Source organism: Podarcis cretensis (assembly GCF_951804945.1).
Source record: "Podarcis cretensis genome assembly, chromosome: 10".
NCBI classification, from domain to species: Eukaryota; Metazoa; Chordata; class Lepidosauria; order Squamata; family Lacertidae; genus Podarcis; species Podarcis cretensis.
The window spans coordinates 58,942,422-59,014,219 of NC_137179.1; the positions used below are offsets into that span (position 1 = coordinate 58,942,422).

Sequence of the window (71,798 nt, forward strand, 5' to 3'; positions counted from 1 at the left end):
CACAGAGAGCAGATGCATATTCTTTTCTGTCTGGCGTAGTTAGAAATAAAGTAGCAATGTAGCACATATTTCTGGCTCCTGCTGCTGCTGTCTGAGTACTCTGCGCAATGGAGAGCGTGCCTGAAGTCTCATTCAAAGGCTTAGGTTGTTAATCATCATCGGAGGAGAGCTTGGATGGGGTTTCGAAGATACGGCCGGAGGAGTAGCCATTACAGCTCGGTCGTACGGAGGCGCCAACATTTTGGTTATGGGCGCCAGACCATGCAGCTTATCTTCTCTGCGTGTCAAGAAGGAGGCAAAGCAGTAGGAGGGAAAGAGGGAGGATTTGGGGGTGAAGAATGAGCAGGTGAAGAAACGGTTAAGCACCACTGCTCTGCTCCAAAATCTGCCTTCTCAAAACTTTTTTTTTGAAGAAGAAGAAGAAGAAGAAGAAGAGAATAGAATGGGACTCTGTGGTGGATGTTTGTGTGCAACATGCAGTTAGTCTTTGAAGCTGTAGTTCTATGTTCACTTTTGAGAACATCTAGCAGGTTTCACCCCTGATTAGACGGGATTGCATCACAAGCATTCTCCGGAAAGCAGCCATAAATTGGAGCATCGACTCATTTTCTACAAGTTTATAATGGCAAATGTGCCTTAACTTTTAACAACCACTTTGCGAGTATATTAATGGAAGGACAGGAGGACCATAAAACGCTTTGAAACTGCTGGCGCTGTGATATCAGTTTACTACCTACATAGGCACAGTTTTTCATAAGCCCATTTCCTCTGTGCTGCATTGTGGACTTCTTGTTGCAGGAAGGAGGTTATGTCCCTCCTTCAGGGCTAGAGCCAGGTTTGAAAATTCGCAAGCATTTTTAGCACAAATTTCTTCTAATACACATAGTTTTGTGTGCAATTCTGCCTAACGCCTTCATTTTTGCAAAGCAATTTCCCCTCATATAATGCATTTTTTGTATGTTATTTTCACTAGCATATCAGTTTTCACACACACCACCCAGTTTATGCATTTTTGTGCACGTTAGTTGGCTGGAAAAGTGCATTGCAAAATTCAGAGAAGTGCAAATTTTTGAAAAATGGCTGTGCTTCAGTTCACATATAGTTTCAGAAAGAGCAACATAGGTAAATTTGCCTTTAAATGCAAATTGAATTGAATTTCATGCCTAGTGATACAATGAATTTTGTGCTGCTACACATCAGAGCCTAAGATAAAACTTCAATTGTTTTTTTTAGGCTGAAGTTTGAATGGTTCTCATTTCTTTGAACTCTCAACCGCCTTGAAGTCGAGAAATGGGTGAAGAAAAGTACAATGACTGGCTTTTTCCAAAAAGAGGAACAAAGCTTTCATTATCATCCAGCAGATGGTGCCACTTCCTCGATTTAAAATGCAGGCATAGTCTGAAAAAAACAAGCAAAATGGCATCTTAATGAATCCAGCCTCTCTGGAAAGGTCTATTTTGAGAGCTATAAACTATTTTAAGCCTGTTTAAAACGTCAAAAGACAATAACAAGATTTAAGTGATGTCATCTGCACCCAATTAAAACACAACATGTACAATGATTGCCAACAAATTTCAGGTACCGTATTGGCCCGAATATAAGCTGCACCCGAATATAAGCCACACCTTTAAAATTGGGGGGGGGGGGAGAGAAAAAAAGAAAAAATACCCAAATATAAGCTACTCCATTCCTCGCTGCTCCTGGCTGCATACTGGGCGGGGGGTGGGGAGCCACGCTGCCTTGGTAGTGGCTTTCCCCCTTCCTCACTCTCTCCCTTCCCGGCTTTGGGGGAAAGAATGGGGGACTACGCATGGGGCGGGTGCCTCTTTGCTGCACTCCTGGCACTGTTTGCCCCGCACTCCTGGCTGCCTACCACATTAAAAACTTCCCTAAACAGGGCCGCTTCACTTTCTTCAAGACTGATGTTTATCATATTTTGCAACCAGGTTCGTATTATTTGGAATCCTCCCTGTGGTTGACTTGGCACTGCAGATTGTTAGAGCAAAAGGACACTCCTTGGTATTTAGGGAAGTGAATAATTTTGTTCTTATCAGCAATCGGATATCAGTATGAGGGTGGATAGGCATGATAATTCTGTCATCTGAATATAATGTTTATGAATAATGTGTATGATACATCATTCATAAATAAGGATGGAGAAGATTTTCTCTCTTTTTTGCATTTAAATGAGAAACTACCTGATGTATACTTCTTGAATGAATATGAGAATTGAAATTCGCACTTCTCTGAATTTTGTAACGCAGTTTTACAAAAATGTGTACAAAAATGCACAGTGAAAAATAACATACCGAAATGCATTATATTCAGGGAAATTGCTTGGTATACTAGTCAAAACTGCAAACAAAATATGTTTGTTAGGAGAAATTCACTCCAAAATGCTCATTTTCAGAGGGATTTTTATTTATTTATTGCACATAGTGGAGATCTGAATTTAAGACTGGAGGAATATGAGAAACTTAGAGGACTAAAATGGACAGATTTTTCCATTCTGATAATGTTATCTGTTTACCTCACACTGAATAAAGAAGGGCATAGGGAGGTACCACTGAAATTTGAAACCACTGATACTATTGCATAATGTATGGGTCATGACCATAGACTGATAGGTATGAAACTGTTTCATCCCTGAGACGATCCCTTTTATTAATCCACCTGAGCTTTTCTGTTGCAAGGAACATTGCCTATATAGAGTGCTGTGTGTACTTTAATCTGGCCGCGCTGTCAAAACAGTCAACCCAGTCTTAACAGGAATCTCACCAATCAACATTCCTTTCCTATGTGGAAAAGACAGGATTCCTATCTGTTGTGGAAAATATAATTGCATATTCTATGATTGTTTAAATGACTCAGTGCACTTCATTTAGCTTAGCTACAATTAAAATTTAAACTACGACGACTGCCTCGTTGTGTTCCTGAAAAAAACAAACACATGCTACGCATCTAAATGTGGGGCCAAACACTGGAATTGACTGTACTCTTTCAAATGTTTTTGCAAACTGAAAATTGCTCTCCGAAGCAGGAGTGGAGAACCCCCTTTTCAGCCTGAGGGCCACATTCCCCCATGGGAAATCTTACGAGGGCCGCATTTCAATGATGAGCATAAGGTAAGGTAAAGGGACCCCTGACCATTAGGTCCAGTCGTGGCCCACTCTGGAGTTGTGGCGCTCATCTCACATTATTGGCCGAGGGAGCCAGCGTACAGCTTCCGGGTCATGTGGCCAGCATGACTAAGCTGTTTCTGGTGAACCAGAGCAGCGCACAGAAACGCCGTTTACCTTCCCGCCAGAGCGGTACCTATTTATCTACTTGCACTTTGACGTACTTTCGATCTCTAGGTTGGCAGGAGCAGGGACAGAGCAATGGGAGCTCACCCCGTCACGGGGATTCAAACCGCGACCTTCTGATCGGCAAGTCCTAGGCTCTGTGGTTTAACCCACAGCGCCACCCGGGTGGAGCCTGAGGTAAAGGTGAGCAGGGCAATGAATGTAATCTGCACCTTCGTATTGTGGGTTGCATCCTGGCCCTGCAAAGCCAGATGTTTCTACATGCAGGCATATCTCTCCATCCCTTATCCAAAGAAGATGAATGATCACATACAGACAAAAGCACTTGAGGGCTCACAGCTGAGTCAGCAAGGGTGTGACCTAGGGAGAGTCGGGAGGGCTGGACAGAGAGGACTGGAGTGCCAAATTTGGACCCTGGGTCTGAATGATGATGATGATGATGTAGTATATGCCACCCATCTGACTGCAATGCCACAGTTACTGGTTCTAATGGTTTAACTCCATAGCAAAACATGTTTGTGTATTTAGGTGTTTTTGTCAATTTAGAATCTATTTAAGCTACTTTAGTAGTCACAAGCCTTTTTTAATAATATGGAGCATGGCAGCTGTAAAATAGTTTTGACTTAGGTGTCCTAAATTTCTAGGGGAACTTTCCACTTCCTTTTTTTAAAAATCATTTTTATTGATTTTCCAATAAAAAACATCCAATTAATATATCCAATCAAAATACTCCAGTTAAAATAAAAAAGACCAAATTATAGTCCAAATTATAATTATTAATTTTTCGGAGCTCCCCACGGTCTGGATCTCTGAAGCATATCGCCACATCTCAGTCCTGCCTCTTCTTCTTGTTTCCACATTTTCCACATCTCATTTTTGATGCTTTTTTGATGTCCCTGAATCCACAATTCTCAATCATGTCAAACACCATATACTTTCATCCATTGAATACAGCTTTATTAGTACCTCTGGTTATGTACTTAATTCGTTCCGGAGGTCCGTTCTTAACCTGAAACTGTTCTTAACCTGAAGCACCAGCTAATGGGGCCTCCCGCTGCCGCCGCACCGCCGGAGCACGATTTTTGTTCTCATCCTGAACCAAAGTTCTTAACCCGAGGTACTATTTCTGGGTTAGTGGAGTCTGTAACCTGAAGCATATGTAACCTGAAGCGTCTGTAACCCGAGGTACCACTGTATATATTTTTTCAACTGTGGGAACTTTCCACTTCCAATTTGGGTTGAGTGCCGGCATTCAAAGGTGCCCTCAGACCATCTCTTAACATCTCATGGCCCACATTTACACAGACACAGACACACACACCCCATGAGAATGATGCTATGTGCTCATGGAATGCCATTCCCAAGTGACTTCTGGGGAAAAAATGGCAGCTGCAGGTGGAGTCCCAGAGGAGCATTCTTAAGGCACCCTTGAATCATTATTTCAGCTTTTACCCCAAGTTTGTGCCCTGAAAAATGTCAAAGCCACTCCCATTTCATGGTTTGTGAATGAAGTATTAAAATGGTGGTGACATATTTATTCATTTTTAAAATAATTGTTTCTATGTCATTTTTTTTTCAGGTAAGAAAGAACATTTCAAGTGTAACAAGAACAACAATGTATAAAGGACAAAACAGGCATTTGACCCTGACAACCGTTCTACCCTTTCTTCCTCATCCTGACATAATATTTTTGAACGTTACAGTATTTTGAAACAGCAACTTGGCTAATTCATTTATCTAAAAATATATTAAAATATATTAAAAATATATTAAAATATATTAAAAATATATTAAAATATATTAAAAATATATTAAAATATATTAAAAATCCAGAACTTAACCTGAGATGCAGTTAGGCAAGAGAGTTCTTTACACATTCTAGTTTTATGTGTACATTTGTTTGTTTTGGTTTTTGTGCAGCTGGAATATCATTCAGGTGTATTTTTAAAAGGGTGGAATGATTCTTGGTACAAAGTTTTACTCACTGAAATTAATGAAAACACTACTAAGTTAGGTCCATTAATTCCGTACACTTTCCTTGAATGGAGACCTCCAGTTCCTCTCTGCTCAATCCCACGATCTTTCTGGGTTTCAAAAACTTATGAAAAATGCTTCTTTCTTTGGACCAGGCATTTCCCAACTGTTAATTGTTGCCTCGTGTTGCTCAGGATTTACAGTGTTTTTAAAGTTCTTTAGTTTGGATATTCGTTATTTGTAGGTCTGTGTTGTGCTTTAATGTATACTTTAGAGTTTTGGCCCTCTTAATTACAACCCATTTTGAAATAAAGCAGGTGGTCTATGGCCTCAGCTACATGAGCCCCCAAACAGCATTTTAAAGGTGTTATAAACATGCAACACCGGAGGGCGCTGTAGAGCACAAAACTTTTCTATGCGATTTTACATAGCGTTTTTTTCTTTTGTTATAACAATTTAATTTATGGCTTATTTATAGCGCCCCGCCGTGTGTAGATCCACCCTATCCATTGAATACATAAAATAAAAGTGTCATGTATGATAAATAAAACTTTCAAAACAAGCTAAAAATGGAAAGGAAATGTAATAACGTGCTAGAGTTCTAAACTGGATATTATTTTTTTAAAATGGGGGTCATCTGCAGGCTCATTTCCCATAATGTCACTTAGGCATTGATGTGCTCGGACAATGCCACATGGGAACTGTAGTTCCTAGATAAAGTAATGGAGAATAAGACTACAGTTGTATCTTGAATCATGAATGCCTTGTGAGGCGCCAACGTTTTGGCTCCCGAACGCCGCAAACCCAGAAGTGAGTGTTCCGGTTTGCGAACTTTCTTTGGAACCCGAACGTCTGACACGGCTTCTGCGGCTTCTGATTGGCTGCAGGAGCTTCCTGCAGCCAATCGGAAGCTGTGCCTTGGTTTCCAAATGTTTTGTAATTTGAACGGACTTCCGGAACAGATTCCATTCGACTTCCGAGGTATGACTGTATTGGTGTCTACTAGCCTTGTTTTCCCTCCACAGTTGGAGACAGTGTGCCTCTGAATACCACTTGATCACTGGGAGTCCCAAGTGAGGAGAATGCTGTTGCACTCAGGTCCTTCTCATGAGATCCCCATAGACATCTGGTTGGCCACCATGAGAAGAGAAAGCTGGACTAGATGGGTGCAGAACAGCAAGGATGGTAAGTCCTCTCTCCTCGTCTCCCAGCCCCTGTGTCTGCCAGTGCTGGCCTTGGCATACTGTGAAGGCCAGTTTGCTTTCGTGGCGACGGCTGTCGATAGCAGCTGTTACGCTAGTGGACAAAATTGTGGAAACCTTTTGGAAAAACTGTATTTCTGAGGTCTGATGGCTCATAACACCACTTTTTGGGGGAGTAATACCATCAAATTACATATCAATGGAAAGATGATTTATAGTGGTGCCTCGCAAGATGAAAAGAATCCGTTCCGCGATTCTCTTCGTCTAGCGGTTTTTTCGTCTTGCGAAGCAACCCTATTAGCGGCTTAGCGGATTAGCGCTATTAGCGGCTTAGCGGCTAAGCGGCTTAGAAAACGGGAGAAAAAAGCGAAAAAAATCGCAAGACTCGCAAGACGTTTTCGTCTTGCGAAGCAAGCCCATAGGGAAATTCGTCTTGTGAAGCGCCTCGAAAAACGGAAAACCCTTTCGTCTAGCGGGTTTTTCGTCTTGCGAGGCATTCGTCTTGCAGGGCACCACTGTAATGAAGAATGTAATGCAATAATTTTGATGAAGGATTATTTATTACAACAATGGTCCTAAAGAAGAAACGTGAAACACATAGAAAAAATGACATATAGTGGTACCTCAGGTTAAGTACTTAATTTGTTCTGGAGGTCCGTTCTTAACCTGAAACTGTTCATATTAGCTTTAGCTAATGGGGCCTCCTGCTGCCAGAGCACGATTTCTGTTCTCATCCTGAAGCAAAGTTCTTAACCCGAGGTAATATTTCTGGGTTAGCAGAGTCTGTAAACTGAAGCGTATGTAACCTGAAGTGTATGTAACCCGAGGTACCACTGTATATAAAAATTCTCACCATGTCTGTTAATACTTAGTTGGGTAACCTGTAGCTTTAATGATGGCCTTACGACACCTTCCCAAGGAGTGAACCAAGTTTTTTAGTTCTGCAGCTGTATAAATGTGAAACCAAGATTGAATTATTGCCTCTGTTAATTGGGTTTTGTTGCTGGGTTGCTTCTGACTAACAAGTTTCTTTAGTCTGCTGTCGTAATAAATAATCCTTCATAAAGGTTATTGCATTACATTCTTCATTAAATTTTCTTTCCATTGATATATAATTTTATGGTTAAAGCTAAAGGTAAAGGGACCCCTGACCATTAGGTCCAGTCGCAGATGAATCTGGGGTTGCGGCGCTCATCTCGCTTTATTGGCCAAGGGAGCCAGCGTACAGCTTGCGGGTCATGTGGCCAGCATGACTAAGCTGCTTCTGGCGAACCAGAGCAGTGCACGGAAACGCCGTTTACCTTCCCGCCAGAGTGGTACCTATTTATCTACTTGCACTTTGTGTTATTACTCCCCCAAAAAGTGGTGTTATGAGCCATCAAACCTCATAAATACTTTTTCCAAAAGGTTTCCACAATTTTGGCCACTAGTGTAGGTGGGAGGGAAGAAGGAAACAAGACCCCCTCTGGTGTCTGTTGATGCTGAACTTACCTATGAAAGTGGGAAACACGTTACTTTGATTTCCATTCTTTAGCCAATCTGCTGTGTTCCAGCGCTCTCTTCTTCATTATACGGTTCAGGATTTGAAAACAACAACAACAAGGACCGTGCTAATTGGAACGGAACAATCTTGCATTTTGTGCAATTATTCAAGGCCTAGTAGATGAAATTGCCCCATCCTCTCCAGATCGTGTTAGTATCTCATTAGTTAACAGCATGCCCAATAGGAGGACGACGAGGCTTTAATATAAAATGCAGCAGCTAGTGTATGTCGTTCTGCCAAGTTTTCTTCTCCTGATTGGCTCTCTAGACGTAAGTACCACTGTCTTCGTCAATAAATATGTATAAACAGCACAGGGTTTTTGGGTGTGCTTAGAGGCTAATGGCTTTAAACTCCTGAAAACTCCTATTTATTAATAGAATTTCACCCCCAGCCTTACAATTTGACTGCAAGCCCAGCTTTGCTAATATATGATTCTACTGATTTGTCTAATACCTTATCTCATAATATGGATTTTTTTTAAAAAAGTGTGTGCCATGAAATGTTTTTTTTTATATTGGTAGCATAGAAATGTTTGCAAATAAATTAAAAAATGTGGATTATAAAAATTGAAGGAAACCTCACTGGACATAAACTTCAATGCTAAATAATGCCAGTTGTTTCTAATTTAAATTTCAAGATATAAGTATACCCCACAGTGCTCTGAATTAGAGGCATAGGGTTAGGTTTATCTAATTTGATAATGTTCAAAGATTTTGAATTTTAGATATATGTTTCTAGGATTTTTAATATTACGGTTGAAGCATTAATAATTGGGCCCGGGTTTAAAAATGAGACAGCATGCACTGATTTCAAAAAGCCGTCGAAACTTCCTACTTATCAGATATTCAGGGAAAGATCAGAATTTGCTGTAAATCTAGATTCAAATGGGGGTAGGGTAGGGAAGTCATTCATTAAACAACAAAGCAAAATGACTAGTTGGTTGGATCCTGAATACTTACAATATGAAGGAAAGGATCATTTAAATGAGCAGGCAAGATGCGCTGTGAACATCTCAGGTACAAACCTCACTGAAATGAATGGGGAATTGTGTTCTTCAGTAATCCCAAGTATTGGCGCCTTGGCAAATATATATTCTTCGTAGATGGTGCTTCATGTCTTCAACCATAAATATATGCTCTTTGTCCCACTAACTAATGCGAGTTGAACCTACAAAATTTAGTGGGGCTTACTTTTGACGAAGCATCTGTAAGATAGGGTGATTTTCTTGAAACCCAGGCTAAATGGTTGTAGATTCTTGTAGAAGCAGGTTGTAAAAACTTGAATGGTTCAAATGATATTTGCTTTTTAGTGAGATGAAGTGCACCTCTCCTGATTTTATTTTCAGGGGGATAAAGGTCTCTTCTCTTCAGGTTATACCACCAAGGACTAAGGATATCAGGAGTGACCATATTCTGTTCCTTTATTGTGCCTCCATTTTGCCCAAGGAACCCCAAGTTTGATTCCATTCCATTATACCCAGTGTTCTGTTCCTCCTGGGCACCAGTTTACCTCAGAAAACTTCCACAATTAATTTCATAATTGAAAATGCAGCCATTTAAGGTAGCTCTCAGTTTCTTCAGTTTGTTGTATCTTTTTCAGCTCTGCGTTACTGATGTGCTCTTATGTACTTACGAAACAATACAAAATGCATTTATGTCATGGATGGAGAACCTGTAGTCATCTAGATTTTGCTGGACTACAACTCCCATCATGCTTGATTATTGGCCATGCTGACTGGGGTTGGTGGAAGTTGGAGGAACAATATGTGGCAAGTCATAGCTTCCCAATGCCTTATTTATATGATTTTATGCACTTTCTTTTTATACAGTATTTTGCAGATGTGCACATTAATCCATGCACATTATTGAAATGCCACAGAGAAGAATCTTGATACTACTGTGGACACATTCACATTAAAATTTACATTTTTTCTAGCGTTTTATCAGTGCACAGAAGTGGACAGCCACATTGTTAAAACACCAACTCAATGAATTTTGATGTAGTAGCGCATGTATTTTTTTGGGTATCATTCATTTTGCGGTTTCCCCCCCTAATGCATACATACAAATTGGATGAAGACACGAAGGAAGGAACTGAAAGCTATGGCAAGCTCCTTAGGTACAAAGCTCTGTACAGTGGTTCCTTGGCTCTCAAACGTAATCCATTCTGGAAGTCCGTTCCAAAACAAAAGCGTTCTAAAACCAAGGCATGCTTTCCCACAGAAAGTAATGCAAAACGGATTAATCCGTTCCAGACTTTTAAAAACAACCCCTAAAACAGTAATTTAACATGAAATTTACTATCTAATGAAACCATTGATCCATAAAATGAAAGCAATAATCAATGTAAAAGGTAAAGGTAAAGGGACCCCTGACCATAGGTCCAGTCATGGCCAACTCTGGGGTTGCGGTGCTCATCTCGCTTTATTGGCCAAGAGAGCCGGCATACAGCTTCTGGGTCATGTGGCCAGCATGACTAAGCCGCTTCTGGCGAACCAGAGCAGCGCACGGAAACGCCGTTTACCTTCCCGCCGGAGCGGTACCTATTTATCTACTTGCACTTTGACGTGCTTTCGAACTGCTAGGTTGGCAGGAGCAGGGACCGAGCAACGGGAGCTCACCCCGTCACGGGGATTCGAACCGTGACCTTCTGATCGGCAAGCCCTAGGCTCTGTGGTTTAACCCACAGCCCCACCCATGTCCCTCTGTACTATATAATAAGACAGATAATTTTTTAAAAAAGATGATAAAAATTTTATTTTATTTTTCTTACTTGCACTGATGATAGTCATTGTTTAGATGGGGGACTTTTATCCATTTCTGTAGTCACACAATCAATCAATCAGTAGCTGAACTGGGTTCCACACCATCACAAAAACAAATTAACCAAAAAAGCCTCAAAAAAAAAAACGCAAAATAAATAGCAAAAACAAAAGTGCCAAGCTTAATCCGTTCCGGAAGTCTGTTTGACTTCCAAAATGTTCAAAAACCAAGGCGCAGCTTCTGATTGGTGCAGGCGTACTGGAAACAATAGCCGACAGCCGCATCGGATGTTCGGCTCCTGAAAACCGTTCGAAAACTGGAACACTTCCGGGTTTTCGGTGTTTGGGAACCAAGGCGTTTGAGAACCAAGGTACCACTGTACACAATTTAGGAATAAAGAACAAAACAATAGATAATCCCTGATGCAGTTGTTCGGCTGCAGAAGATGGGCAAACCTGGGTAATTTGGACCTCTAAAATCTGGGTGAAAAATTGGTTGAGGAACATTTTGGAAGTATCACTAAAAGGGCAGGGTCTTTTGTGCCCAAGCAGTAGCAGCCAGTGTGATGGGGCAGAATTTACCTGGACAGGGTTGAGGTGGGACAGGGTGGCAGTGAGATTGTACCTGTGCGGATGCATTGAGAGAGGCAATATGGTAATCTTACTGGCGCACTCATGCAGCCCTGCCCTCACCACTGTCCTTGCCTTTCCCTGCTCTGTCCAGGTAAGCTGTCACAACATCTGCATTGGGAGGGGACTTCCTTCAACTCTAATCCACCACACCAACCGCTAATGCCTCAAGCATTGGTAGTAAAGTCCAATTTCCCTTTGCTAGCCCCATTGCTACGATTAAGGACATGTATGTAAGGCCAGGGGCACCTATTGGCTAGTGTCAGTAACATCACGTGAGGTGTGATACATCATTTCTCTCATCTGTGGCCATGCAAAGGTTGCTGTTGTTTTAAAACTTCCACTTTCTGTATTTTTTTTAAAAAAACATTGCTTTTATTTAAAAATATGTTGGCATCAGAATATTGATGTGGCATTGTGTTATAATGCCTTAAATGCGCATAAACTATACTGCTTTATACTGAGTTTGAATGACCCAGATTTCCCTTCCCACAATGTTTTTCTAAAGGATAAATTAATTTTGATGTGATTTAAAACAACAACATCTTTCTAGTTCCCTATACAGTGGTACCTTGGGTTACAGATGCTTCAGGTTACATACGCTTCAGGTTACATACGTTTCAGGTTAAAGACTCCACTAACCCAGAAATATTACCTTGGGTTAAGAACTTTGCTTCAGGATGAGAACAGAAATTGTGCAGTGGTAGCGCAGCGGCAGCAGGAGGCCCCATTAGCTAAAGTAATGCTTCAGGTTAAGAACAGTTTCAGGTTAAGAACAGACCTCCAGAACGAATTAAATTCTTAACCCGAGGTACCACTGTATTCTTGGGCGAGATACATCCCTCACTTTTCTCTACTGCTGGACAGAATAGGTATCCATCAATGTGTGCTAAATAAAATCTCATTTTGGAGATGCTTTATTCCAGGCTGAGTTGTTTCTTTGTTTCTCTACATGAGTGCTGATAAAACCCTTTCAAAAAGCGGCATTTGTGAACATGTTCCCCCTGCAATTTCCAGCTCCAGGACTTTGAGGACACTCGAGTGTAGTGTCCGTAACTGACCTCTGAGACCTGGAAGAGGAGGGGAATGGAAACTGAAAAATTTCTCGTGTTGCCTTTGACCATCGTGGATGTGGTGCTTCTGACTGCCTTAGATATCCTCCACAAAGTGAGAATACCAGCTGTGTCCGTAAAAACAAATCAAAATTTGCAGCATAAAACACCAAATATAGCAGTAGGCTAATAATACCGGTGATATTGTCTGGGCAACTCATAGAATGAATTAACTGTTAATTGGAATGTGTATAAGCTATAAATTCATATCCACGTTACTTATACACGTAATTATGTGCTGTATTTGAAAAAAATATTTCCATGTTTCCAGAAGGAAGGAAACATTTCAAATAACGCAGCCAAGTGTCACGTGGGACCTTAAAGACATTTATTATGGCATAAGCATTCACGGACAGGAAACGATTCTTTAATACATTTAAACCATTCCCTTTGCGAGAGTAAAACCGAGTAAATCTTTCTCATCATTTGCTGAGGAATTGACAGGGGAAGATAAAGCAAGTTGATGTATTGTTTGGCAGACCACATCAATTTGCTGACTATAGTTAATTTTGTGAATCAAGGATCCCTTTGAAATGCTCCCATTGGTTTCGGGAAGCTTGGACACAAACCTTTAACTCGTTCATTTTCAGGGGACCTTTTTGTGTTTAAAATATGGAGCAGAAAAAATTCTGCATGCTTTTCTTTTTGGGACTCTCCTATGACTAGGAGAGAGATGTGCATCCTTTGGATGTTTAACTAAGCATGACAATGTGGTATTGACTGAGAAATGTCGGAGAATCTGTACCAAGCTGATAATGAGGTAGCAAACTGAATCATTAGCGCCTATGCTCATTACAGAGTTTGGGATTAAAACTATGCAAGATAGCCGTAGAAGAAAAAGAAGCGGCAAAAGTAACGAAAGACACCAGTGCCCCTTTTTTGAGCAGTACACAATAATAAGCAATTTATTTATCATGGGATTTGGATACCACAGATTATTAATTTCCCTAAAATTCAGCTTCGCATGGTTCAAAATCTGCTTTTTACATATCACAACTGTAGGAAAAATCTCAGCGATACGATTTCTCATTATTGCGTGGACTGGCAGAGTCCCTCAAACCCTGCCCCCCCCCCATGTGGAATAACAACTCAAGACAACGTGCTATGGGATTCAATTGGCCACAACTTTATTATATTTCAGATGTGGGTAGACCTTGGCTCAGGCATTGGGCGTTCTCCCTCCCCAGTCCCCAGCCGGGGACCTAGGGAGCATCAGGGTTATCCAGTGTGTGTGTGGGGGGGATGGGCCGGCTCCGGAGAACATATGTTCAAGCAGAGATAGCCACCCCCATTACGCCGCCATTGCAGGGGAGAGCAATGACGACCTCTCGGCGTACGGTCAAAGCCTCCCCTGAGAAACCCCTTTAACGGGGAACCCTGGTATTGCCACTGCAAAGAGGAAGGGGGCGTGGGTCATCACTGCACTATTGTGTGGGCAGGTAATCCCTCCCCTACCTGGCCTGGTCTCCTTGGCAACGCTTCCTCCAGACGGGATTGGACAACTGATTGAGGTAGGCAGAGACCTCCAGGTATCCCACCTGGGGGAAGGCGAAGCCAAGCCTGTGCTGATGGAGCCGCACCAGCTCCAGGGGCTGCGTGCGTCCACGCAAAGGACGCTCCCCATTTAACGCGGGAGCGGTCATTATTGAAACAGAATATGGAATATTTTATGGCATCTTCCAAAGACTTACTGTGCCCTCCAGTGAAGATTTGAGTCGGCGTAATGATGTCAATTTCCGTGGGAAATCCTGATCGATTAAAAGCAATAGAAAGGTTGCCTACTCATAGCCTAATCTCATGAAGCTTCATTAACAGACAGTTTCATTGGCACACCCAGGTGGCTTCACAACTTTGGAGATGGTAGAGACCATGGTTTTCCCAAGGGAAGGTCTCAAGGCTAGCTTGGGGAACATTGCCGTTGTGGGGGAAGAGAGCTTAAAAACAAAGAAAGAAAGTGGTGATGGAGGAAGAATCTTGGATAGCTAACAATAGCAGCTGCAACAGCCTGTTCACAATCCCCTCTAACAGGTCCCACACCACGCCTACCAGGCGATTCACATAAAACCATTCTAAAATGACAGATTTAAGGACTTTCAGCATTTCTAGGGTCCTCCAGATGTGGAGAAACTGCTTTGGGCTGTTGGGGAGAACCTGATATGGCCACCTGAATATTCAGCACCATAAGGCAGTCTACCAGGGTGCGAATGGAGCCCATGGACAGGTGCGACATGAGAACTAGGGCATGTGGGAAGACCATGCTGAAGTTCAAGGAACCAGCCTTTCAACCTGCCTCACTGGAGCAAGCATATGAACATGGTCACCCCTCCCAACACTAATATCCAATGGAGGGGATCGTGTAGATGTGGGAGGGTGGTAGAAAAGGGGAGCACACTGTGTGTGGAATGGTCATATGTTCAGCTTTCCATGTGGCATACTGTTCATAAAACTGACCTCATGCTCCATCTCTTTTACCCCAGCTGCTTTGGTAATAATAATAATATTAATAATAATAATAATAATAATAATAATAATAATAATTTATTTATTATTAATTAATTATTAATAATTCCCCAGCCACGCTGAGTGGATTTCAACAAAATATTAAAATACAGTAATGCATCAAACGTTAAAAGCTTCCCTAAAGAGGACTGCCTTCAGATGTCTTCTAAAAGTCTGGTAGTTATTTTTCTCTTTGACATCTGGTGGGAGGGCGTTCCACTGGGTGGGTGCCACTACCGAGAAGGCCCTCTGCCTGGTTCCCTGTAACTTGGCTTCTCACAGTGAGGGAACCGCTAGAAGGCCCTCGGTGCTGGACCTCAATGTCTGGGTAAAACGGTGGGGGTGGTTGTTGCCACCTTCACTGCTATCACTGTTGCCACACAATCCAGTGCTGTGCCATCACTGTAGAGTAATTTGGCAGCTACTTGGCCCGAGATGCAGAGGCCTGGTAGCTTAAAACAGTGTATTGTGGGAGCTGACGGATGTGCATGATAGGAATGTGGAATCTAAGAGGTACCTAGTGAAATTCCTAACTATAGGAATTATCCCCTGCCAGGTTCCTTCTTGCGTTTGAGGGTTCGGAAAAATACGTTACCAACACCCTTAAATTCTCGTTTCTTGGAAGATGTCAACAGGCATGGAAACCAAGGAGAAATAGAATGGTGAGATTATAATGGAACAGAACTTCAGTACACAGAAGGATCTGATGAGGAATGAAGGACCAGGGATGGTTACCACCAAACCTGTTGGGAGCATCAGAGGAAGTGATGAGCAAATAATCTATCTCCTTGGCAGTCCCTGCTCTGCCTACATACAGGGTTAGTGTTCGGGCCATGAAAAATATAACAGAGTCAGAAGCAATAGTGTAGTGTAAATGGCTTGGCTCTTCAGTGGGGCTGGGGGAAGATGATGGGGGAAGTCATTTCCCAGTAAGGGGCCTCCAAGGAGTCTGCCTGCCTCCTCCCTCTCAGCCGCCCTACAGCTGAGGGGGAGGTGGCGGGCAGAACATTTGGCGCAACGTGGAGCCTGTGAGCGTCCAAGCCACCGCATCACTCCCAGGAGAGATGCGTGGCTCGGTGAGTGCCACCCTGCATTTTGTCACCCCCCTCCTCAGTGGTGACACCCGGGGCGGCCCGGCCCTACCACACACCCCTTCCTCCACTCCTGGCTAGGTTACTGTACAAAATTTCCATTCATTGATGGACCCACTTTGAATGAAGGGATTTGAACTATTCTACCCACATAACACAGCACGACAAATATAGGCATTATGGTGGCATGACAGTAACATCAAAAAAAGTTGCAAAATGATGAGCTAAAGGAAATGTTTAGCATTGAGATATTGCTGCTGTATGATAAATTTCATCTTGTAAAACACTTGCTGGAACAATTTCTACGTTGTCAATATGTTGTGCATTACATACATTCAACAGCTAGTAATAATAATAATAAACTAATAAGAACCAGTAGGAGGGGGAAATGTATATTTTATTTAATGTTTTTATAGTAATCAAACCAACATAGGAGGGATTTGCTGATTAGTGACGGTTATTTTATCCATTTATGATGTGCTTTTAGGATGTTATTCAAGATTGGTTTGGAAACCTTGCAGGGAACTCTATTGCAATTCTGTTTTTGGAATTGAACTTTCATCAAATGACTGATTAAATTAATGCGAAAATACTGGTTCGCACAAACAAAGGCACACATTTACCTCAGAGTAAGGGAATATAGGGCTGGATTCAACTAAGTAGGGGCACTATTGAGAACTACCACAAGTCCTACTTGTGAAACAGGGCTTTCTCTCCCGCCAACATATGCCCTGTGCACAAGAGGAGAAGAGAGGAGAGACATTAGGCAAGTAGAATGGTAGTGTTGATAGAATTGTTTGTGTTAGCGCACAACTTGCATAACATCTGAGTAGGCAAGAACATTACAGTGCAATCCTATGCATGTCTTCTAAGACTTAGTTCCATCAAGTTCAATGGGGCTTACTCCGAGGAAAGTGGATATGGGATTGCAGCCTTTATCCCAGAGAAACCAATGGAACACTTTAGTAATGACTAACCCAAGCTCCATTGATTTAAATGGGATCAAATCATGACTGACACTACAATCCTATGCATGCCTACTCAAATGTATGCACCACTTAGTTAATTTCACTAACTTCAAGTTTATATAGGAATGACAATTGGATCAATCTGCACATATTTTTCCAGGTCTACAACTTTTAATTCAGGCATGGTGAACCTTTGGCCCTGCAGATGTTGCTGAACTACAACTCCCCTCAGCCTCATCGAGCATGGGCAATGGCCAGAGGTGATGGGAGTTGTAGTTTAGCAACATCTGCAGGGCCAGAGGTTCCCCACACCTATTGATCAATTCATGTCAGCGTCTGGGCAGAGGAGGAATGGTGGAGACTGCCTCCCCAGCCTGACCCTTAAAGAGGAGACAGTTCAGAATTACAACACGGGTTTGAGGGAAGTCACAGCTCAGAGGCAGATGAGGGGGGAAGCTGGGAAATAATGGGAGAGGAGGAGGAAGAAGCACTAGTGGAGTGACAGCTGACAGACTCAGTGTCTTTAGAAAGCATTCCAGACCCGCCCCCTTCTCTCAAAACATTGCGGGCCTTGAAAGTAGTAGAGCAAAGAGCTCAAAGGCCGAAGTTGCTTTCCAGCACCCATAGCAATGACTCATGAGGAAGTGGGAGAGATGGATGGGGTGGGGTTTCACTCAGAGCAACGCCATTATTCTGAGGGGCCACGTTCCCAAGCCTCTCTCTGTGAATATTGAATAAAAGCAGATGGCAAGGCGTTGGCTCCTCTCCCACCTGATAATTATAATATAATATAATATAATATAATATAATATAATATAATTTATTATTTATACCTCACCCATCTGGCTGAGTTTCCCCAGCCACTCTGGGTGGCTTCCAATCAAGTGTTAAAAACAATACAGCATTAAATATTAAAAACTTCCCTTAACAGGGCTGCCTTCAGATGTCTTTTAAAAAGAAGATAGCTGCTTATTTCCTTCACATCTGAAGGAAGGGCGTTCCACAGGGCGGGCACCACTACCGAGAAGGCCCTCTGTCTGGTTCCCTGTAACCTCACTTCTCGCAATGAGGGAACCGCCAGAAGGCCCTCGGAGCTGGACCTCAGTGTCCTGGCTGAACGATGGGGGTGGAGACGCTCCTTCAGGTATACAGGACCGAGGCCGTTTAGGGCTTTAAAGGCCAGCACCAACACTTAGAGGGGCAAAGTTCTTCCTGACTCTTGGTTGACACTGTTCATTACCGTTTCTTTCTTATCTCTTTCAGTTTTTCCTTTGATGAAGTTACCTCATACTATGAGCCACCTGTGGATTGAATATCTAGCACTGTGGGTGTTGCTGATGGTCGACAACGGAAGTGAAATCATGCAGGCGAGAGCGCCACTGTTCCCTAACAAACCATTTCTAGTAGTTTGGAATGCACCTACTGAGCAGTGTCGGCGGCGCTACAAGGTCGATTTGGACCTCAACGTTTTCGACATCCTGACAAACCCAAACGAGACCTTGAGCGGCTCCAGTGTGACAATATTCTATCACACTCATCTCGGGTACTATCCCCATGTAGAAGACAATGGCGAATCCATCAATGGTGGGGTGCCGCAAAACGAGAGCCTCATCAAACATCTCATCAAAGCCAAGGCTGACATTGAGCATTCCATCGCCATGAAGAAATTCCAGGGACTCGGGGTCATCGACTGGGAAAACTGGAGACCCCAGTGGGATAGAAACTGGGGCCATAAAGCCATTTACAGAAATAAGTCTCTTGAACTTGTCAGAAAGCAGCATCCTCAGTGGCCTGAGAACAAGATCAAGAAAATTGCGAAGGAAGATTTTGAAAATGCAGGGAGGGGTTTTATGAACAGTACCCTTTTCCTAGCTGAAGATATGAGGCCAAATGGGCTCTGGGGTTACTATCTCTACCCAGACTGCTACAATTATGATTACAAGAACCACCCAGACAAGTACACAGGCAAATGTCCAGACATTGAATCGTTCCGGAATGATAATCTACTTTGGCTGTGGAAAGAAAGCACTGCCCTTTACCCTTCCATATACCTGGAACACATGCTGAAGTGCAGCCCAAACGCTTTGAAATTTGTACACCATCGGGTTAAAGAAGCAATGCGCATTGCTTCGATTGCTCGGAAGGACTATGCTTTGCCTGTTTTTGTGTATGCTAGGCCATATTATGCCTATACATTCCATGAGTTGACGGAGGTAAGGAGGCCGGTATCTAATAAGCTCCCAGATCCACCAACACGTGTTACCCCTTCTGATATTCTTGCATATTGACGGGATTGTACAGAGGTGAAAACCATAATGTTAGAGAAAGGGACTTATGGAAGATCGCAGGACAGTTTTTGCTAGTAATCTGTACTTTGAAACCAGGACTCCCTGATATGGAAGGTGGATTGCAGACTTCTCTTAAATCTGAGGGTACACTAGTGATGCCAAACATTCACATGAGCAGCAATGTGCATAAAAGAGACTGCAAAGGTGGTATGGGAACCAGGGCCTAGCAGTTAGAGGTCCTCAAAGATGTTTCTTTATGGCAGGGAATCTGTAGCTCTCCCAGACATACAACTCCCATCATTCCTTGCTTTAAAAAAAAATATTTATTAATTTTTCAGGTATACATTTTCCACAATTAAATATACAATACATCAAATGACTTCCCTTCTTCTCATTCCATGGTTCCTTAGACTTCCAAAATTAACTGCATATTCTATTTCCTCCATCTAGTTTCCCCCTTTCCATTATATCTTAATCTACATTATACTGTTGAATTTACAATTTTCACTTGCTTACAGTTGTTTTCCAAATACTCCACAAATATTCTCCATTCCTCTTTATACACCCATTCTTATTGTTCTCTTACCTTGCTGGTTAGGCCTGCTAGCTCTGCACATTCCATCATTTTCAGTTGTTCCTCCTTCTCTGGACCTTCTCCCACCTTCTATTTCTGGGCTAACATAATCCAAGCTGCTGTTATTGCATACAGAAATAGCTTTTTTTGCCCCCTGTCTGTACCATACCCAAAAGAAATGCCTCTGGGTTCTTGTTGTTGTTGTTGTTGTTGTTTTGGGGGGGAATGTTCTTTTAAACAATTTTTTCATTTCATTATAAATCATTTCCCAATACAGTCATACCTTGGTTTTCGAACAGCTTAGTTCTTGAATGTTTCGGCTCCCGAACACCACAATAGTTCGGTTTGCGAACTATTTTTGGAAGCTGAATGTCCGGCGGGGCTTCCGATTGGCTGCAGGAGCTTCCTGCAGCCAATCAGAAGCCATGTTTTGGTTTCTGAATGTTTTGGAAGTTGAACGGACTTCCGGAACGGATTTCGTTCGACTTTCAAGGTACGACTGTACTCCTTAACTATTCTGCATGACCACCACATATGATGAAATGCGCCTTCTGCTTCTTTCCATTCCCAACAGATACCTGCAACTCCCATCGTTCCTGACCATTGGCCACATGGACTGGACTTGATGGGAACTGGAGTCCAACAACATATAAGTTTCCCATCCTCGTTTTAGGGAAATGCATATTAAGCCTATCCCCAAGGCTTCATTGAGAGGGGAGTGGGACTCACCTGTCAAAGCACTCACTGGTGACCATGCCTCAAAGTTTTTGCATTTGGCATCTGTGAGGATGGGGTTTTATGTGGGTACATCTTCATGCTGTTGGGAATCCTGACTGAACCTGGGTTCTTGACGGTACGTGTAACGTCAGGGAACTGTGGCTGGCAGGCATGTTAATCCCATTCCTCTCAAAAATTCACTAAAGTTACCTGTGCCCCATGGGAAGGTGCTTATGTATATACCTCAGCTTGACTGGCAAACTGTTAAATGTCTCATGTAAAAGCACTGATCTAAAATACAGTGGTACCTCGGGTTATGAACTTAATTCGTTCCGGAGGTCCATTCTTAACCCTAAACCGTTCTTAACCTGAGGCGTGCTTTCGTTAGCCACTGCCACTGCCACTGCGCCGCCGGCATGCGATTTCCGTTCTTGTCCTGGGGCAAAGTTTGCAACCCAAGGTACTACTTCCGGGTTAGCGGAGTTTGTAACCCAAAGTGTTTGTAACCCGAAGCGTTTGAAACCCGAGGTACCACTGTAACCAGAATAATTATGCAGTGATTGATTGAACTATTTTTATACAATCATGTGCATTCTTTGTAAAGTAATGTATAGTGCTGCATTTTCACAGTCTATTTTCTGTGTTGGCCGGTGTGAGGAATAATACAGGGCCGGCAACAAACGGAGGCTGGTGTGAGGTGTATGAGAATGTGAGGGGAGAACGGTGTGTGATTTCTATCACCTCAGTGAGAACAAGGCCTCAGAAACTGCATCCAGATAAATGCAGTGTATAATACATCAGCTTTATTTGCTCTCTCCGGTCAAAGAAACATCACAGGTTGACTGTGGTCACCTGCTGAATTACAAAGGCCAGAGTGAAATTGCCAGAAGCAGTTAAAATGACAAGACCAGATAAAACAAACAAATAAACAGAAAAGCACACCACTGATCCAGCGTAGTACTGAAACTCAGCAGTAATTAGTAATCAGCACCATAAAATACAATACAATATAAAAATAGCTCATTAACCAATGCAGAAAGAAAATATTCATCATAAATGTGCACGTAAGGACGATTGAAAGCAAAGAATTAAAAACATATTTTTATTAAAATGTTTCCAGGCTATGTCTCATCTTGGGGAGTGCACAACAGTTAATGAAATAAAAAATACTAAAACCATAAAAAGTCTAAAATCAAATATACAAAGATTGCAAACAGTACAGATCTCATCCCTCCACAGATGCTCGACAGCACAGAAACATTTTCATGTGGCAATGAAAATTTGGAAAAACAAGCTTTCCCCTTCCCAGCAGTTTTTTTTTTTTTAAAGAACTGGCAATATATATTTCCATTTTCACTGTCACGCAGAACCTGCAGAACATGTAGTTTCCAGACCATCTTCAAGAGCAGCCTTATGTAAAGCACGTTACAGTTGTACCTTGCTTTTCGAACGCCTAGCGACTCAAACATTTTGGCTTCCAAATGTGAGTGTTCCGGGTTGCAAACGTTTTTCGGAAACCGAATGTCCGATGCAGCTTCTGCGGCTTCTGATTGAGTGCAGGAAGCTCCTGCAGCCAATCGGAAGCCACACCTTGGTTTTAGAACATTTTTGGAATTTGAGCGGACTTCTGGAACGGATTCCGTTCGAGAACCAAGGTACGACAATTCTAGGAAGTAAAGAAGTTACTACTACTACTATTAATAATAATAATTTTTATTTATACCCTGCCCTCCCCAGCCAAGGCTGGGCTCAGGGCGGCTAACAAGCAATAATAAAAACAAGTTGAATGAATACAACTTAAAAACAAGATTAAAATACAACATTAAAATATTGAAACTTTAAAATATTAACATGCAGCCTCATCACAGGAGGAGAAAGGAAAAAGAAAAAAGAAAAAAGAAAGAGGGGGAGGGAATCAAATTGGCTCCAAGCCAAAGGCCAGGTGGAACAACTCTGTCTTACAGGCCCTGCGGAAAGAAATCAGATCCTGGTCTCATGAGGCAGAGCGTTCCACCAGGTCGGAGCCAGTGTTGAAAAGGCCCTGGCTCTGGTTGAAGCTAATCTAACTTTCTTAGGGCCCGGGACCACTAGGGTGTTGCTATTTATGGACCTTGATGCTCTCCATGGGGCATACCGGGAGAGGCGGTCCCGTAGGTATGAGGGTCCTAGGCTGTGAAGGGCTTTAAAGGTCAAAAGCAGCACCTTAAATCTGACCCTGTACTCCACCAGAAGCCAGTACAGCTGGAAAAGCACTGGGTGAATATGCTCCCATGGCAAAGACCCCGTGAGGAGCCTCACTGCAGCATTCTGCACCCACTGGAGTTTCTGGGACAGCTTCAAGGGTAGCCCCACGTAGAGTGAATTACAGTAGTCAAGCCTGGAGGTGACCGTCGCGTGGATCACTAGGGTTTAGACCATCATGGCTAGGCAACTCCAGGAAGGATTTCAGTTGGCAAACCAGCCATAGATGGCAATAGCTTTTGCTGCATCCACCTGGGTTTCCAATGCTGCTTCTGGGAGTATGTTCACCCGATTATGCAGAGATTTCCACTTCAGACATCCCACATAGGTTTGACACTGAAGCTGATGGAGGTGTTGGGGGGTAAAGTTAGCATGCAGAGCCCCTTCCTCTCTGTCAACATGTAGGAGGAGGCAGGTAGAGCAAGTGATCAGGGTTATGTTGTCTAAATTTTCTATCACTTGTATACATTCAAGGCAGTTCTGGTGGATACAAAATTCCCTACATTTCAGTTCTGTATTCAAGCTGTGTACAAACCATACGCTTAAAGCACGCAACTTCCTCTGAAAAATCTGGGGAACTGTAGTTTATTATAAGGGTGGTAGAAATTGGAGCTCTGTAGGAGATAAACTAGGATGCAGGTGGCGCTGTGGGTTAAACCACTGAGCCTAGGACTTGCCGATCAGAAGGTTGGCGGTTCGAATCCCCGTGACAGGGTGAGCTTCCATTGCTCAGTCCCAGCTCCTGCCAACCTAGCAGTTCGAAAGCACGTCAAAGTGCAAGTAGATAAATAGGTACCGCTCTGGCGGGAAGGTAAACGGTGTTTCTGTGCGCTGCTCTGGTTCGCCAGAAGTGGCTTAGTCATGCCGGCCACATGACCCAGAAGCTGTACACCGGCTCCCTCGGCCAATAAAGCAAGACGAGCACCACAACCCCAGAGTCGGTCACGACTGGACCTAATGGTCAGGGGTCCCTTTACCTTTACCTAGGAGATAAATTTACAGTTCCCAGGATTCTTTGAGGGCAGCAATCTACTTTAAATGTATGGTGTGTACAGAACCTCTCAAAGCAGGACACTTATGTCATCTGTAATTCGGGGTTGGTACAGGGATGGGATATCACAGGATCAGTGCTGAATTATATAGCTGTCATGGGATGGGGGTATAGCTTTCTGGATTCCGAACTTTTGAGTTTAATGGATGGTTCACTTTGCTTCTAAGGTTATATGTTTACTGTGCTCTAACCTGGTCATTTGGGTGTCTCTTGAAACTGCCACCATTGCTTTTACTGCAGACAGTGTTTGCTTATTTTTTAAAAAGAGAGTTGATAGTGGTGCGAGAGTGGTATTATTGCCTGTGATGTGTGCATTCGACTCACTGAGATCTCTGGCAAACAGGAGCTTCAGAGTATTATTGTAGTGTTTCAAAAACCATCCAAACTTGTTTCACAAGAGGTGACCCCCCCAACCCCGCCTGAAAAAAATGGGTGGATACAAAATGGGCAATAATGCTTTGACTGTGCATCATGCTCTATTAGGGTTGCCATGTGTCCTCTTTTTCAGGGGTGAAATTTCTGTCCGGGTGGATTTTTTAAATAAATAATTGTGTTGCGAGTTCCTGCCTCCCACCAGTAGAAATAAAGACACATGACACAGATATTTAAGGTTAATGGCCTACCACAACTTTATTGGTTACAGGTAAAGAGCGGTATTGGGGGACGCAGGTGGCGCTGTGGGTTAAAGCCTCAGCGCCTAGGGCTTGCCGATCGAAAGGTCGGCGGTTCGAATCCCTGCGGCGGGGTGCGCTCCCGCTGCTCGGTCCCAGCGCCTGCCAACCTAGCAGTTCGAAAGCACCTCCGGGGCAAGTAGATAAATAGGGACCGCTTACCAGCGGGAAGGTAAACGGCGTTTCCGTGTGCGGCTCTGGCTCTGGCTCTGGCCAGAGCAGCTTCGTCACGCTGGCCACGTGACCCGGAAGTGTCTCCGGACAGCGCTGGCCCCTGGCCTCTTAAGTGAGATGGGCGCACAACCCCAGAGTCTGTCAAGACTGGCCCGTACGGGCAGGGGTACCTTTACCTTTTAAAGAGCGGTATTGGCTTAGGCACTGGTCCTATCAGACTACCCAGCTTCAGCCTGCTTGCTTGAAGACCGGGAAGGGTTAACACCAGCAGGAGGAGCCAACTAGGGACTTCCCTGGGGTCACCGCTCGGGGGCGCACTTTAGGCCCTGGCCTCCATAGGCTTTGGACGAGGCCATGCCCCCCGGAATCCTTTACCGTACTACCCTTCAATATTTGGGGGAGGTGATGGCGCTCCTCCCCCCAACAGATCTACATAACAATACCCCTACCAATGCCTAACCGCCAAAATCAAGTGAGTTGTGACGATTTGCTACGAGGTAGGCGAAAAACCAAATGGCCGGTGCCAATTTGCCAAGTGGAAAAAATTCCTACGAGGCCCCTTAACGGCGACCAACCGAGGTCCATAGCAAGGTCAAAAGGGAAACCTTAAAGGGCGGGCGGCTGGGAAAACCTTACCAACTGAGAGGACCCAAAGAGGAAGATCCCGGGGCTGCGCTTGCCTTAAATGAGGCAAGCCACACACCCCGAGCCAGCTGATTGGCTGGCTCAGGGGATGACGCAGCCTAAGGATTCCCCTGTTCACGTGGGGGCTGGAAGCTAGCCTCTGCGCACGTGTTGGGGGTGTGAAGGCCGCAACACCACCTCCTCCTGATGTCGGAAGTGGCTTTGCCAAAATGTCTCTGGCTATACGTTCTGGATGAGACGTAGACATAACGGGTGGCTGAAGACTTGCTTTCCTCTTCTCTTCTCCTGACCCTCTCAGCAATATATCACAGCTTCTATAGCCTACATGTCATAGGGGTATTTAGAATGAGAGCTGTCACAGCATCCTCTTTTTTGCTCATCAAAATATGGCAACCCTATTATATTATCCGTATCCGTGGCTTACTTTTCAGGAAGACTTGGTGAACACTATTGGTGAGAGTGCAGCCTTGGGGGCAGCAGGAGTTGTCCTGTGGGGAAGCATGCAGTATGCCAGTTCTAATGTAAGTGAATTTGGGTTAAGAAAATGAGCTGAGTTTTGCAGGAATTCTCGGGACACCCCCCCCCCCCCCTCCGACACATACCCCCAATCCCCAAAAGATGGCAGCAAAGATAGCAGGTTCTTGCTGTTTCTATGGTCCACAGATCTGGCAATGGCAACATGCATTTCAAGATTGGCCTTCCCAGAAAAAAGATCTCCAATGGCTCATGGGTAGGCAAACTAAAGCCTGGAGGCCGGATCCAGCCCAATCGCCTTCTCAATCCGGCCCATGGATGGTCCGGGAATCAACGCATTTTTACATGAGCAGAATGTGTGCTTTTATTTAAAATGCATCTCTGGGTTAGTTGTGGGGCTTAGGAATTCATTCATTTTTTTTTCCCTTCCAAAATATAGTCTGGTCACCCACAAGGTCTGAGGGACAGTGGACCCGCCCCCTGCTGAAAAAGTTTGCTGACCCCTGGTAGCTCATACAAATCCCCAAATCATATTTATTTTATTTTATTTGTTGGTACTGATCCAAAGATATACAGAAATACGTACCCATTACAAAGTATCTTTTTATAATATACTGAAATAAAATGACTAATTGACCTAAAAAAGAGCAAAGAAAATACAAGACAATGAGAAATCTAAAGGAGAAAGAAAAAAAGGAAAAGAAAGAAAAAAAACTAAAGAAAGAGTAGAATAAAAGGATTTCTGCTCTCTGCAGCTACATATAACATTCATTCTTTAGAACGCAACCATTCTATCTTTTATAAGCTAGTATGTTTTTCAACCTTCAAATCCAGATATTACAAGTTCATTTTCTCTTTTATGCAAAAGTCCAATCCTTAACAAATGTTATTAATGGTTTTTCCTCTAATTAAGCATGTTGGTTTAGCCATCTAAGTCCAATAATTTTATCAGCCATTCTTCTGTAAGAGGGTAAGGCACACAGACATCAAATTTAGAATACATCTGAACAGGACAAGCTCGGTGGCTCATCTGAGTGAGAGGTAAACCTAGAGATTTGCATGTGGTTGTTGTGCGCATGCATTTGGAAGAATACAGGCTCAGCTACATTAGTAAAGAAAAAGTGTTTTATATGTGTTATAACACTGTGACGCCAGGTAGCGCTGTAGAGTTCCGTCTTTTGCCAATGTGATTTCCCACTTTGAGGTTTACAACACGTTTTCCTGAAACGCTTTCCTGATGTGTCTAGATCCAGCCTATAGCAACACTTGGGGTGTCAAATGTAGAATGCACGGGCTGTGCAACATTTTGTGCTGAAGAACTCAAACCCAAATTTTAATTTTTCTGTAGCGAGTAAATAGAGATATTTTAATGAATGTACTCATTTTGTGCATGTGCAATTTTGGCTTCAAAGATCTGTGATCTACCAAACCTATTTATGCCAGACTTTGAATGGGGAAGCAAAGAGGAAGTTACTACTTGCCTATAAGAGACGGGAGGATGGGGAGAACTTGGTACTGGGATTAGCAAAAGTCAGACCAAACACTTTCCTTACCCACACATTTTGTCATTGTCCTCTGTACTCCAGAAATTTAGGAATAAACAAACAAAGCTGAGATTTTTGCAATTCAAAGAACTTTCATAGTCACTCATGACTGAGTCCATTTCACATCCCCTTGAACAAATATCTGCGCTAGTCATTTAGACAATACAGTGGTACCTTGGTTCTTGAACGAAATCTGTTCTGGAAGCCCGTTTGACTTTTGAAACATTTGAAAACTGAGGCACGGCTTCTCATTGGTTGCAAGAGCTTCTTGCACTCAGTGGAAGCTATGTCAATGTTCAAGTTCCAAAACCGAAACACTTACTTCTGTGTTTTCGGCTTTCGGGAGCCAAAACGTATGATAACGGAAGCGTTTGGGAACCAAGGTTTGACTGTAGTGCCAACTGCTTAGAGGTGGAATCCTATAGTTCCACTTACCTGGGAATAAGATCCATTGCACTCAGTGTGACTTATTTCTGAGAAGACATCTATAGGATTGCTCTGTCTTTGTTTTCTTTTAGGACAGCTGTTTAACTGTGAAAAAGTACGTCGATGGTCTCTTGGGACATTACATCATGAATGTGACCTCTGCGGCCAAGCTCTGCAGCAAAGTTCTCTGTAAGAAGAATGGAAGATGCATTCGTAAAAACAGTGAATCAGATGCCTACCTTCACTTGTCTCCTGACAGTTTTAAGATTTGGCTCAATATCTCTGAAACAGAGAGAAGAGTTGTTGTACAAGGAAATCTGAAGCAGGAGGACATGGAGGTCATGAAAGAGAAATTCATCTGTCAATGTTACCAAGGGTGGATGGGGTTATTTTGTGAACTGCCTACTCACCACAAAAAGCGGTGCAAACCTAATTCAGTCTAATATTCAATATTTCATTACCAAACTCTTACTGTGGAGTGTTAGTCAGATTTTAATCAAAAGCAGACAGACGTTTATTGACGGATGAATTCCCCAATACAAAGCAAATTACTCAAGAAACCAAGTATATTCATAAATCCATTTACTCTAAAATCAGCAAGTTGCGTATCCCATACAATTAACAGAACTGTGGAATAGTCTTGAGTGAATACTATACTGCAGAACTCTCCGAACTTTTCATGCTGGTGACCAATGCTTTTCTAAAAAAATGTTTAGGGGTACTCTCATTTTGACTTAAAGAAAATCACCATTTTATAGGTCAGACCAGGGACAATAAATACAGAAAATGTACAAAAGTACAAAGATTCACAAAATGTTTAGGGATACGCATACCCCTACATCCCCCCAGAAAAAAAGCACTGCTGGTGACATGCTTTTTAGATATGCATCATTTCGTGATACCGTAATTCAGCTTTATTAGCAAACCAGAGGTTAAACTAACCTCTTTCCAGCCCCAGGAGGAGCACAGGGAGTGTTTGCACGACACAACTACACACTGCAGCCGACACGATGACATGTTGCAACATATGGTTTGGAAAGCTCTGCTATACTGGGTCCAGGAGGATAATCCTCTCAGATTCTGTGAGAACAGGGTGAAGCTATTTCTCACGTTGAGATACCAAAATCTTCCAAAGATCTGTTAAGGAAGTCCTTTTAAAAAACTTTCTACATGCAAAGCTTATGTATCTCAGCTGCTGTGCAGAATTAGTGATAGTTCACCTGTTCTCAGAGGGCTTGAGATTGTCCTACCAAAGGGATATAAAAAGGTAAAGGAACCCCTGGCCATTAGGTCCAGTTGTGGCTGACTCTGGGGTTGCACTGCTCATCTCGCTTTATTGGCCAAGGGAGCCGGCGTACAGCTTCCGGGTCATGTGGCCAGCATGACAAAGCCGCTTCTGGCGAATCAGAGCAGTGCACGGAAACGCTGTTTACCTTCCCGCCGGAGCAGTTCCTATTTATCTACTTGCACTTGGATGTGCTTTCGAACTGCTAGGTTAGCAGGAGCAGGGGCCAAGCAACAGGAGTTCCCTCCCGTTGCGGGGATTCAAACCGCCGATCTTCTGATCAGCAAGTCCTAGACTCTGTGGTTTAACCCACAGCGCCACCTGCATCCCTTACCAAAGGGATATAGCTCAGCCCAGTTAGGATTACTGCCGGTCAATACTGAGGTCGATGGACTTGGTATAAGGCAGTTCCTATGTTCCTTGTTGGATAATTGTTTTATATGTCTTAGCAGAAGAGCTGGTACCCACCCCAGGTTATCTTGTTTGTGCCTTCAGGATACACTTCTTCTTCTTCTTCTTCTTCTTCTTCTTCTTCTTCTTCTTCTTCTTCTTATTTATTGAATTTAGATACCACCTGTCAGGGACTCAGCGGGAGCGCAGGGAGGAGAGGAGATGGAGAGCGAGGGGGAGCAATCCGAGGGCAGCGTAGGAGAATATGACAGCAGCCCGATAGATTCCATGAGCCTCTCCAGCGAATCGGAAGATTCACAGAAGGGGGTGCCGATGGGCAGGGCAAGGGGCGACCCAAGGGGGACACCCCAGAAACAAGGGGCCAGCGGGGACTCCCAGAGCAGCAGTTGGAAATCAGGACCAGCTTCCCCACCAGAGCGTAGTGGGGGGGAGGAGTCCCAGGTGTCAGAGCCCACATATGCACCACCAGCGAGAGAAGATGAGTCAGGGTTGACCACGCCTCAATCGGAGAGCGAGTTAACGGTCAAGAGGAAAGTTGCAGGCTGGGCGCGCGCGCCAAGTTCAAAGGTACAGGCGAGCGGCACAGAAGGTAGCCCGGATAGGGAACCAGGTCCTAAAGCCCGCCGGAAGGAGGGGCAAGAATCGTCAGGGTCAGCGTCAGAGGAGTCCAGGAAGGATGAGACCCTAGCGGGCAGGAGGGCCCAGAGGAGAAAGGAACTTAGGAAGAGGTGGAGCAAGGCGAGGGTCTTAAACTGGTGTGGAAGGGGAGGAGACTCAGACAGGACTTCGCCGGTCTAAGGTCGAGACGTAGAGCTGCACGCTGCGGCTTTAAAATGGAAACTGAATCTCAATAAAGACTTTTGTACATAACTACAGCCTAGCGTTGGTCCTCTGTGAGCTGGGACCTGGAGGCAGCTCTGACACCACCTTATACCTGGAGGTCTCAAAACTGCATGTAGTATTGTGATCATTGAAATGTGCATCCGTGGTGTGTCGTCGTTTTCAAAGTAACATCACCTTTATAAGAAAACACAAGCCGCGATCAATGATGTGTTGATCTGGTTTGCATGTAACACTAACACTAACACTAAATCTTTTGTAAAGTTCCTGAATTATCTATCACATGTATCTGTTTCCACTCAGGTAACAAACCAGAGCTCATTCACTGCCTCATTGGTGGCACAGAGGTTGCTGTCACTCCTCAATGCAAGGCATAAACCACACTTAGCTTCTTGGCTTCCTAGAAACATCAACCATTCGATATGCCAAATACCCGTATTTTTTGCTCTATAAGACTCACTTTTTCCCCTCCTAAAAAGTAAGGGGAAATGTGTGTGTGTCGTATGGAGTGAATGCAGGCTGCGCCGCAATCCCAGAAGCCAGAACAGCAAGAGGGATTGCTGCTTTCACTGCGCAGCGATCCCTCTTGCTGTTCTGGCTTCTGAGATACAGAATATTTTTTTTCTTGTGTTCCTCCTCCAAAAACTAGGTGCGTCTTGTGGTCTGGTGCGTCTTATAGAGCGAAAAATACGATACTCTGCTAAACATAGCTCAGCATGTGAAAAATGACACCAGACAAATGTTCTACCCAACATAAAAACCAGCACATCCCATTTTTGCCTGCAAGGGAAAATTCCATTTGTGCCAGGCATAGACAATGTGATTCTGACACAGCTCCCGGGCAGCATGGCCAATGCTCAGGGATGACAGAAGTTGCAATTCAGTCCAGCAACATCTGTAGGGTATCAAATTGGCTACCCTTGATTCATGACAACTTTCCCCACATAAGAACAATGCAAGATTCACATCGTGGGTTAATATTAAAGGTGTCTACTGCAGCAAAAGAAAGAAGTACATTCTTCATTAGATCTAAAAGGACTTATGGAATAAGGAGGCATTCCTCTGTTCTTGAAAATGGGCATCAATACTGTGGGAATTTTTTCAGTTATATGCTCTCTTTAAAGTTCAGGTTCTATATTCTATATTCTATGGCTCCATTTGCACCATGTCTTTAAATCACTCTTATACCACTTTAACAGTCATGGCTTCCTCCAAAGCATCATGGGAACTGTAGCTGGTTAAGGGAGCTGAACATTCTTAGGAGACTGCTATTCCCCTCACAGAACTACAATTCCCAGAATTCCCTGGGAAGAGGGATTGATTGTTAAAATGGTTCCCCAACAATGTTTATGCCATTAACAAACTGCAATTCTTAGGAGTCCTTGCAGGAAGCCATGATTGCTTAAAGTGATATGATGATGCTTTATGTGTATAATGCAGACCTTATAGCAAACTCCTTTTTCCTGCTCAATTTTGGGTTGTGCCACTTTCTAGCGGCTTTCTTTCATTTTGTCCAAAACCCCATTGTTGTCATTGCTAGTTTTAACTTTCATCATTCTGAAGTAAGATAAGAAATACTAAAGGTCTTGAATTATCCACAGTATTCATTTCCCTGTGTGCCATGATTTTGTAGAACCAAATCTCTTACACTTCTCATATCTCCCACCTGCACATTTTCTTGGACTGCTTTTTGTGTGGTGCTTGCCCCTACATAAGACCTGTTTACAAGATTTTTCAGTGTGTTTGATGGTCTGTCATGTTCAGTGTTTGCTCTATCCAGATTGAAGAAGAAGAAAATCAGAATATCTTCCCATCATTCATTCATATTGCAGCAATGAGGTTTACATGACTCTCTGAATCATACTGTTTATTATTTAAGATCCTCTTCAGCTAAGTGGTAAAGGCTCTTGTATTTTTAAGATTTCATAAGAATTGAAATTTGAATTTTGTATTAATATATTTACCTAATTTGACTATTGATTCTTTAGCTCATTAAACTCTAAGAGCAGCATCCAGTGCATTTAAATTCATGTATCATACCTGGAGTCAACGGGAAATAATTCTCAAACAAAAACTTGTGATATTTTCCCTCCTCCTTGTCACAACTCTTTATTTTTTTCATATTCACTGAGTCAAAAGGAAGAAGGGGGATAACTCTGTCTCTGTTTCTTGTAGAAACTTTATTGCTTTTTCCTAGTGTTTATCCTAGGGAGAATTTTAATAATGGTTTCCTGTTGAAAATTGTAGCAGAAAAGATGAGTGAGTGTTCCAGTTTGCGAATGTTCTTTGGAACCTGAATGTCCGACGCGACTTCCAAGAGACTTTGGTTTCTGAAAGTTTTGGAAGTCAAATGGACTTCTGGAATGGATTCCGTTCAATTTCTGAGGTACCACTGTATTGCCCAACATGTTCCTTGATTAATTTCACCCCGGAAGAGACTGGGTGATTTGTAGAAGCCAAGTTACACATTATCCCATGTGAGTTTTTCATTTTTCCCCTCATCCAGAAGGACACCTAGATTTTTTGATGCAACTGTACCACCTGGAATTTGGGAGAGGGGGAAGATACCCCAAAATTCATCTGGTAGCAGCATTATTGTATTTTTTCTTACATGTATATCCAACCTTTCTTCCATCCTGGAACACATGGCGGCATGCAAATTGTCTCCCATCTGGGTAGCACTGATCAAACCGAGACCTGATTAACTTCAGGTAGACAGTGGTTTCACTGATGTTATAAGTCCCACTGAATTCGCTGAGTTGTACTTCTGCATAGACATGCTTAGGATTGGCCTACACAAGTCATGGCTCATAATAGAATCGTAATGAATATTTTAAGGCGGTAATGGCCAGTTTAAACCAAGACACATAAGTGGGACTGACTTCAGTTAAATAGAGATTTAGTGAAAGTCTCCAGTTTTACTCTTTGCCCTGAGTCACCTCTGTAATGACATGTTTGGTGGAAAGCAAACAGAAAAAGGTTTGACATTCAACTTCTCTCTTCTGCATGGGATAGCTGGCATGACTGATGGCAAATCGGAAGGTAATCATAACTCTTATTTTTCATTTAAAATGCGGACCTGTTCTTTTAGAACCAAGTTGGAAGTCTTGAGATTTCTGTTATTTATTTTACCTCTCTAGGGTTGACTTTTAGTATCCATTGTTTTTGTTTTGTTTTTTAAATCATGGTGTATTGCAAATTTAGCTAAACAAATTTGTTAGAAGACCAAACTTGCTGGTGCCATTTCTGCCTTGGGCAAAATTAATCCAAACTGTTATTTTGAACAACATGGAATTTAATATATATCAGGAATTATACTCTTAGATCCTACTGACATCCCAACAATACAGAAAAGTGCTCTTAGATGCTACCTGCAAGAGACCTAAAATTGGCAGTGGTAAGTAATCTTGGGGAATAACTGTATTGCTGAGAATAATTCATTTTTCATTTCTGCGTTATGAACAACCCTGTGTAATTCCAAAGCTTGCACACCAAAATAGCAACCTTTGTACTTTAAGATTCAAATTTAGCAGGTGCAACCTTCCAAACAGGTGCAACCTTCAAAAATAAAATAAAATGTTACAGTCTTCATTAAAGGGTGCAGACTACTAATTCCCTTCAAGTAGGTTATTCCACTACCACTCCCATTCTACATTTCCATTTCCCTTATCAAATTGGCACTCAATATTTCACAGCTATTAAAGTAAAGGTAAGGGTACCCCTGCCCGTACGGGCCAGTTGTGTCCGACTCTAGGGTTGTGCGCCCATCTCACTTAAGAGGCCGGGGGCCAGCGCTGTCCGGAGACTCCTCCGGGTCATGTGGCCAGCGTGATGAAGCTGCTCTGGCGAGCCAGCACCAGCGCAGCACACGGAAACGCCGTTTACCTTCCTGCTATTAAGCGGTCCCTATTTATCTACTTGCACCCAGGGGTGCTTTCGAACTGCTAGGTTGGCAGGCGCTGGGACCAAGCAACGGAAGCGCACCCCGCCACGGGGATTCGAACCGCCGACCTGACGATTGGCAAGTCCTAGGCGTTGAGGTTTTACCCACAGCGCCACCCGCTATTGAGCACACTCAATTCCCACTGGGCTTTTTTTTATCCCATAGGTTTGTTTCAAAACTTTTTAAGTTTACGTCTGCAAATTTTGGGGTTAATACCTTCTTCTCATTTTTTGGTGGCCCTGTTTTGACTCTAATCCAGCCAGCACACACCACCTGAATTCATTCTCCGAGGGAATGGTGATCATTATGCCATTCATTCCGCAATGTTTGTTCTTATTCCATTTTGCACATGCTTCATCTATTTAGATTTAGAAGAATGAAAAACCAATTAAAACATACAGGAGTCCTAGAGAGCCAATGTGGTGGGATGGCAATAGATTGTTGGACTGGGACCTGGGAGACCAGCATTCAAATCTCCACTCAGCCATGAGTGATGGTGGGCCAGTCACTGCCTCTCTGTCTAACCTACCTCACAGGTTGTAGTTGAGAATAAATGAGGAGGGGGAGAACAATAGATACCATCTTGAGATCCTGGGAGGAAAGGTAGGATATGAACGGAATAAATAAATATACTGCAGTAGCACAAATGAAACTAAATTCTATATAGAGTACATATTCAGATTATGATGGATGTTTGTCTGATTTCTCCCCCCTTAACAACCCAAACTGCATGTGAATTCCAATTACCCAAACCTTAGATAGCTGTGGTCCTGATTTCCGGAATTGACCATGTGCTACTATGGCCAACAAGGAAACATAATCAGATAAATGGGCTATTTTATTTGCCACATTTTAATGATGCACTTCCTCAAAGCAGCTCAGTCTAACTTGCATGGGATAATTCCATTTTATCTTCATAACACCCCTATAGGATAAAATAGGTTGATGAAGTAGGTTTGCTGAGGGCTGCCCAATGCAATTGATGGTTGAGTGGAGATTTGATCCCAGGACTCTGTTTCCAGTTCTAATATTCTCGCAATTGCACCAGAAGACCCAACTTTCAACTAGGCATGTGAATATTGCATTTCCTCCTGAAGCATGATTTGCCCTTGGGCAAAGTTTACCTTCTTGATTCAATGCATTTGAATAGTTTGTTACTGAAGCTGAAGTCATACCCTCCAACATTTCTCCGATGAAAATAAGGATGTCCTACTTAATAATAATAATAATGATAATAATTTTATTATTTATACCCTTTTCTCTGATGAAAATAAGGATGTCGTACTTAATAATAATAATGATAATAATAATTTTATTATTTATACCCTGCCCCTTTGACTGGGTGGCTTCCAACACATATAAAAAGATAAAATGTTTACAAATTTCTCTATACAAATTTCTCTATTCAAATGCCTTCTAAAGGTTATATAGTTACTTATCTCCTTGGTTCAGGGGTCACATGACCCTCCAATGAACATTTCTTCAGTGAAAATACAGATGTCCTAAGGAAAAGCGGGACATTCTGGGATCAATTCAGAAACTAGGACAACATCTTTAAATCAGCGACTTTCGCTGGAAGATATAGAGACTTGGAGGGTCTGTGAACTGAGGCTATCATTTCAATAAGCATAGGAGCCAACTCCTAGGGGCTGAGGTTCCTTCACCTCCCCAATAGACTATTTGAGAACCACCCTACCCCAAGTTAATGGGCATTGCCATTCAAGTGTACACATAATGTGATTGATGATGTGGGGTGGGGTTTACCCCCCCCCCATATTTTATTCAAGTCAGCACACCTGGCAATAAGGGGTACATTTTCATTGCCTCACAGAAATAACAAACTGTCTACAATTATAGTTGATTGCCAAAATCTCTGCAGTGCAGGTACAATATATTCCAAAAAGTAGCTTAGTTTAGAATACAGTGGTACCTCTGGTTACAGATGCTTCAGGTTACAGATGCTTCAGGTTACAGACTCCGCTAACCCAGAAATATTACCTTGGGTTAAGAACTTTGCTTCAGAATGAGAACAGAAATTGCATGGTGGCGGCAGCAGGAGGCCCTATTAGCTAAAGTGGTACCTCAGCTTAAGAACAGTTTCATGTTAAGAACGGACCTCCAGAACGAATTAAGTTCTTAACCCAAGGTACCACTGTACTGGCTAATTGTACAATTCTATACATGTCCATTCAGAAGCAAGTCCCACTGAGTTCATTGGAGTCTGCTCCCAGGTTACTAAGTTCACAGTTTCTACTATGAGAAAGTAATACAATGGTACCTTGGATCCCGAACACCTTGCGAGTCGAACATTTTGGTTCCCAACGCCGCAAACCTGGAAGTGAGTGTTCCGTTTTGCGAATGTTCTTTGGAAGCTGAATGTCTAACACAGCTTCCGATTGCGTACAATAAGCTCTGGCAGCCAATCAGAAGCCACGCCTTGGTTTTCGAACATTTTTGGAAGTCGAACGGACTTCCAGAACGGATTCCGTTCGACAACCAAGGCACAACTGTACCTTATAAAAAGACTCAGCACCTGAAACTGATTAAAAATGATACCTTACCAAAGGGTTACACATACTGTATTAGCAATCGCACTCTAAACATTTTTTTTTAATGAGACACTTGCAGAACACAATTCGTTAGGAAATCAGATACAGCTTTTATGTAGGGAACACATTTCTCTTTACATTACAGGAAAAGTCATTTCCTGTCAATCTGTGCCAGGTTCAGAGAGTGGGAGTGTTTGCAAATACAGGTTGTGCTAAAAATAAATTAGAAATGATAGTTTTGCACACAGAGAATGAGAGTCTGGAAACAATTTGGGGCTTCGGGAAAAAAAAACAACCATACCAACCTAAGCTTCTATAAAACACCGTCGCTCCAATCAAGATAAGGATGCAATAAGGATTCCATGCATAGAACATCTGCTGGATTCCGATCCATGAGCAGGAACTAGATGAGCATAAGATGCCCATTTGAATGTGCATCTGAATGAAGCTGTTATCCATCTGTACTGAGTCACTTTCTATGGGCTTCAGGGAAGAGTGTTTGCCTTTATTGCATAAGATGAAGTCATTACCTCTTTATATTTTTATTGCACAGGATCAAGACATTACCTCTTTATATTTCAAGAAACGGCAATACCTTTTGCATAAGATTCAGGCATTGCTTTTTTATATTTAAAGTGGCAACAGTACTTTTTAAATTTCCCATTAACAGCATAATACATATGCCATTTTCACTGCAAGGTCATTTGGTACTTGGCAATCGCATTCAAAGTCCCCCCTGCAAGCACTTATACTACTCCTGCCATATGTCTGGAATTTTCCGGATATTGCCAGGATTTGTCTACAAAAAAACAGTGTCTGGGTGGAATTTTCAGAAGTCGGTTAAAATGTCTGGGAAAACCAGAAGTGGGGGTGGTTTTTTTGGGCAAATTTCCTTTAAAAATAGCTTTAAAACTTCAATTTTTACTTTTTTGAAATATGACAACCCTAAATTATGCACATGTGCAGCTGAGGTTTTCTATCTTTATTGGGCCTCCGTAGCTCCTCAGCCACAGGGAACGTCATCTGACTCAGAAACCATGGGGGATGGTAGAATCTGCCAATTTCACTTTGAGAATTTCCAATTTTCCCCATCTTAAATCAAGCCCCCCCCACAGTTTTTCACCTTTTTGTAGCAATTGACAATTTAAAAATAAATACAAATAAAAGCCATTATGAAAATTCATTGGAAGTTTAGTACGAATTTCTCATAAAAACATTGAGGTACCCAGTTTTGACAAATCTACACATTTTTGCAAAGCAATTTCCCCTAATATAATGCATCTGTGCATGTTCTTTTCACTAACCTATGCATTTACATGCATGCACATTTTTACCCCATTTGTACACATTACCTGGCTGGGATTGCAAAATTCATAGAAATGCAAATCTCAAAGGTTTGCCGTGTTTTTGGTTTACTCAGAAGTATTGAGCTCAATGGGACTTTCTCCCAAGTAAGTATGCATAGGTAGCTTTAATTTCTATTGAACTCCTACTTCTTTAGCAATGTTTTTCTTGGCTAGTATAGGCTCACCTAACACACACAGGTATTATTTCCTTCTTGATCTGTACTTTTAATTGTAGTTCACCCCCCTTCTCCATTTATTACACTCTTATTCCTTATTCCCTTAGAGACCTCGCCCCTAAGCAGAAGATTAGTCTTTGTTCTGCTTAGTTCCTCCTGTCACTTAGATTAACCTCTAAGCCACATTGCATTTGGAAAATACTTCTTAGTTTCAGCTGTGTTCCAGTTTCCATATGGAAAAGACCAAACACACATATACACATATATGCAAAACTGCACAATTTACTGACACTCTCTTTTACTGTATGTAGCAACAGAAATTAAATCAGCACCCACGTTAAATTGAGATTCCCTATCACTGCCAATTAGGGACGCGGGTGGCGCTGTGGGTTAAACCACAGAGCCTAGGACTTGCCGATCAGAAGGTCGGCGGTTCGAATTCCTGTGATGTGGTGAGCTTGCATTGCTCGTTCCCTGCTCCTGCCAACCTAGCAGTTTGAAAGCACATCAAAGTGCAAGTAGATAAATAGGTACCACTCCGGCGGGAAGTTAAACGGTGTTTCCGTGCGCTGCTCTGGTTTGCCAGAAGCGGCTTTGTCATGCTGGCCACATGACCCGGAAGCTGTACGCCTGCTCCCTCGGCCAATAAAGCGAGATGAGTGCCGCAACCCCAGAGTCGGTCACGACTGGACCTAACGGTCAGGGGTCCTTTTACCTTTATCACTGCCAATTAAACTACTGAATAATTTCATCAACTTCAAGTGTGTAACTTTGGATTTGTCTAGTTGTTCAGCTGGTACCTAACCTTTGAGAATTTTTTTGGGGGGGAAATCTCTCATACACATGTTGGAATGATTATAATTTTTCCCTAGTCACAAAATGCTAAGCAGACTTTCATAGTGTTCCAACACATTCTTTCAAACACTGACCTGCCATTTATTCCCCCTTTTATGCTGGGCTACATTAATATTGGGGACGCAGGTGGCACTGTGGGTTAAAGCCTCAGCGCCTAGGACTTGCCGATCGAAAGGTCGGCGGTTCGAATCCCTGCGGCGGGGTGCGCTCCCGCTGCTCGGTCCCAGCGCCTGCCAACCTAGCAGTTCGAAAGCACCTCTGGGTGCAAGTAGATAAATAGGGACCGCTTACCAGCGGGAAGGTAAACGGCGTTTCCGTGTGCGGCTCTGGCTCGCCAGAGCAGCGATGTCACGCTGGCCACATGACCCGGAAGTGTCTCCGGACAGCGCTGGCCCCTGGCCTCTTAAGTGAGATGGGCGCACAACCCCAGAGTCTGTCAAGACTGGCCCGTACGGGCAGGGGTACCTTTACCTTTACCTTTACATTAATATTACTTCCTCTTGCTAAGACAAATGTTCTCGCAACTACTTCTAGCTGTGAATAATGCATAGTGATGCCGTGAGCTTTCAGCACATGCAATGAAGTGATGAGCAGAATGCCCTAATCGCATAGCACTGCAGTGAATGTCTTGTGCCCTGAGACTCGAGCACAACAGGGAGAAGTTACTCACCTCAAGATTATGCAGTGAACAACTGATGACTGATAATAGGAAGTTGCATTGTTCCAGGCTATGAACAGGAACATTTGGATAGGAAAACGAAGCAGCACATGATGATTTCGGCAAGATCCTTTGTTGTGCTCATAGGTAAAGGGACCCCTGACCATTAAGTCCAGTCGTGACTGACTCTGGGGTTGCGGCGCTCATTTCGCTTTATTGGCCGAGGGAGCCGGCATACAGTTTCCGGGTCATGTGGCCAGCATGACTAAGCCACTTCTGGCAAACCAGAGCAGCGCACGGAAACGCCGTTTACCTTCCTGCTGGAGTGGTACCTATTTATCTACTTGCACTTTGACGTGCTTTCGAACTGCTAGGTTGGCAGGAGCAGGGACCGAGGAATGGGTGCTCACCCCATTGCGGGGATTCGAACCGCTGACCTTCTGATCGGCAAGTCCTAGGCTCTGTGGTTTAACCCACAGCGCCACCCGCGTCCCTTGTGCTCATAGATAAAAGGTATCAATAACATTCCACCATTTTTTTTGATAAATCAGGATCTCATCCCCAACATAGGCACCAACTCTAGAAGGGTGAGGTGTCTTGAGCCCCCCCACATGTCTATTGAGATGGGGCTGAGCTCCCCACCCCAATCTTGAGGGGCAGAGGAGGCTCTGATCTTGACCTCCTCCAAATGGTTGGCCACCTCTGCCCAGCCCCTTTCTTGCGATGGGGCAGCTAGGACTGCCCAGAGTGTCCCGGGGGTGTTATATCATGAGGTTGGGGTCCTCACAAAGTTTCCTGGAGGGCAATGAAAGTATGGCTGCCCTTCGCAGCCCTGAAACAGTGCGGTCATGTATTCAGTGGTCTGTGTTTGATCACTGTCTCTCAAAATGTCTCCGACTCTCTCCTGGTCCAGTCACCTTGGCCTTGGTTGCCCCTCCTTCAATCTCACTTCTGCCGCAGGACCAGTTGCGACGAGGCCAGGGAGCCAGGAGATGAGCCAATGCAGGGCGCAACTTGGCGCCTTCTATCCCCATGAGAAGCCTCCTATCTCCTCACCAGAAGAGAAGACTCCCTGGAAAAGACTCTGATGTTGGAACAAAATAATAATAAAAAAAATCCTTCCAGTAGCACCTTAGTGACCAATTAAGTTTGTTATTGGTATGAGCTTTCGTGTGCATGCACAAAGATGGGGGGCACAAGGAGAAGGGGATGAAAGAGGACGAGATGGTTGGACAGTGTTCTTGAAGCCACTAACATGAATTTGACCAAACTGCGGGAGGCAGCGGAAGATAGGAGTGCCTGGTGTGCCCTGGTCCATGGGATCACGAAGAGTCGGACACAACTAAATGACTAAACAATAACAACAAATCCCCAAAGTTTGTGAGAGATTTAAACCAGTTGCTCAAAGACCAATTTAAAGAACACTTAAAAGCATAGTTGGGGGGGGGGGTCTTCTGTTTTTAGGACAATTCATACACAGCCGCCACACAATTTCTCCTTCCTGTTAGGAACTGCATTATACCAGTGAAAAGACCAGGTTAGAAAACTTATGAGTGGAGAAAACAACAACTACTGTTATTGTTAATTGCCGTTTGAAAGCCAAGGCACGGCTTCCAATTGACTGCAGGAGCTTCCTGTACTTAGCTGCGGAAGCTACAGCGAATGTTCAGCTTCCAAAAAACGTTTGAAAAGCGGAACACTTACTTCCGGGTTTGCAGTGTTCGGGAGCCGATTTGTTCGGGAGCAAAGCCATTTGACAACCAAGGTACCACAGTTTTTGTCTCTTACTACAGAAAACGTCTCAAGCAATTTACAGTGGAACCTTGGTTTTTGAATGTAATTCATTCTGGAAAATCGTTCGACTTCTGAAATTTCCAAAAACTGAGGATCAATGAGCGGTTGGCAAAATCCATCGAAAAAATGGAGACTTGCAAGGCGCGTTTGAATATGGAAGCAATTACTTCCGGGTTTTCGGCGTTCTGGTTCCAAATCGTTTTGCTTCCAAGACACTTGAAAACCAAGGTTCCACTGTATAGTTTTATAAAAGCATACAAAACCATGGCAGCTTAACAGAGAATTGCCCATGGTTAACAATCCAGTTAAATTTAGGATTGCTGTGGCCTTTGAGGAGATTTTTATCTAGTTTTCTGCTGGAGAAGTGAAGAATGATTCCCTTTCACAATGCCTGTCTCATCATGAGGATTCCTGGGTTTGCTTCTTAAGGAAGCAGCGCTCAACAGTCCCAGGAACTCGTCAGAACTTCACCTTTTAAAAGTATATTTTTCTTGCTGGATTTGATCTAGGAGATCTTACAGCCGCTATTCTATCAAAGCAGAATTCATTACCTCCCAGTGCCATGGATGACCAAAGCAAATCTCTGTAGTTAGCTACAGTTTATCCTGTGCAATCGATCACCTGTGATGAAATCTGGGGAAACGGATGTAAGGGGGTTGATAGCCGTCGGAGCAAAAAGCAGAAGATATGGAGTTGACTATGAGCTTATAATGGGAGGAAGACTGCACTATGATCCTACAGATGGCAAATGACATCACTTTAAATTATTACATTTTCCTTTGGGTGTTGTAGATCAATTCCTCTTGACAGCTGGGTAAAAAATTCGATCTATTTATAAAGCTCAGATGATGTTATGCTTGCTTGTAGCTACTCCACCCTGACATAACAGCAGAGGTCATAGTCATTCGCCAGGGGTAGTTCTGAAAATGTTTGTTTTCTGTTTCAAAACCCAGTGTTAAAAAAGCCATATATTTTTAAACAGAGGCATTCCCGTGCCACTTTGGTATGTTATTACTGTTTAGTAAGAACCCAAATTAACAGAAACCCATTCATCTAAGTCCAAACACTTGTCCTTAAATAGCTTTGTTTTATTTAAATGGCCCATGAAATAGACTGGCAGTGACATCCAGTGGCAAAATTGAACAGCTACAACTTGGTGTGGAGTAAAGTGCCGCAATTTCTAGGCCCAGATTTGTGACTTTCAGGCATGGGTTCAAGCAGGGCTTGGGTTTTTTGTTTTGTCCTGCCAACTTCACTGGGGAAACCTGCTTTTTACTGCTGAATTGGAACAATAGTCAATTGGGTTTTCTGCAGGTTGACATCAGTTCCGTGGTAAACAGTGGGTTTTCCCAGGGAAGGCAGCAGGTCAAAACCCCCACAAAACCTTGCTCAGACCTGTGCCTAGTTATCACAGCAGAAATAATTTTATTTGTGTTTTAAAAACATTTATGTTTTCATATATGTTGGAAGCTGCCCAGAGTGGCTCGGGCAACCCGGTCAGATGGACAGGGTATAACAACAACAACAACAACAATAACAACAACAACAGAATAGGACATCCCTATTTCCCTCAGATAAATGTTGGAGGGTATTCTATTTTCCAGGGACAGTCCCAGGTTTACAGAAGCCATCCTGGTTTCTGATTTGATCCTGGAATGTCCCATTTTCCCTTAGGACATCCCTATTTTCATTGGAGAAATATTGGAGGGGAGGTCTCTATTTTCATCAGAGAAATGTTGGAGGGTATACCAATGGCCCATTTTCTTTGTAAAATTATTATTATTATTATTAATTGAATTTATGTACTGTTGTATACCTGGAGGTCTCAAGGCGGTTCACAGAACAAAATCAGAATATAAAACCACAAAGTATATAATCAAAATAAAAACATCCCAATAACACTCCCCAAAAAACCATCACATTTTAAAAGAGCATAGGATGTCAATCAAATCAGCCAGGATACTCTCTGAAAGTTTCTGAAACTGTGGGAGCCAAAGATCACCTCTGGTTTAGGTGTTATATTCAGCTTTAGATAGTTTTTGGAGTTCTTTATTGTTATTGTTAATTCCCATTTTATTTTCCTTTGCACTTGGTAAAGTTGGGAGATGTACTTGCAAATATTTTCCTATAACGGCAGCCGTATTGAAAACCCAAATATTGTTTTCTATTATCCAGCAGGTCCACTTCACAACTTGGATACATATGACATTTGTGTGGAGTTCTACTTTCGCCATGAAGCCAGCTCAGCTCCCTGTTTTCCGAAGGAAGCCTTTTGTGGCAGCCTGGAACGCACCGACGGATCATTGCTCCATCCGATACAACGTAACGATTAACCTGGAAATGTTCCACGTGACTGGAAGCCCGTTTGCCAAAGCGAGAGGGCAGAACGTGACAATATTTTATGTCAACAGGTTAGGATATTATCCGTGGTACACACCACAAGAAATCCCTGTCAATGGCGGCCTCCCTCAGAATTTCAGCTTGCAAATGCATCTGGAAAAAGCTCTCCAAGACATTGACTACTACATTCCTGATAAAGATTTCACTGGGCTAGCAGTCATAGACTGGGAACACTGGAGGCCGCAATGGGACCGCAACTGGAATACAAAGGATATTTACAGGAGGCAGTCGAGAAAACTAATTTCTGAAATGCACGAAAATGTTTCGGCAAACGCCGTTGAGCGTCTAGCTAAGCTTTCCTTTGAGCAATGTGCTAAGGCGTTCATGAAAGAGACAATTGAGTTGGGGATTAAAAGTAGGCCCAAGGGCTTGTGGGGATACTACTTGTATCCTGACTGTCACAATTACAATTTCCATGACCAGAACTATAGTGGTTCCTGTCCAGAAAATGAGGTTTTGAGGAACAATGAACTGTCATGGCTGTGGAACAGCAGCGCAGCCCTGTATCCTTCCATTGGCATTAAGAAATGCCTTGGAAACAGTGATAATATCTTACGCTTTTCACAGTTTAGGGTGAACGAATCTATGAGGATTTCCATGATGACATCACATGGTTACGCTCTTCCGGTATTTGTATATACCCGACTAGACTATAGGGACGAACCTTTGCTATTTCTTTCCAAGGTAAGCTATTTGGGGGGAAAGTAGGAACTGTTATGTTAGACCTGGTTTAGCATAAGGTAAAATAAGGACCCCTGGACGGTTAAATCCAGTTAAAAGCAACTATGGGGTTGCAGCACTCAACTCGCTTTCAGGCCGAGGGAGCCAGCGTTTGTCCACAGACAGTTTTCCGGGTCATGTGGCCAGCATGACTAAACCTCTTCTGGTGCAACGGAACACCGTGATGGAAGCCAGAGTGCACGAAAACGCCGTTTACCTTCCTGCTGCAACGGTACCTATTTATCTACTTGCGCTGGCGTGCTTTCGGACTGCTAGGTTGGCAGGAGCTTGGGCAGAGCAATGGGAGCTCACTCCGTCACAGGGATTCAAAGCGCTGACCTTTCGATTGGCAAGCCCAAGAGGCTCAGTGGTGCAACCCCATAGTCACCTTTGACTGGACTTAACCATCCAGGGGTCATTTACTGGTTTAGTATAATGAGTCCTGAACTAGGAAAACCTTCTTCACATTTTACCTCAGCCAAGAGCTCAAGAGATGGACTTAAGCAACAAATTATTTTTCCACCATATCTGTGCATCTTTAATAGGGGTATAATAATAATTTTGGCTTACTTAATACAGTGGTACCTCTGGTTACAAACTTAATTCATTCCTGAGGTCCATTCTTAACCTGAAACTGTTCTTAACTAGAGGTGTGCTTTCGCTAATGGGGCCTCTTGCTGCTGTTGTGCCACTGGCAGACAATTTTTGTTCCCATCCTCAGGCAAAGTTCTCAACTCGCGGTAACTCTTCCAGGTTAGCGGAGTTTGTAGCCTGAAGCATTTGTAACCTGAGGCGTTTGTAACTCGAGGTATCACTGCACTAGCTTTTGTAAAACAAACAAATGGAAAAAAACACCTTTAGATAATGTCTGCGAACTGCTTTATATGTTCAGGGGAAAAACCAATATATAAATGCTAAGCATTATTTCACATTTCACAGAAAGGCTTAGTGCATTAGACTTGGGCATATAATCATTTATTTGAGTTGACAGTGTTAACAAACTTCATTTTGCACTCTTCTCCAGAGTATTTAGACTGTTACAAATTGTTTTTTAAACCGAGGTTTTCACTACACTGGGGTAATAGATGAGAAGAGCATATTATAGGCCTTGGTTTGCTATATTTAAGGTAATTCCTGGAAGGAGTGAAGATTTTGAGTGTTACAATTCGTCCCAAGACCTTCCAATACAACAACAGGCTTCCTGCTGCATTATGGGAAATGTGACCCCAGAGTACAGAAATACAAGGGGGCATCCAACTAAGTCATTATTCCAGTTTTACAGTTCTAAAAAAAGAAGGCCTATAAACAATATGAATTAGTTCATAATACTTGGATTATTATTTTCTTTGATTTTTGAAAGAGACAAGTAAACCTACTACTAGGCTGTAGACTAGTTCCCAGAAGAGTAGCCCCTTGTCCACATGGCCCATTTATCAGTTTTTTAACTACCTGTTTTCCCATCTTGAGCAAAATTTGTTGAGAATAAACAGTAATAGACACTGATGATGTTTCCTTCTGTTTCCAATATAGCAAGATCTTGTTAGCACCATTGGAGAAAGCGCTGCCTTGGGAGCTGCGGGAATTGTTATTTGGGGAGACATGAATTTAACGTCATCTGAGGTAAACCCATGCCTTGGTTCTTCCTTGAGGATATTATTTAATCTAGTAGACAGAATTTCTATTGTATGCCATTTTATTTTATTTTATTTATCTTTTGAGGTGCAGTTTATCTGACAACTCATCCATAGCTAGCTGGTCAATAGCATAAGGAATTTCTTCTTGGCTAGGATGTGTTCATGGGTCACCAATAGGAAGGAGAGAGTGGTTGAGTCTAGGAGCTGGATCTAAGTTTTGAATAACTGTTTCTGTTTAAGACTTGACATGTCTTTTTGCCCAGATGGACAGATACTTGAAGTAAGAGAAGGCGACTTTCTTCTTATAGTCAACAAGGCAGGTCATCTGCAATACAGTGGTACCTTGGTTCTCAAACTTAACCTGTTCCAGAAGTCCGTTCCAAAACCAAAGCGTTCCAAAACCAAGGCACGGTTTCCCATAGAAAGTACTGCAAAACCATATGTGGTGGCTATGTAACAAGGTGAAAGGCTTTTGGGAATCAATATATAATGAGCTTAAAAAAATATTTAAATATACTTTTCCCAAAAGACCTGAAGCCTTTTTGCTGGGAATGACTGGTAAAGAAATTAAAAAAGAAGATAAGACGATATTTCTATACGCCACCACGGCAGCAAGAATCATGTTGGCACAATACTGGAAATCTGAAACTATGCCCAGCATAAATGATTGGCAGATCAAAATGGTAAACTATGCCGAGCTTGATAGACTAACAAGTAGAATACGAGACCAAGATGAACAGAAATTTCAGAAAAATTGGAGTAAATATTGGAAATATATTGGAACAAACTTATAAAGTGAACTGGCGGGGTTAGAACAATTCTATCAGCGAGTGACTCTAAGATTAAAAATCAAATACGTAACGGAGGAAGATATTTGATACTTACCAAAAGGGTGGAGGGGAGTCCAGGGCTCGGTAGAGCCCAAATTATTATGATTTTTTTTTTGACGCTTTTTTCCCCCCTTTTCTGTATAGTTTGGGGAAGGGAAACAATAACCTATGTATCTGTACTGTTATATTCTTTTTTGTATTTTTTTTTTGTCTGTTTTTGTATAACTTCAATAAAAATGTATTTAAAAAAAAGAAAAAAAAGAAAGTACTGCAAAATGAATAAATCCATTCCAGACTTTTAAAAACTAGCCCTAAAACAGCAGTTTAACATGAATTTTACTATCTAACGAGACCATTGATCCATAAAATGAAAGCAATAATCAATGTACTGCACTATAAAATAAATAAGACAGTATTGTAGATGATGAAAATGAAAATTTTATTTTTCTTCTTCCCTCCACTGATGATAGTCATTGTTTGGATGGGGGGCTTTTATCCATTTCCACGGTCACACAATCAATCAATCAATCAATCAATCAATCAGTAGCTGAACTGGGTTCCACACAGTCACAAAAACAAATTAACCGAAAAAGCCTCAAAAACAATAACGCAAAATAAATAGTAAAAACAAAAACACCAAACTTAATCTGTTCTGGAAGTCTGTTTGACTTCCAAAATGTTCAAAAACCAAGGCACACCTTCTGATTGGTGCAAGCACCCCAGAAACAATAACAAACGACCGCATTGGATGTTCAAAACTTGCCAATTGGAAGGTCGGTGGTTCGAATCCTTACGACGGGGTGAGCTTCCATTGCCCGGTCCCTGCTCCTGCCAACCTAGCAGTTCGAAAGCATGTCAAAGTGCAAGTAGATAAATAGGTATCACTCCAGCGGGAAGGCAAACGGCGTTTCTGTGCTCTCCTCTGGTTCACCAGAAGCAGCTTAGTCATGCTGGCCACATGACCCGGAAGCTGTACGCTGGCTCCCTCAGCTGATAAAGCGAGATGAGCGCCGCAACCCCAGGTCATGACTGGACCTAATGGTCAGGGGTCCCTTTACCTTTACCGTGGGTGCTGAGCACCCACAACAAAAATTTTGTGGCTGCTTGTGCCCCAAGGACCCCCTATAGTTTAAGGTTACCAGATTTTTTTCAATGAATCTGGGGACACTTTTCAACTTTGAAAGGGATGGATTTTGTCAGGGACTGATTTGTAAATCCGGGGACTGTCCCTGGGAAACGGGGAAGTCTGGTAACCTTACTGTAGTTGGCTCCAGTGATCAATGCCATCTGGTCAGCAATTAGTGGTGGCCCCACAATAGGATCCCCCTGCCAATTCTAAGGCTCAATATCATAAGACCTGAGCTTACAGTGTTACCTCGGGTTACAGACGCTTCAGGTTACAGACTCCGCTAACCCAGAAATAGTACCATGGGTTAAGAACTTTGCTTCAGGATGAGAACAGACCTCCAGAACAAATTAAGTTCTTAACCCGAGGTACCACCATATAGCATAAGGCTCATATAGTTTTTATACCTGAGTAGATGAGATAATTTAAACAAGTGCAGCTTGTCATTCAGCAGTGTTGCAGGGGTACAAAAAGTAAAAAAAAACCATCAATAAGATAGTAAAAAACAAAACCTAAAGCACTGAACAGCACTGAACAGCAAAACAGCTATGACATAATCAAACCAAATCAGTTGTAATCTTTGTCTTAAGAGAAATCATACTTTCCTTTTATGTCCCGTCCTCACCCACCCTCCGCTGTGTTTTATTCTGCACTTTTCATAATGTTCACAATGAACATAACTAGACTTCCATCTTCTGTATCTTCAAAATTGCCTAGAACAGGAAATTTCAGTAGCTGCAGCTTTCCTCACCCTTTCATGCCAAGCCTTGCCTGCCAAAATCATTTTTTCTCTTCAGCTGCTAAGGAATGAGGAGACTTGCTCTTCCTTATGTAAGAGCATTCGACTGGCAAGAGAAACGTCAAATTCATCTGGAAAGGCATTGTTAGAAATCGAAAGGTTTCTACTGATCTCATGGACTTTTGAGGTGTCATGCAATATAGGCACCATTTTACTATGCTGAATTGATGTCTGAATTGATGCCTTCATACAATTTGCAACCTCTTATTTTTCTTCTTGCTCTGTCCAGGTCAACTGCACAAAGGTGAAACAATTTGTTGCTTCCGAGTTGGGCTTCTACATCGTCAACGTAACCAAAGCAGCCGAGGTGTGCAGCTGGCATCTTTGTCACAACAACGGGAGGTGTGTTCGAAGGAACTGGAAAGCCTTAGATTACCTCCATTTAAATCCTCAGAACTTCCAAATAGAAGCGTCAGGCGGCCTGGGCTTTACTGTGAGAGGGGAAGCATCGCCTGTTGACCTTCAAATAATGGCAGAGAAATTCGCTTGCCATTGTTACCAAGGGTTTGAAGGTGCTGATTGCAGGGAAATGAAGACTACGGGCAGCCAACCAGGAGATTCTGCCAATTTACTCCCATCTGGAATAGTAGTTGTGATAAATTTGACTTCTTTAATCTTTTTAATGCCTGAGACTTCCGTCCTAAGAGTCAAATTGCGGTGAGTCCCTTTGGGAATCTTTTATGAAAAGTAAAATGATTTTGGCTTTAATGAAAATTATGTGATCATTGGTTTTGTTCATAAGAGACTGAGAAATCTGAGACTGAGAAAGATATGCTATTTTTCAATGGCAGGGAAATTTTGCATACAGTGGTACCTTGGTTCTCAAACTTCATCCATTCCGGGAATCCGTTCGAGTCCCGAAACCATTCAAAAACCAAGATGCGGCTTCCGATTGGCTGCAGGAGCTTCCTGCACTCAAGCAGAAGCCGTGTCAGACATTTGTCTTCTGAAAAACGTTTGCAAACTTAAACACTTACTTCCAGGTTTGCGGCGTTCAGGAGCCGATTTGTTCGGCAACTAAGCCATTTGAGAACCAAGGTACCACTGTACTTATACAGTGGACCCTCCGGATACGAACTTAATTTGTTCTGGGGGCCTGTTCACACTCCCAAAATTACATAAACAGAGTTGTGCTTATGTGCATTTCTGTGCAGCGTGATTGAGTGCTTCAGCGCATGCACAAGGCGTGTGTGCAGAGCATTTCTGCGCATGCATGCGTGCCAAAACCCGGAAGTATACACTTCCAGGTTTGCCGCGGCCGTAACATGAAGATTACGTATGCAGAGGGATACATAAACAGAGGTACGACTGTACTCAGTTGTTTCAGGATATACACGTGCGAAAGATATGAGCAGCTTCTTCCAGAACCTCAGGTGACCAGATTGATTTGCCTTAAGCATTATTATGAAGTGCATCAGTCATAAGTGATGGGAGAGTTTTACCATGAGAATGTACCACTGGTTCGTTTTTCCAGCTATGAAAACTATTAAGCACATCAAAATGTGAGATTGGACAGTCGGCATGTGTGAATGAATTACATAACCTACTGTATGTGCGTATATTACACTTTTATAATAAAACACTTTCATCGACATTTAATAAGAGAGCAAATAGTCTGAGGAGAGTTGGCTGGTTGGAGAGAAATGCCTACCAAATTCTCATAGCAGGGAACTGCCATCATGGTGTGGTACATATGCATCTTGTCAAGGGCCAGCAGGAAAGGAGAAGGGGGAGAAGGAGGAGAAGGAGGAGTAAAGGTTCCATCCTATTATTATGGGATGATGGAGAAGAAGGAATGGCTCCATTGAACCCAATGCACATCTCCTCCTGACCACAATGCTGTGTTCATGGGACAATGGACTCTGCACACTGTTTTAAAGTACTGGATTTTTGAAGCCAACTTTATTGCCTTTCGAATCTGGAAAGAACACCATTGGCTTGCAGAAATGTCTGACAGTGTCACAAAACTATTAATGTGATAGAGGTGATCAACACAACAAGTCATTGCCCATTGTTTTTCAGCTGAAACCATTTCAGATAGCCTGGTGAAATGTGTAGACCAGCTGTCCACATTGGCACAATTTTTTTTTTTGGGGGGTGAGGGGGCTTCTGAGTGATCCATTCCCCTTTCAATCCCCTTACGGTGCCAGTTTGATGTGAATATGTTGATATGGACTTAGATCCTAATATAACAGAACCTGCAGCGCGATCCTATACGTGTCTGTGCAAAAGCAAACCCTTGCTAATCCCAGGCTAAGGGAAGAAGTTGCTTGATCTGAATTTTTGCAGCAGACCAACCTGATCCAATGTTCCTAAACTTTTTTTGTGGAACGGAATGCAACTTCCCATAGGATCATGCAAGTCTCTTGATTTTGCAGCACAGTTTGGGTTTATGAAAGTGCGAACAATGGATTTTTATGTAAAGTTGCATAAAAAGTGTGCATTTTATGGGGGGAAAGTGTTGAAAACTACATATTTTACAGTAAAAAAGTGCATAGAATATGTGCAAAAATATGGGTGTGTTCTTTTAAAATATCTGCACAAAATGGGTTGGAACAGACCTTTGATTGAGTGCTAACAAGACTGAAGCAGGACAGAATCAGCTGCTCGGACCATCTGGGCTCCCAAGTAAGTGGGCAGAAGATTGCAACCCTAAGGAAGTTTGTGGAAGGAAAGTTCCCTGTCTTCACATTTCCCCTGCAGCCACCTGTGCCCCTAAAAAGCCTCCTGAACAACTTGGATAGGGTGTAGTGCAGGGCCTCCCCATTTGTCCTGCAAGGTAGTTTTGCGCAAGCCATCCCATCCATTGTACCTGGGGCAGGTAAGCAGGGGTTTTAAAGCAACACTTGAGCACTTAAAGTGATCTCCTGATTATTTGCTTGCTGGAACAGCTGATGGGTGGAGAGACTATGCCTTGGTCCAAGAGGGAGAAGTGGTCTCCACTGAAACTGCTGTTAAAGTGGAGACAGAACCTCCAAAAACTGGATGCTCCAAGATGGGGCTGTTTAAAAGCCCTTTGGCAAACAGCCCTGTACTGTTCTTTGAACCTCTGGGATTTGGAGATTTAAAGAGCAGTGTGCGGCTGTTGCTCAAGGGGCTTTTAAACAGAGCCACAACGTGCTTTCAGGACATGAAAACCAGGGTTTCAAAGTGAAGCATCAGCTGATCTCATAGTGACACCAGGTGATTGACAGGTGGGCAGCCCTATCTCCCAGCAAATTTGGCCCTCCAGCCAGAAGGAGGGGGCAGTAAACATTCCTTCTGTAAACCTTAAGTTACCGTAATTTTTCTTAGGATCCAAGCCACTGTATTTATATGTGTGTGATTGTCCCAGAGAAACAAGCAAATATCTTTCCCCGTGTTGTAGTGTCAGTGGGGTACACTGCAACCCTCAACATGTCTACTCAGAAGCAAGCTGCATTGCGTTCAATAGGAATAACTCCTTGTCCAAGACAGGAAAAAGATTTCATTTGAATTTGTCTAGTGTTTGAGGCACTTTTGAAAAACTGGAAATATCCTTACATCTAAACAATGCCAGATGGTTTAATATTTTCAAGAATTATAATATTATCTGTATTAAAATAAAATAAGAAGGTATATCACTCCTAAAACATTTGGATGTTAAAAAAAAAAAATCTATTTAGGAAGCTCAGCACTTTCCCCCTGCTCTGTTCTATAGCTGCCATGATTCTTTGTGCAATATTACAAAGACTTTTATTAACCGCGAAATAAATATTGATCTAACAAAGAAGGAAAAGATGAACAGTTTTATGATCCAGCAAATTCATTATGAATATCCCCATCCTTTGGGGTGGGGCCATGTCTTTTCAAGCCCCTCTATAAATTGGGGCTTCAAAATATCATCAGCCTAATTGGGAGATTAATTAACTCAAGCTTAATTGTGACATTACAATCATTAGGCTGTTTGGTTGTAAGTCAGCTTGAGTATTCGACGGGGATGTGACTGACTGATGCTGTAAAAAGAACAAATAATGAATTACTTGATGAATTGGTGGAGGCATGTAATTGGCAAGGTAGCATTAGGACGCTACTATAAACACACCATCAAACTGTGTGTGTGGTGTATGTGTGTGTTTAATTTACTAAATTATGGGAATGCTTCTCTCCAACCAGGACTCGATTTAATGGACTTCAGTTACAGAAAAAGAAATGTCTTGATAGTAATTGACCACTTTTAGGGCTGCCATACGCCCAGAATTTCCTGGACATATCTGGGATTTGTCCACTGGAAACAGTGTTCGGGCAGAATTTCCAAAAATTGGTAAAATGCCCGGGAAAACCCTGGCGTGTGGCAACTTTGCCTCCCCCACCCCCAGCTCAACAACTTTTGCGTCTCTCCCTTGTATAGAGATATCTGTTGGGAATGCTCTGGCTTCACGGGGCAGGAAAACAGATTAAATGACTTGTGAAGCCCCCTCCAATTCTATGAATCGATGGAATTCAAAGCACTTTTGAAATATACTCGGAGTCGAGTGTGAATTTCAAGCTCTTTATTCAGCTCATAGTAGTAATGAATTAATCTTTCCCCAAAATGTCTAGCTATATATACATTAATTTACACAATGGGCCCCGCATGATTGGCTAATTCCGGGCTGCTCCTGTAGGCCAATCAGGTTGCGGATTCACCTCTTCCAGAAGCCTGATTGGCTGCTCCTGCAGACCGATCAGGTTGCTGATTCACTTCCACCTGGTGCTGGATTGGGTCGCTCTTGCGGACCAATCAGACTGCTGTATTCTGGATCCTATTTTTCTAGGATTCATCTTTTCATTCATTCATTTTTACTTATTTACTGAATATGTATAGGCCCCCAATCAACATGTCTCCTCTCATAGCCAAAGGAGAGAAGGAAGCTGAGTAGACCGCGTATCTGCATGCACCCACTGACAAGTTGCGATGTGTCGCCATATAACTGGAGGCATGCTTTCATTTTATCTAGAGAGAGAAGGGAAAACAAAGCTATAAACTATTTTGTGTTTGAAAATGCTCGTTTGCATAAGGGGAATCAAATGTAAGCAGCTTGTTTTACAAGACACAGGTTAATGCATGAACAGGACACTGCATGGGGGAAAGTTATTATACAAATAAGACGTGAAGCTGCTAAAAGCAATTAAAGCTATGAACATAACAATGCATGAAATCTATTATATACATTTCAAGCTTCATAATAAAACAGCCAGTAAGGAGTTTGTTTTTTTACTGAGGACACAAAAACATAGTGCATGCTTCAGCAGAAATGAAGTCCCAGTGGTTTCAGTGGGAGATACTCTTGCTTGCAAAGTAGTAAACTTTGTAACTCCACGATATCTACTTATAGATTTGAAATCCTCTTTGTAGTCAAACACATCAGTTGCTCCCAGCCACCATTGTTTGAGACTTGCTAAAAGTTCATACAACAATACAGTCGTTTCTCTTTTTTTCTTCATGCGAGCACTATAGCAAGCAGTGAGTCTACTATGCTACATGGAATATGTAAATTAAATTGTATTAAATGCTTCGGTAAGCCTCACGTACCCACCCGCATCTCAGGATACAGCATCCTTGCCTGATTTATTCCTCACCTTGCCTTCTTCCAATCAGCCTGCAGTGGAGACAGGTAAATTCAGGTGTGTCGCTGCATCTGATGTGTCGGCTCATTCATCACTCCTGATATTAAGATGCAGCAGAATTACCTGGCTTCACGAGGCTGCTTGTTGTATGAGCCACTGTTTTGGGCTGTCCCACTGTTCTTTGAATTAGGAGACCTGCTAAGATCAGCTACAGGGGTGATGGCCTCCTCCTGGGGTAGGTAATCCCCCCCCTTTTTATTGTTAAGAGTGAAACGTACCACCAGCTCTACCTCAGAAAACCCATCTCAAAAGATTGTGAAATACAGAAACCGATCAAAAAGTCAAATCACTAGAGGGCAGCAAAGAGATGAAATTTGAAGATCTTTCACAACTGAACATAAATAGTGTTTCCTCCCCCAGCCCTAATTTCTACCTGTATGTCCTCTGTGGCATGCCCATACAGGTGCTTTAGCACATATCTCTTTTTACAAAGTTATATAGGAAGGCAAAGCAAGATTTCTCAAAATCTTATTTGCACATAAATAATGGTGAGATTTGCTCAGTGACCTAATCCTGCAATGTAACCAGGGGCAATTTTACACCCCGCTGCAGGTAGAATTAAATGATCCAACCACATGGTGTCAGCCAATGGCATGGATTTTCTCCAAAGAACTGGCATTCCTGCCCTGATCCTCTTAAGGGGGGATCACATTATCGCTGTTTTTAAAGAGGTCTTCTTTGGACCCAGGAAATGACTGGCTAGTCTCAAGCAGGGACAGCACATCCTGTTTCACCGCCTGAGGTTAAATAGGAAGTCTCTCCCTACCATTGCCCTGCTGTGTTGAGAAGCCCCCATAAAAGCATCTCTTGTGGGGTGGTGGGTTTAGGTGAGATTTCACTGGAAATTGGCACCAATGCCACATGTCATGGACTGGTTCGACAGAGGAATGCTGGGAGGAACCAGCTGGGGAACTTGCAAAGGAAGGATGCTCAGAGCCCAGGAAGTGGTGGTGGAACAAGGAAGAGTGGTCAGAGAAGGAGAAGACTATTTGTTTTTGTGTCCACCCTGCGAGATGTGAGGTTACAAGCAGGGCTGGATAATAATAATAATAATAATAATAATAATAATAATAATAATTTTATTATTTGTACCCCGCCCATCTGGCTGGGTTTCCCAGCCACTCTGGGCAGCTTCCACAAAGACCAAAAATACACTAAGATGTCACACATTAAAAACTTCCCTGAACAGGGCTGCCTTAAGATGTCTTCTGAATGTCAGGTAGTTGTTTATCTCTTTGACATCTGATGGGAGGGCGTTCCACAGGGTGGGCGCCACTACCGAGAAGGCCCTCTGCCTGGTTCCCTGTAGCTTTGGAAACCGCCAGAAGGCCCTCGGTGCTGGACCTCAGCGTCTGGGCAGAACGATGGGGGTGGAGATGCTCCTTCAGGTATACTGGACCGAGGCCGTTTAGGGCTTTAGATGAAGAGAGGCTTTAGGCTACTCCACTTGTGAGGCCCCTCCCCATCCCCCACCCTCACAACTAGAAGAAAATGGAAGAGTTTTATAAGCTAAATTGAGTGAAGCCAAGGATGATGGATATTTAAAATTCTACAATTCACAATTTCATATCTAAAGGCCATAAGATATTATTGTTAAATACCATGGTGATTTTAAAAAATGCATAAAATTAACACTGAAAAACTTTTGCAATAACTGAACTTTGTAAACCTTTTGTGGCCTGGGCAGGCCTGGAACTAGTTCCCATGTTTTGTTCCTCTCTAAGGAATCAAGTTCAGCCTTCATGGCATTTAACCATGCGCTCGGCATCCTCTGAGGTTAAACTCTGGACCGCTTCGAAGCTTGAAGGTTCCAAAACCTTCTCTGAGCTACTAACAAACCCTTCAGTGTACCTTTTGGGTAGTTTGTGGTCCTTTCAGTTCTGCATATTATACACAAGTCTTCCATGTTAGGCTTCTCCTAAAGAGGAGAATGGTGGGCAGGCCACAGGGTCGTCCTCTAATATACCTGCTGGGATTGACAAGGCATCTGACCCTCACCTGAATCTCATAGCTCTCCTGCAGCTGACTCTGAATAGTGTTCATTTAACTCTTGGGGGAAATAATTAGCATCACATGTCATGTGCATGGAAGTTGCCGAACCAATAAACCAACTAGAAGGCTCATTGTTAATAGCACCAGTTTTCCTGTAATTTGATATTGCTGGATAGTTTTGATGAACTGCAAAAGCATTTTTTAATTTGATTTCTGTTGCCACCCTGGAACTTTTCTTTATTAGTGCCATTTTGTTTTGTACGATTCCTTGCAAATGAAGGAAAACAAATTTTCGGAAGGTAGCCCTGCTCAGGGAAGTTTTAAATGTTTGGTGTTTTATTCTGTTTTTTTTTTTTAAGTACTTTTTATTCAAGTTTTGAAAATACACATGTCTATACAAATATACGCTATACAGATCATCATATCACCCAACTTACAAGCATACATGTAGATATACAAAAGCATACATGTAGATATACAAGCATACATGTAGATATACAAAAAAGAAAGAAAGAAAAAAAAACAGAAAAAAAAGAAAAAAGAAAAAAAAAACCTTTGGACTTTAGTTAGTCCTGGACTTCCCTCCACCCTATTGGTAAGTATCAAATAATCCTACATTCACGTATTTTCTCTTAAATTTAAATATTAGTTATTCTCTGTTAGAGTTAATCGAAGCCCACCAGTGTCATCTACAATTTATTTTCAGTATATTTCCAGTATTTACTCCAATTTTTATGAGATATTTGCTCATCTTGGTCTCGTATTCTAGCCGTTAGTCTAGCAAGTTCGGCGTATTCCACCATTTTAACTTGCCAGTCACTTATATTAGGTATAATTTCCGTTTTCCAGTTTTGTGCCAGCATGATTCTTGCGGCTGTGGTGGCGTAGAGGAATATATTCTTATCTTCTTTTTTAATCTCTTTACCCAGCATTCCTAGCAGAAAGGCTTCAGGTTTTTTGGGAAAGGTATATTTAAGAATTTTTTTAAGTTCATTATATATTAGTTCCCAAAATTTTTTCACTTTGTTACATAGCCACCACATGTGGTAGAAATCGCCTTCTGCTTCCCCACATTTCCAACATCGTTTGTTCTTTAACCTATAAATCTTAGCTAATTTCACCGGTGTATGATACCACCTATATATCATCTTCCACATATTTTCCCTCAATGCCATACACGCCGTAAACTTTATATTATTATTCCATAATTCTAACCACCTTTCAAAATCGATGTTATAGCCCACGTCTATCGCCCACTTTGTCATTGCCTCCTTCACCTCCTCATCTTTAGTGTGCCACTCCAGTAGTATGTCATATATCCTGGACAGTGCTTTACTCTTTCCCTGTATTACCTCCACATTAAACCTAGATTTTTTATCTTCAAATCCTAATTTCTTTTTATCTTCAGTTAGCAGACCATTCACCTGGTAATATTGTAACCAACTTGTAAAAAGAGATTTTATCTCCTCATAAGGTCTAAGTTTCAAACCGTGTTCCGATTTAGTTATAAGTTCTTCATAAGTGGCATTCTTCTCTTCCATATTAGTTTTCTTAATAGTCAACACCTCTATTGGAGAGATCCACCAAGGGGTTTTCCTTTCCAAGAGATTTTTGTTCCTCCCCCATACCTGGAATATTGGACCCCTAAAAATATGGTTTAGGAAGCCCCTGTGTGCCTTCACCTTTCCGTACCACAGGTACGAGTGCCACCCGAACCTATTATCGAAGCCCTCCAGATCTAATAATTCTCTATTTTCCAATCTTATCCAATCTTTTAGCCACAATAAACATGCCGCTTCATAGTATAAACTCAAATCTGGTAGGGAAAAGCCCCCTCTTTCCTTTTTATCTACTAATATTTTCATTTTAATTCGTGGTCTTTTTCCCTGCCAGATGTATTTCGCCAAGGTTCTCTGCCATTCTTGGCATTGCTTTAGACCTTTGAGCACCGGGATAGTTTGAAATAGGAACAACATTCTGGGTAGAACATTCATTTTTACAACTGCTATCCTTCCTAAGAAGGATAGTCTCATTCTGTCCCAAATTTCCAAATCTCTCTTAATATTTTTCCAGGTGACCTCGTAATTATCTTTAAATAGGTTAATATTTTTAGCCGTAATCCATACCCCAAGGTATTTTACCTTTTTTATCGTCATTATTCCCACCCTTTGCTCTAGTTCTACCGTTTCTTCCTTGGTTAGATTTTTGACCAACATCTTAGTTTTATTCTTATTAACCTTAAGTCCTGATACGGTGCCAAATTCTTCAAATTTTTGTAGAGCTTCTTTTACACTATGCTTTGGGTCTTGAAGAGTTAGTACAATATCATCGGCGAAGGCTTTGATTTTATATTCATTCAATCCTACCTTAATTCCTTTAACTTCTGTTGTTTCCCTCAGTCTTTTATTAAATATTTCCAGTACTGTTATAAATAGTAGGGGAGATAAAGGACAGCCTTGTCTAGTTCCTTTGTGTATCTCAAAAAATTCTGATGTTGTATTATTTATTACAAGTTTTGCCTTTTGTTCGTAGTAAATAGCTTCTATACCTTTTCTAAATCTTTCTCCCATCCCCATCGCTGTCAGACTTTTCTTCAGGAAGTCCCATGAAACATTATCAAATGCCTTTTCGGCATCTATGAATACCAGGGCGCCCTGAACATCTATTCTGGTATCTAAGTATTCAATAATGTCTATTACGTTTCTTACGTTATCCCTCAGTTGTCTCCCTGGAAGGAAGCCCGTTTGATCTTTGTGAATTCTGTTGTTCAAGACCTTTTTTAATCTTTCTGCCATCACATCTGCGAACAGCTTATAATCGTTATTTAATAACGAAATCGGTCTGTAGTTCTTTACTTCTAAAGCATCTACATCTTTTTTAGGAATTAATGTAATATATGCTTCCTTCCAGGAGTTGGGGATTTTCCCCTCTTTTAGAATATTGTTCATCACTTCACACAATATTGGGGATATTTGTTCATTTAATGTTTTGTAATATTTGGCTGGTAGGCCATCCGGCCCCGGTGCTTTCCCGATTTTCATCTTTTTTATGGCCTTTTTAATCTCTTCTTGTGTAATCATCTGGTCTAAGAGCTCTTTTTCTTCCTTTGCAATTTGTGGTAGATGTTGTTTTTGGAGAAAGTTATTTATTTCGTCGTCCGTTTCCTTTCCTCTTTTATATAAATTCTTGTAGTAGTTCTGGAATATCTTTTTTATTTCTTTTGGTTGCTCTACGATTCTATCTCCATCCTTTATCTTACAGATCGTATTTTGTTTCCTCCTCTCTCTTATTTGCCACGCCAAGTATTTCCCTATCTTATTAGCTGATTCAAAGTTTCTCTGTTTCATCATTTTTATTTTCCACTCAATCTCTTGATTAATTATCATAGAGAATTTAGTTTGCAATATCTTTATGTTATGCTTTATGTTCTCTTCATCAGGATTAATAGTTAATTTTCTTTCGTTTTCCATAATCTGTATTAGAATTTGCTCTTTATTTTTCTCTCTTTCTTTTCTTAAATGGCAGTTTTTCTGAATCAGGAAGCCCCTCATGACTGCCTTTCCCGCATCCCATACTGTCTCTACCGCTGTTTCCCCATTCAAGTTCCACTTAAAGTATTCCTCAATGGTTTCCTTAGCCTTAGTTACTACCCTCTGATCATTGAATAAAGATTCGTTCATTCTCCATCTGCCTGGTCTATTATCTTTACCTTTTATTTCCATAAAGACTGAATTATGATCGGATATAGTTTGGGCGGAAATTTCCGCCTTACTTAGATTCTGAGTTAGTTCTTTAGATACCCAAATACTATCTATTCTCCCCCAACTCTGCTTTGGGTTTGAAAAAAAGGTATATTGCTTTGTCGTGGGGTTTTTAAATCTCCAAGCATCTATCAAACCTAGATTGTTAATCAGGTCAAAAAATGACCTGGGTAGTTTACCTTCTTTCGAATCTTGTTTTTTTGTTGATTTATCCAAGTTTGGTGAAACCACCCCGTTGAAATCTCCTATTAGTATTATTTTTTGGTCCATCCATTCCGTTAACTTATTGCCTAATTCAAGGAAGAAATCTGATTTTTTATCATTTGGAGCATATATTCCTACCACAATTATTTTTTCTCCTTGAAACACCATCTGTACTACTATCACCCTCCCTTGATCATCTTTATACAGTAATTGTGGATCAAATTTTTCCTTTATATATAGAACCACGCCTCTCTTCTTAACCTTATCAGAAGTCACAAAATCAAGTCCTAGTTTCTTATTACTTAAAATTCTCTTATGCTTATTGGTTACATGAGTCTCCTGTAGACAGATTAAGTCAAGATTCCTTTTCCCTAATATATGTACAATCTGATTCCTTTTATTTTTATTGTTCATGCCATTCACATTCCAAGTCAACGCTTTTAATGCCATTATTATACGTTATAAATAGGTTATCAAATCTGAATAAGAGTTACTATTTATCTTCTTTCTCTACTTCTTCCCTTTCTTCTGTTACTTCTCTTAATTTTATCTCTCTTTCTTCTTCTTCACTTTGTTCATCCTCTCCCCCCTCCCCCATTTTCCCCAGGTCCTTCTCGTATCTCCTTGCAAATTTTTGAAGTTCTGAGATAGTGGACAGTTTAAACTTTTTTTCTTTGAAATAGAATGAAATACCTTCCGGAAACTCCCATCTATACAAGATCCCATTTTTCTTCAGTTGATTTGTTAATTTTTTATATGGGTCCCTCCTTCGAAGAAATCTCGAAGGAATCTCTTTGTAAATAATAATTGGGTTTTCTTCAATATATAACCTTTTGACATAGTTCTGTTTCAAAATTTCGTTTCTTATCTCCAATGAGTTAAACATGGCTATTACATCTCCTGGCAATTTTTTCCCTCTGGCCTTGGCCGATTTTGTTCTTATTCGAAATATGTTTACCAAGCAATGGTTTATCTCTTCTTCTTTTCTATCTAGCCATATTGCCAGCTCTTTCACCACTTTAACTCTAATATTCTCATTTAAATCCTCTGGTATTCCTCTAAGTTTTAGGTTAGATTGATTTTGACGCATCTGCGTCATAGCCATGTTATCCAACAACTCTTCCTGTGTTGCTCCTATTTCTTTAACTTCTAATCTAATCCTGTCCATCTCTTTCCTACTGTCTTTCGTGTCCTTTTGAACCCTTTTCACTGAATCCTCCAAAACCTTAGCTTTTACCGAGAGATCCTTAACTTTCCCTTTCAGTTCCCCTACCACTTCCTCCAATTTTTTGTCTAGAGTATCTTGTACCTCCATCAATTTTCTCTCAATATACTGTTCATTATTTTTAAATTCTTTTCTTATTTCGGCCATCAAGCTGTCATAATCTCTAATATCTCTTGCCTCCTTCCCCTCTTCTTGTTTTGAAGGCCTCCTTTCCGCTGGTGTTGCCACCCCCTTCTTAGAACCGTTCGGCATTTGTATATTTAAGTTTAGTTCTTCCTAGTATACTGTATAATGTAATATACTATGTGGGTAAGATATAGAGGTAACAAGGTTAACAAGGTTAACGTCTCTCAGATATTGCAACAAGAGTCCAAAATTGACTAAATTGGTACAGCACAAAAATTAACCCTTAATTAAGATCAGATATTAATAATACAGTTTTAACTGTACCTAAATTCAGACACGTATTTAAATCCTCAGAGTCTTATAATTAAATGTAGTAAACACCTGAACCTCCAGAAACACTTCCAGATTCAGGGGGTTCTCAAACTCATGAGCAAGGAAGGTCCTGCGAAAACGTATTCTTTAACTTTGCATCTTTAACTTTGCATCCCGGGGTGTATGTCTCTTTAAATCCCGAAGAATCAAGAGAATCACAGCTGTCTCTGAAACTCAAGAACGTATCCGGTTGGGGATGAAGAAGGCGGGTCCCCTTTAACTCACTCAATATGGCAGTCCTTTCACAGTCTCACCATCTTTAAGCAAACTTTAAACAAACTTTAAACACAGTCTCACAGTCCCTGTCTTTAGACACAGAGCGCTGCTAAGGCACCTATATTCCACACTCCGTTTAAGTCCCAATTCTCCCCAATCCTGAGGTTTAAAAGCAAAAGTCCTCCACCGAAACCCGTGCTGGTTAAAGCGCTCTCCGTCCCGATGAAACAGAAAAGTCTTTTTCCCCTCTCCCTAATCGATATAGTAGTTCAACTGTTACCTTGCCTCTGACACTTTATACTTTGTGTCTGAGGTCTTTCCACCACACACTCACTGGCAGCTTGTTTCCTCTTTTCCTCTTTTGTTTCCTCTCTGCCAGCGTCTCGCTATACTTTCTTTTCACCTTACCGCCAGGAATGGACTCCTCCTCCTTTTCACCAATTATTTCTTCTCCGCTGGGTTCTTATCAAAACGTTCCTTTAATCTTATCTAAGTAATTTCCAGTATTTCTTTATCCCCACTGCTTTTTCCACAGTGATTTATAGCTACTTCCCAGCTTCTCCGCTGTTGTTGGAGGTCCGCCGCTTTCCCTCGGAGTTTGAGGCTTCACAGCATGGAGTCTGTTGCCTCCCCTTTACACTGCAGCTCCAGCCTTGTTAAACGCCGGCAACACAGGCGAGCACAGGCAGCGTCGCAGGGTACCTTGTCCCGCAGGATTCCCTCCTGTGGTTTCAGGGTTCACGTAGCCTTCGCGACCCCTCTAAATCTCCATACTGTTCGAGACTCCCCCAGAGGAGTTATCTCACACTCCTTTTCAGCGGCCGCGGCGTCCCGGAAGTCCGGTGTTTTATTCTGTTTTTAATCTGTTGGGAGGGACGTGGATGGTGCTGTGGGTTAAACCACAGAGCCTAGGACTTGCTGATCAGAAAGTCAGCAGTTTAAATCCCCACTACGGGGTGAGCTCCAATTGCTCGGTCCCAGCTCCTGCCAACCTAGCAGTTTGAAAGCAGGTCAAAGTGTAAGTAGATAAATAGGTACCACTCTGGCGGGAAGGTAAACGGCGTTTCCGTGCGCTGCTCTGGTTTGCCAGAAGCGGCTTAGTCATGCTGGCCACATGACCCGGAAGCTGTACGCCGGCTCCCTTGGCCAATAAAGCGAGATGAGCGCCGCAACCTCAGAGTCGGCCACGACTGGACCTAACGCTCAGGGGTCCGTTTACCTTTTTAATCTGTTAGGAGCCACCCAAAGTGGGCAGGCCACAGAGTGGCTGTGGTAACCAGCCAGATGGGTAGGGTATAAATTAATTACTACTACTACTACTACTATTATTATTATTACTCACTGGTGGGGATGAAATTTAGCTTGACATCCCGGTCTATTGGACAGAAAGCCACAATTCCATAATGGAACAGGTACTGCAATGTGAAAAGAATATTACAAAACAGAACTTCTAGTATTATATTAGGGAAACTACTGCAATATTCTTCATGTTTGGGGTTGCAAGTGGCTGCGCAGTGATTGGTGGGTGGGATGAGGAGCAAATGAGAAACTTTCCTTCTATGAACATCCTTAAGTTAACTTCTCAGCAGTATAAGCTTTATACAACAGATAATACCCAGAGTCTTTCCCCTCAACCTGACAATCAGTGGGAAATTAGGTCATCCGCCTCTCAGGCTTGTGACTTGGTTGGATGCAGCTAGAAGCCTCCAGGTTATCGCTGCTTAGTCAGCTGCAGAGATCCACTGCAGGTTGCGAGGTGGATGAAGGTAAAAATCAAAACACTGTTGCTTACTCTTCCATTGCCTTCCCATGGCTCCTCTGTGGACAGCTTTCTCCCTCCCTCCCTCTGTCTCAGATCGTTTTTACCTCACCAAATCATCTCAGTCTCTTCCTGCAGATTTCTCAAACCCCTACAGCTCCTTCTCAAACCCCGCTAATAAGATATGAACTGGAGAAGGCATATTCTTTTACTAGTTAGCTGTGCGTGCCTCAGTCCCTTGGAAGGATGCGAGTAATTCTTTAACTCCTGTGCTGAAGAAATGGACGTTTTGAATGCTACTCTAGAAATTCTACAAACATGGGCTGAGGTTTCTGAGGCACTGCAGAGGGGATTTATATTTATTTTTAAGACGCATGGCCTTCGATTCTGTTGAAAATATCGATCGGAATTCTCATGGGCTTCTTCTGTCCACTATGTTCCAATAGCTACATCCAAAGCTTCCAAAACTATACATTTGACTCGCGGCTTCTGAGAATTAGAGTCATTTTGAAGCTTATAAATTATTTCCAGTTTCTCTTATAAAAGCTTCTTTCTTCTATGCTTCTAAACCCATATTAAAGTCAGACTGAGGAACACACTGGCATTTCCTTCACCCTTTCATGTTATTGCCTCACTCCAGTTAGTGAAATTCCCATGAGCGGCAGCAAGGCCAGTCTAAGATATTTTGCTGCCTGAGCCAAAGCAGCAAATTGTTTCTTTCTTCCATCGTGGAGCACAGCACCCAACGCTGGTCAAGTTATTTTGGCACCTGAGGCGGAAAATCCTGCATGTGTCTTTCTCTCTTGGAAGTAAAAATAAAACAAAAATAAAGTAACTAATAATTTACTGCATATACACGACACCCCAAATCAGGTGGCTGAGTGACTATTAAGGTAAAGGTAAAGAGACCCCTGACCATTAGGTCCAGTTGTGGCCGACTCTGGGGTTGCAGCGCTCATCTCGCTTTATTGGCCGAGGGAGCCGGCGTACAGCTTCCGGGTCGTGGCCAGCATGACGAAGCCGCTTCTGGTGAACCAGAGCAGCGCACGGAAACACCGTTTACCTTCCTGCTAGAGCGGTACCTATTTATCTACTTGAACTTTGGCATGCTTTCAAACTGCTAGGTTGGCAGGAGCAGGGACTGAGCAACGGGAGCTCACCCTGTTGCGGGGATTTGAAATGCCAACCTTCTGATCAGCAAGTCCTAGGCTCTGTGGTTTAATCCACAGCGCCACCCGCGTCCCATGAAGTGACTATTACACACTGTCAATTGTTAGGGCCGGTTCTGTATGCTGGAAATTTGCCATACTTTTATGCAGTGCCGGATTTATGTATAAGCTAAATAAGCTATAGCTTAGGGCCCCACTCTCTTGGGGGCCCACACAAAATTTGAAGAAAAAAACCCTGGATGTACATTTCCAAAATATAAGATAAAAAACAAATAAAATAAAACCTACACACAGCAACATGATGTAAGTAATGGGTCCTGCCTGTTGGTTTCTGCTCTCTTCACTATGCAGCGAAGTGCTTGTCACGAGGCAATGTTTACATTCCACAGTCAGAGTTGCTGTTGGAGTTTCTCACGGGAAAGGAGACTGGATGTGACGTACACTGGTTTCCTGTTTTTCTCAGTTCTCTCCGTGCTTCAGAGGAGAGAGGATGTTTTCTCTGCTCACGCAGAGGCAAGATGCTTGTTTGTAAGCTCTTAGCATTGAACTGTAAATAAAGTAAAGTAAAGCATGTAGCACGTACTGCTCATTCTTCCGCTGTGCTCGGGACTCTGCAAAATCAACACTGCCTGCTAGCCTGCTCCCTAAAATATCACTGGTTTGCTCATTTCTATATATAGGGTGCCTACATTCTGCATGGACTGGTTGCATAGCAGCATGTGCCAATGGCTTTAGATACCTATTAGGTCCACAAATTACCATATAGAAGAAGAAGAAGAAGAAGAAGAAGAAGAAGAAGAAGAGGAGGAGGAGGAGGAGGAGGAGTAGGAGTTTGGATTTGATATCCCTCTTTATCACTACCCGAAGGAGTCTCAAAGCAGCTAACAATCTCCTTCCCTTCCTCCCCCACAACAAACACTTTGTGAGGTGAGTGGGGCTGAGAGACTTCAGAGAAGTGTGACTAGTCCAAGGTCACCCAGCAGCTGCATGTGGAGGAGTGGAGACGCGAACCCAGTTCACCAGATTACGAATCTACCGTTCTTAACCACTACACCACACTGGCTCTCATATATAGCATATATCCAAAACAAAAAACAGCAACAATCTGTTGTTGACAAAGGACAGCTGGACATATAAAGGGCCCCAGTACCTTCAGCAGCTTATGGCCTCATCAAACCTAAATCCGGCCCTGCTCTTATGTAGTTGGGATATCCCCAGTAGCAACTGGGACTCTGTTGTTCTCCTGGCTTCTCAATGCCATAGTTTGTTGGTGTTACCAAGAAGGAGAGGGGAAGGGGTGGTGAGACGTGGCGTCAGGGACTGGATGGATGATGAAGAGTGCTGGGAGGCACCAGCCCAAGGATCCCTAGGGATGACACAGAGGAAGAAGACTTATGAGACCCAGGACTTGTAGACCCAGGGCAGTGGTGGTGGGACACCTTTGGCCAGCAACACAGTGGTGCAAAGGGAGGTGGAGGAAGGGATTCAACATTCCACAGCACTCTTGCAAGATCCCATCATCATCTCATAGGATCTTGCGAGACGGTAGAAGGGGCTAGATACATTCAAAAGAAACGGGGGTCATTTTGAATGTGAGCTTTCCCATCCTCCACCCTTTGGTGTTAGGGATTCACTGGGCTCCTGGGTCCCTGGTTGACTGGGCCGGATAGGAATTTTCCCTCCCAACCTCAACTGGCTCTGGTTTGAGAGCTATTCTGCCCTTCCCTCAATGAGTGCTTCATCATATTAGGCATCTTTAGCCCTCTATCACAACTTAGTCTTGTAGAAATGTCACTGGATGGGATCTTAACTCCCCTTTCCCCTGGACCAGGAGAGGTATGAAGCAGGAGGAGCAAAGGCAGACATGCAGGCACAGTCTCTGATTGCTTGGAAAAAGCACATGGAGAGGAGGAGACATAGGCAACTGTGGGGAGGCGGGGACCTTGACCTGACAGAGATGAGTCGCTGTGCTCATTAGGCCTGAGACCCCTGTGTAGATCCGGTTTCTCTAATAAAGAGTTAAGAAGTACAACTCACTTGGTGTGATTTACTGCTGCTCGCTCCTGTCATTACCTGTGTCAGGAGTGTGTGCAGGAGCCAGGCCCTGTGACCGGCAGGGCTTCACAGGACTAGGGCTTTCCTAAGTTTGCTCTGAAGAGGCAAGGCATGGCCACACAGGCGAGGCCGAATAAGTAACTCGCAGCACCTGGTGGCAAGAGCCGGGAAGGGATATAAGGTCAGCATTTCCCTTTGGATCTTTGACACAGCAACATGCTTCCTGCCTTGCTGAGTTTGGCTTCTTGACTCCTTACTTCCTGATCCTCGGACCCTTGGCTTCTTGACTCCCGGCTCTCTGACCCTCGGACCCTTGGCTTCCTGACTCCTGGCTTCTGGACTCCCGTTCCTGCTCCCACCCCGCCATCTTGCCCCTGGTCCCGACATCCTCCACCAGGACTTTGACCGCCCGTAAACCGGACCGTGACAACCTGTTGTGTAATCAATAAAGTGGTGGCCTGATGTCGCCCAACAAGGTTGCCCATTTTGTCCCATTTCCATTGCACCCACATGCCACAAATCTGCATCTGTGTGGGCAAGAACCACTCCTTCTCCAACATCTGTCACCATTTGAGTAGTTCCACATTGTGCTGGGCTGTAGTCTAGGTGTTTATTGTACTTGGATATCTCCTGTATGTTGCACTCAGCTTTTAGTTGCACCACACAATCCAGGCTGCTAATAATTAAGGCTACCGCTCAGCCACAAAGCGGGTGCCACAAGATTTCTCCCCCGCTCCAGATTTCTTTAGTATTTAGTTGATTGCTTCTTATGGCCCTGCGTCCCCTAGACACCACCTCTGTAATGTCGCAGAATAAAAGGTACATGGTGAAGTGCTCTGACTCTTTATTAATGTTGAGGTGGGGGGGATACAAAAGACACTACTGCTGAATGATCACAGTGATAGCAAACAGTACATGACTTGTTTACAACTCAGCTTTGTACTTATACCTTGCCTTTCATCTGACTATCTCAAAGCATGTTTCAGAAATGGAGAGGTCTTATTAACCTTATTTTTTTCAGCAGAGAAAGAAAAACACAGAGGGAATTCGAGTGACATTTCAAAGACAATAAGGCTAGATTCTTGGTCTCCTTTGTAATGGCAGGACTAAGGACTCTGACTCAGTTTGGAAGAAAAAAAATGTTTATTTTGCAGACTTTAGAAATACCAAAAAACCTTGTGTATGATAACAAGATTTAGAACAGTTGGGTTCCAGCAATTCAGGCTATTGGGGGGAAAACACCCTAGGTTTTAATAGAAGATTATATTTTATTTTGAGTTATGTGTGTGTAGGATTTAAGCTACGTTTATAAATAGATGAGATGCAAAAAAGTGGGGGGATGAGGGTCATAGGAATAATTTTGTAAAAATTCCTTATTAACAAGGAAAAAATAATGGAGCAAGAAGCCACATTCATCAAATCATATTGTACATGCATTTATTCTTTTTGTTATACCCATTACATCACTTAATTTGTGTATTATGAGTTGATTGGATAGTGTGTTTATAATTAGGTTAAACATGAACTGTTTCTGCATACAGTAAGCCTTAACATCTTTTATTACACACACACACACACACACACACACACAGAGAGAGAGAGAGAGAGAGAGAGAGAGAGAGAGATATTATTTTTTTACATTGTTTTTTCCATATACTTTACCATTGAAATAATGAAGTAAATACAATATGGTAACAATTATAACGCAGAGCATTCTTCATCCATCTTCCAAAACAGATTCCACTCTTTTCTCTGGACTTGCAGCTCCTTTGTTTTTAACAACTGCATGAAAAGCTGACAATCGGTAGGTGAACCTTTTCACACCAGGCATCTATATGCCAGGGCAGGCTGAGCTGCTTTCTGCAAATCCCCAGGCTTTCCATGTGACAGCTAAAGAGAAATGAGAGATGAAGAAAATGGAAAGACACATGGCCTCAGAGGAGGACGCAGTGACCTTTCTTGCCTGAAACCTCTTGAAATGATGATGATGGTGGTGATGATGATTAAATAAAACATGCAAGAGGCAGATACCTTTGTGTTCTGCTCTTTACAGGGCATAAGAAGCAATGGGGTGCATTTGCGTGGACAGGCAGAGTCCCCCCAACCACAGGTGACCCCCGAGTGGAATAATGACTCAAGACAATGTGCTATGGGATTAAAATTGGCGACAACTTTATTAATTTTCAGATGTAGGGAGACCTTGGCTCAGGCACTGGATGTTTATTCTTCCCAGTCCCCAGCCGGGGATCTGGGGGACATCAGGGTTATCCAGAATGTGTGGGGATTGGGCTGGTGTGACATTAACATATGAGAGTGCTGGAGGTGAAATAGTTAAACAAGTTACCCAATCAGAACCCAGGGGGGTGGAGTCAGAGGGACTATAAAACCAGCTTTGGGAGGGGCGACAGGGGAGTTCGTTGGGAGTTGGGTGGTTGGAGTGAAAGAGTCTGTGGGTAGGTTGAGTTAGTGTAGAGAAATAAGCTGAGTCAGGAACAGTTAAGAGCTAGGAAGACAAGTAAATATCTGAGAGGTGGTTTAGTGAGTGAGAGCAGGTAGCGGAAGTTATAGGCCTGGATAGGCACCCTATGATTGTAATTGACCAATACCGTTTATGAAACCACACGCTTGTTAAACTGCAATAAATAAACAGAAGTTTATGTTCCAATTTAAACCTGACTGGACTCAGTATTGTACCAGGTAGGGCCTGGGTGGTGGCAACGAGAAATCAAGTGGTGGCACAGGGATCAATAGACGGTGAAACGTCCGGGGACCCTGTGTGATCTCCACAGAACATATGTGGAGAACATATGCTCTGGAGAACATATGTTCAAGCAGAGAGCCCACCTCCCATTTCACCGCCATCACAGGGGAGAGCAATGACAACCTCTCGGCGTATGGCCAATGCGTCCTCTGAAGACCCCTTTAACAGGGATCCCTGGGATCATTGCCACAAGGGGGGTGTGGGTCATCACTTTATGTCCCCCCATTTAGGGAAGATAGACTAAAGGATTCCACCCAGGGCCTGAAACCGCCAAAGTTGTGACGTTTTGCTATGGGGAAGGCAAAACCTGCCAATGCAGGAAAATCCCTTTCTGGCCCTTCAACAGTGACCATGGTGTAGCAGTGCCATTGTACCTGTGGAGAAGAGGTTAACCTGCAAAGAAGGCTTAACGGAGGGAGGGGCAGGGTGGGAGAAGCTCTGGAGCCAATTGACGCTTCACAGGTAAGATTTACCCTCTGTTGTCTGGGCAGGGCGGTCCCTCCCCTTACCTGGCCAATCCCCTGGCAACGTCTCTCCAGGCGGGATTGGGCGATTGGCTGAGGTAGGTGGAGACCTCCAGGTCTCCAGACTGGGGAGGGGGAAGCCAGCTTGTACTGCCAGGAGCCGCATAGGATCCGGGGGGCTGCACACAACCACACAAAAGGCACCCCCCCATTTGATGTGAGCGGTCATTTTGTTCTTCTCAAATTAGCCTGTGAGCACCTTGGTGCATAAAAACGTTAGAAAGGTCCACCTAATCTAGCATCTTCTTTTTTTTTATAATAATTTTTATTAATTTTCCAATTTTAAAACAAAGCAACAACAACAACATAAAAGCATCAACCAATACAATAATCTAGCATCTTCTTTTCACCGCATCTGGTCTGATGCTTATGGAAAGTCTGCAAGCAGGGCATGAATGCAACTGTGTTCTTCCTCCTTGTGGCTGGGGAGGGCGGGGTATAAATAAAATTTATTATTATTATTATTATTATTATTATTATTATTATTATTATTATCAGCAACTGGTACTCAGAGGTATACTGCCTCCAGTGCAGAACATTGCCATCATAGTTAGCAGCCATTAATAGCCACTGATTTGTCTAAACCTCTTTTGAAGCTATACCAGTTAGTGGTCATCGCAACGTCTTGTAGGAGTGGATCCTATAGTTGAACTACGCAGTGTGTGAAGCTTTCCTTCATTGGTCCCAAATCCTCCAGTAGCCAGCTTTCTTGGATGGCATTGATGGATGATGGCTTCTAAAACAGGCTCA

At 42.6% G+C, this 71,798-nt stretch overlaps 3 protein-coding genes across 7 annotated transcripts; 2 read left to right on the forward strand and 1 right to left on the reverse strand.

Annotated features, from left to right (window-relative positions):
- Positions 1–1,168: 1,168 nt before the first annotated feature.
- Positions 1,169–12,610, reverse strand: LOC307225982 (uncharacterized protein). Of its 2 annotated transcripts, XM_079994463.1 has the most exons (4): positions 12,477–12,604; positions 10,797–10,843; positions 7,973–8,043; positions 1,169–1,398 (listed from the first exon to the last, which is right to left on the reverse strand). In XM_079994463.1, the coding sequence occupies exons 1-4, from the start codon at positions 12,537–12,539 to the stop codon at positions 1,253–1,255; spliced, it is 327 nt and encodes a 108-aa protein (XP_079850589.1). In that variant the 5' UTR covers positions 12,540–12,604; the 3' UTR covers positions 1,169–1,252. The 2 variants fall into 2 exon arrangements, 1 of the variants encoding a protein (XP_079850589.1); XR_013843199.1 differs by lacking the exon at positions 7,973–8,043 and having other exon boundaries at positions 12,477–12,610.
- Positions 12,415–28,361, forward strand: LOC307225909 (hyaluronidase-like). Of its 4 annotated transcripts, XM_079994291.1 has the most exons (5): positions 12,415–12,597; positions 15,540–15,688; positions 18,349–19,298; positions 25,878–25,967; positions 27,983–28,361. In XM_079994291.1, exons 3-5 carry the CDS (start codon positions 18,360–18,362, stop codon positions 28,331–28,333), a joined length of 1,380 nt encoding a protein of 459 aa, XP_079850417.1. In that variant the 5' UTR covers positions 12,415–12,597; positions 15,540–15,688; positions 18,349–18,359; the 3' UTR covers positions 28,334–28,361. The 4 variants fall into 4 exon arrangements, with proteins under 4 accessions (XP_079850417.1, XP_079850416.1, XP_079850414.1 ...); XM_079994290.1 differs by lacking the exon at positions 12,415–12,597 and having other exon boundaries at positions 15,287–15,688; XM_079994288.1 differs by lacking the exons at positions 12,415–12,597; positions 15,540–15,688 and adding an exon at positions 15,696–15,844.
- Positions 28,362–43,931: 15,570 nt separating this feature from the next.
- Positions 43,932–49,917, forward strand: LOC307224873 (hyaluronidase-4-like; the record flags this gene model as incomplete). The annotated part of the gene is made up of 3 exons (XM_079992041.1): positions 43,932–44,831; positions 46,398–46,487; positions 49,486–49,917. Exons 1-3 carry the CDS (start codon positions 43,950–43,952, stop codon positions 49,915–49,917), a joined length of 1,404 nt encoding a protein of 467 aa, XP_079848167.1. The 5' UTR covers positions 43,932–43,949.
- Between the last annotated feature and the right edge of the window lie 21,881 nt (positions 49,918–71,798).

Bases quoted from the DNA above. Each gene is read 5' to 3' on its own strand.
- LOC307225982 (XM_079994463.1), bottom strand. From the start codon at position 12,539: ATGGTCAAAGGCAACACGAGAAATTTTTCAGTTTCCATTCCCCTCCTC. The intron at 10,844-12,476 runs GTCAGTTACGGA...GTGTGACTACAG, and splicing joins TCCTCTTCCAGGTCTCAGAG to AAATGGATAAAAGTCCCCCA. The intron at 8,044-10,796 runs GTAAGAAAAATA...CGTATAATGAAG, and splicing joins AATGACTATCATCAGTGCAA to AAGAGAGCGCTGGAACACAG.
- LOC307225909 (XM_079994288.1), top strand. From the start codon at position 15,700: ATGGAACAGAACTTCAGTACACAGAAGGATCTGATGAGGAATGAAGGA. The intron at 15,845-18,348 runs GTTAGTGTTCGG...TATCTCTTTCAG, and splicing joins CTGCTCTGCCTACATACAGG to TTTTTCCTTTGATGAAGTTA. The intron at 19,299-25,877 runs GTAAGGAGGCCG...CTTACTTTTCAG, and splicing joins CATTCCATGAGTTGACGGAG to GAAGACTTGGTGAACACTAT.